Below are 70,572 nucleotides of genomic sequence, written 5' to 3' on the forward strand. Positions count from 1 at the left end.
TTACAGGCAGTGCTGGCATCTTCTGGGCTCCCTCACCAACGCGGGTCTCGTCTGCCTCACCGTTCCCCGGGAGACCAGGATCTGGGGCCAAACGGATTGGACTCAATAACGAAAGTAGATATCGGGGCTGACCCGGTCGCGAAGCAGCAGGGCCAAGTGGAAGGAGCACGGGCCTGAAAGTCAGAGGACCTGGGTTCTAATCCCGTCTCCGCCGCTTGTCGGCTGCGTGACCCTGGGCAAGTCACTTGCCTTCCCTGTGCGTCAGTTTCCTCAGTGTAAAAGGGGGATTCAGAACCTGCCCTCCCTCCTCCGTGGAGTGTGAGCCCCACGCGGGACAGGGACCGCGTTCGACCCGAAGGACTTGTACCGACCCCCGGGCTTAGAACAGCGCTCGACTCATAGTAAGTGCTTCACGAACCCACGGGAGACCAAAACACAGCCTTTCGGAAGAGGGTGAGGTGAGGACGGCTGTTGTGCTCTTTGCCCACTCCAAGCAGTTTGACCCTGGCTGAGCTGGATAACCGTTCTGCTGCTCACTTATTGACCAGTCAGTCAATCGATGGTATTTACTGAGAGCAATCTGAGTGCCAGTCACTGTACCATGTTCCCGGGAGGGTATAAAATAGAGTCAATAGGCACCCCCTGCCCTCCGGGAGCTTATAATTAATAATATCGACGAGCCAGGGCAAGCAGCGTCCCCTCTCGGGCTCGTACCTGAAGAGTTTCCAGTCCTCTTCCGGTCTCGACTACGGGAGGGAGAGCCAAGCAGAGGCCTGTCTGTTCCGCTTCTAGCTTGCCCAGCGGCTGGCGAGTGGCAGGCCATCTGCTACAAGTCCAAACTCCCCCCGTGCTGGGCAGCAGGAACACGGGAGAGAGTCGAGGGCGGAGACCTGAGTTTACCGCGCGGTGAACCGCTGCCGGATTTTTACTAAGAAAACTCTACCGGAACGATTGCAGATGGAGAATGGGGCGTTCCGGGACAGATGCGTCCGTGGCGTCGCCGTGGGTCGGAAACGACTCGACGGCATGAGACGAGTCGAGCGGGGAGGCTGATGGGTCGGAGGCAGGGCCATTTAGCGTCACCGTCGTCGTCGTCTTCATCGATACCGATCGATCGCTACCGTACTTGGGAGTTGGGCCGGAAGAGACGTGTAGGGAGGCAGCGTGGTCTAGTGGAGAAAACACAAATTAGGGAGTGACCAGACCGGGAATTTAGCCCCAGGTCTGCCACTAGTTTCCTACATAACACCAGCCTAATCATCTAAAAATACTAATGACAAGAATAGTGATAATAATAGCGATAGCGATACTAAAATGTGTTAAGCCCCGACTCCGTGCCCCGCACCGGGGTTGAAACAAGTTAATTAGGTCAGACACGGCCACTGTCCCACACGGGACTCACGGTCTCAATGGGAGAGAGAACAGATATTTAATCCCCATTTTACTAATGAGGAAACTGAGGTCCAGAGAGGTTAAGCATTTTGCCCAAGGTCACACAGGAGACAAGTGGGGGAGCTGCGATTTGAATCCAGATCCTCTGACTCTTTCCACTTAGCCGTGCTGCTGCTCAGCCTCTCTGGGCTCCAGTTTTCCTCATCTGTAAAATAAGGACGATCAAACAACTTCTCCCGACATGTCGTGAAGGTAAAATCGGGTAATAGCTTTGGAACGTGCTTTGGAAAAAACAAAAGTTCTCTATAAATTGAAGAGTGGATCACATGATCCTAGAGGAGGCAGCAAACAAATATTGACGGGTGCAGAAAAGAGAAAGAAAAGAGATAAAAAGAATAAATTCAGCGGAATCGCTAACTAACTAGCAAATAAACAAAGCAGGGCTTAGGAGTGCCGAGCCGGCTAATAGAATGGTAGGACTTGGAAGGTCAAGGGATTAATCAGGAAAAGCGTTCAGAGGGGTTTTGGAGGACCAGGCCGAGTGGGGAGGCCATTCCAGGCAGGGTCGGAGCAGGGAGAATTGACAGCGAGAGACGGATTGGAGTGGAAACCTTGGAGGAGCGAAGGGTGCGAGCTGGAGTGTGGTGGGAGAAGAGAATAGGCGGATGAGACTCCTGATTTTTCCCCTCCCTGCTTCGCCATAGGTTAGCGAATAGCCAGACGCTGGGCCTGGAGGGAGATGGGGTCCGAAGTTCAGCTGGAGATCACTCTAGTCGGTAAACTCGCGGTGGACTGTTCATTGTTATGCCGTACTCTCCCAAGAGCTTAGTACAGTGCGCTGCCCACGGTGCGCGCTCAATAAATACGACCGAATGAATGAATGGAATGGCCCGGCCCCAGGCGGGCCGGGCCTGCCCCTGTCGGCCTCCCTCGAGGGAGGCGGGGCCAGTGGAGGCAGATGGCCCCAGCTCGACCGACCCGACTCCTGTTGGGGCCGCTGTCATCGCCGGGCAACCTGGGGCCTTGACCGAACTGGTCCATCTTAAGGCCGGGCTCGGCAGTTTCCGGCCCGCCAAGTACCGTGACCCCGGAAACTCGCGTGAATAGCTCTAGGATGGGCCGGCTCTCGTGTGCGACAGCCCCGGAGGCGACAGTTACCCCGACGCTTGTCTGCTGCGTGTCTTTGGGCGAGTCCGGGTCTCGGTGACCTCGCCTATAAAATGAGGATTAAGGTCGTAGGGCCCAGGTGGGACACGGACTGCGCCCAACCTTGTATCTACCTCGGTGCTTGGTACGGCGCTTAACAAATACCACAGAACGCTCCCAAAACAGCTGCCCCCCCCCCTCACGCTGTCCTCCGCCACTGCCCCGTACCTTCGACGTCCCCTCCTGGCCCATCCCGGTCTAAAGGGAGATGAAGGATTCCCACTTTGATCCTCATGGGGGATGGGATGGATCCCTAGAAATCGGGGCCATCCGGTTGTGGCGGGAGGCCTGGTCTCACGGATCTGGAAGCAGAGGGAGGTCTGGGGCACCTCAGACATCAAGTGTCAGTGATCCTGCTGAACCGAGGCTCGGCGACGCCTTCAGGGACGGCCCCCGGCCCCCCACCCTCTTTTTGGCTTCTCCCCGACAGGTACCCCGACTTGTGATGGCCTGGGGCAGATTGAGCTCCGGGCTATTTTTTTTTTTCTGGGTTACGTGTCAAACACTGTTCTGAGCGATGGAGGAGAAGTAGCATGGCGTCGTCGACAGAGCACGGGCCCGGAGGTCAGAAGGTCATGAGTTACAAACCGGGCTTTGCCGCTTGACTGCTGTGCGACCTTGGACGAGTCACTTCAGTTCTCTGGACCTCAGTTACCTCATCTGTAAAATGGGGATCGACACTGCGAGCCCCTCGTGGGACAGGGACTGGGTCCAACCCGATTTGCTTGCATCCGCCCCATCGCTCAGTACGGTGCCTGGGACATAGTAAGCGCTTAACAGATACCTCTATTATTACAGGTTCGTTAGGTCGGACGCAATCCCGGTCCCGCACAGGGCTCCCAGTCCAAATAGGAGGGACAACAGGCAGCCCCGCTTTATAGTTGAGGAAACTGAGGCACAGAGAAGTTAGAGAAGCAGCGTGGCTCAGTGAAAAGAGCCCGGGCTTGGGGGTCCGAGGTCATGGGTTCGAATCCCCGCTCGGCCGCTCGTCAGCTGTGTGACTGTGGGCGAGTCACTTCACTTCTCTGGGCCTCAGTTCCCTCCTCTGGAAAATGGGGATGAAGACGGGGAGCCTCACGTGGGACGACCTGATGACCCTGTATCTCCCCCAGCGCTTAGAACGGTGCTGTGCACTGAGGAGGCGCTTAACAAATACCAACATTAAGTGACTCGCCCAAGCTCACAAAGCAAGCAACTGGCAGAGCTGGAATTGGAACCCAGGTCCTTCCCGCTCCCGGGCCCGGGCTCTCCCCCCTTAGCCACGCCGTTTCTCGACTCTCTTTCCCCGCAAGGGGCCCGGGCCGGCTACAAGGCGGAGCTTCGTCCCGAAGGGCCGGGGTGGGGGCCTGAGCGTGGGGCTGACTTCCCTCCAGAGGTCGACGTCCCGGCCGGTTCCACCTGGGCCGTTCCCGGGGCCCCGAGAGGGATGAGGTGAGCGGGGGTGGCCGGGGGGAGGAGGAGCCGGCTCCATCCGTGGGGAATCTCCAAGGAAAACAGTCGGGAGCAGTCGGGCTGGGGGCTGGGAACGGGCCCGGCTCCCATGCGGTCTTTAGAACTGGCCCCTGCCGGCCTGTCTGCTCCCTCTCTCTCCCTCTCTTTCTCTTCCCCCACCTCCGGTTGCATAACCCTGGCTCTGTGGGGGGTCGGGGAGGGAGGGGGCCGGGCCTCCCCACTCTGGTCCACAGCACAGAGCCCGGACTTTTTGTGAGAAGCTGGTCCCATTCCAAGCCGGGGCCATAAATAGGGGCGTCCGGGGCTTTCTCTCTCCACTCGAGTTCCTGCCTCTGCCCCTGCCCGGAGCACCCAGGGACCAGAGCGGAGGGACCGAGCGGCTGGAGCATGATGGCCATCTGGCTAAGCGTGGGGCTGAGCCTCCTCTGTGTCCTGCAGACCCGGGCCCAGAACGAGGCCCTCCCCGCTATTCCGGTGCAGCCCGATTTCCGACAGGACGAGGTAAGCGGGAGCCCCTGGCCCTCTCGGGAGAACGGGCCGGACCCGGGGGCTTGGACCACGGGGCCCTTGATGCCAGAGCTGGTCCTGGGGGAGCTGGAGATGGGGTGGGTGGGGAACAGAGGGAGGGACAGGGAGGTGAAAGACAGGATGCCGAGAAGGGCAACTCGTTTCCTTTGAGCTCCTTCTTGGGGGCTCCTGGCTGGGTGATTCGTCGTGTGACCCCGCTTACAGCCCGGGGTGGGGAGCGGCGGGTGTCCTGCACCCCTGGTTCCTTGTCTTCCCCACCCACCCTTTCCTTTAGCCCCTTACTCCTCCTCCTTCCCCTCCTTTTTATTTTTTTTCCCTAATGATAGTTGTTAACTGCTTACTCCGTGCCAGGCACCGGGATAGAGACGAGAGAACAGGTTGGACACAGTCCCTGTCCCACATGGGGTCTCCATCTAAATTGGAGTCAGGAGGACATAATCCCCATTTTCCAGATGAGGGAACTGAAGCACAGTGAAGATAAGTGACTTATCCGAGGTCACACCGTAGACGGGAAGCATCGTGGCCTGGGTCTAATCCCAGTTCCGCCACTTGCCTGCCGTATGATCTTGGGCAAGTCGCTGAACTTCTCGGTGCCTCAGTCTCCTCAACTGTAAAGTGGGGATCCAATACCTGTTTTCCCTCCTTCTTAGACTCTGAGCCCTATGCGGGACAGGGACTGTGCTGAACCCGATTATCTTGAATCTCCCCAGGCGTTTAGAACGGTGCCGGACATCTAGCAGACGCTTAACGAGTACCGTAAAAACAGTGGCGGAGCGGGGATCGGAACCCAAGTCCCCCTCCTCCTCCCGCTCCTCCTCTCCCAGGCCCGGAGCCTGGGTCACTCCCCAGGTGCCCGGGGCCCGGACCTGGGCACTGAAGGGGCTTGTTTGCAGTTTACAGGAAAGTGGTATAGCATTGGCATGGCCTCCAACTCCCAGTGGTTTAAGGACAAGAAGCACCTCATGACCACATGCGTCACCATCGTGACCCCTGTAGGAGACGGCAATCTGAACCAGACCTCCACCTTTCCTAGGTATGAGCCCCCGCCCCCCACCCCGGCCCCCCACCGTTCCCTCCCCTCTCCCTGGTGTTTGCCTTCTTCCTGGCATCTCAGCCTGTTGACTCCTCCCACCCTGGTCCCCCGAGGGCATTCCTAACAAATTATCATCGTGGAAATCGTTAAAACACGCTTTCTATGTGTCAAAGACTGTTTTAAGTGCTGGGGTAGATACGAACCCATCAGGCTGGGCACAGTCCCTGTCCCACCCGGGACTCCCAATCTGAATAGGGGGGAGAGCGGGTATTGGATCCCCATTTTGCAGATGAGGAAACTGAGGCCCAGGGAAGTGATGTGACTTGCCGAAGGTAGCACAGCAGGCAAGAGGCAGAGCTGGGATTAGAACCCAGGTCCTCCCTCCCAGGCCTGTCCCCTAGGCCACGCTGCTCCTCTCCCCCCCCCCCCCCACCTCCTCTCTGTCCTCCCATCAACTTCCTTTCCAGGCCTACTTTCCTCATCCTCCAACTCAGGTTTGGATTTCAACCAGAAGCAGCATGGCTAAGCGCACAACATGCAGGACAGGGAGGCAGGAGCCCAGCATTCTTATCCCCGCTCCCCTGGGCCAGTCACTTTGCTTCCCTGGGCCTCAGTTTCCTCATCTGTAAAATGAGGATTCAAAACCTGTCCTCCCTCCCATGTAGACTGGGAACCCCATTTGGGACAGGGACTCCATCCAGTGCTTTGCCCAGAGTAAGCAGTTCACAAATAGCACCGATCTCGAAGTGGGGGATCACCCCGTCGTCCCCCACCCTGGTTCTATTTTTTGACATTGATCTCCTGCTGCATTCCCACAGAAGCTACTGATTTCCCTCTCGGTCTGCCCTGTCTCAATTCCTTCCTTCCTTCCTTCGCTCATTCAATCAAATTTATTGTGCAAAGCACCGTATTAAGCGCCTGGAAAGTACAATTCGGCAACAAGTAGAGACAACCTCTGCCCACAACGGGCTCACGGTCTAGAGGGTGAGGCAGACATTAATATACTTACATAAATAAATTACAGATATATACAAATACGCCGTGGGGATGGGAGGGAGGATGAATGAAGGAGCAAGTAAGGGTGACACAGGAAGGAGAGGGAGAAGAGAAGAGGAGGGCTTAGTCAGGGAAGGCTTTTTGGAGGAGACGGGCCTTCGATAAGGCTTTGAAGTGAGGGAGAGAAATTATCTGACTGATATGAGGAGGGAGGGCGGATGTAGGCGAGAGGTCAGCGGCGAGATAAAAAAGATCGAGGTACAGTGAGAAGTTTAGCATTACAGGAACAAAGTGGGTGGGCTGGGTCGTAGTAGGAGAGTAACGAGGCGAGGTAGGAGGGGCCGAGGCGGTTAAGTGCTTTAAAACCAATGGTGAGGAGTTTTTGTTTGATGCGGAGGTGGATGGGCAACCACTGGAGTTTTTTGAGGAATGGGGAAACCTTCCTCAACGAACGTTTCTGGAAGAAAAATTACTCGGGCAGTAGAATGGAGTACTGACTGGAGTGGGGAGAGACGGGAAGCAGGGAGGTCAGCAAGAAAGCCGATGCAATAATCAAGGCGGGATAGGGCAAGTGCTTGCATTAATGTGGTAGTAATTTGGATGGAGAGGAAGGGATGGATTTTGGTGATGATGCGAAGGTAGAACTGTCAAGATTTAGTGGTGGCTTGAATAGGTGGGTGGAACAAGAGAGGAGAGTCAAGGACGATGCCAAGGTTATGGACTTGTGAGACAGGAAGGATGGTGGCGCCATCAACAGTGATGAGAAAGTGAGCAGGAGGACCGGGTCGGGATGGGAAGATAAGAAGCTCAGTTTTAGCCATATTAAGTCTGAGGCGACGGGAGGACATCCAAGTAGAGGTGTCTTGAAGGCAGGAGGAAATGCGAGACTGCAGAGAGGGAGAGAAATCAGGGCTGGAGATGCAGATCTGGGTGCCATCAGCATAGAGGTGATAGTCGAAGCTGGGTGAGCGATTGAGTTTCCGAGGGAGTGGGTGGAGTTGGAGAATAGCGGCGGACCCAGAACTAAACCTTGAGGGACACCCACCATTAAGGGACGGGAGGCAGAGGAGGAGCCCGTCAAAGAGTCTGAGAATGAGCGTCCAGAGAGATGGGAGGAGAAGCAGGAGAGGACGGTGTCAGCGAGGCCAAGGTTGGATGTTTCCAGGAGAAGGGAGTGGTTGACGGCGCCAAAGGCAGCTGAGAGGTCGAGGAGGATTAGGGTGGAGTAGAGGCTAAATGGATGTGGTGAGGAGGAGATCATTTTTGACCTTTGAGAGAAGAGTGGTGTCTGTGGAGTGAAGCAGATGGAAGCCAAACTGGAGGGGGTCAAGGAGAGAATTGGAGGAGAGGAACTCGAGTCAACGGGTGTAGACGGCTTGCTTGAGGGTTTTGGAGAGCAGTGGTAGGAGAGAGATGGGACGATAACTGGAGGGAGCTGGGGGGGGTGTCACAAGAGGGTTTTTTTAGGAGAGGGGAGATATGGGCAGGTTTAAAAGCAGTGGTGAAGAAGCCACTGGAGAGTGAACAGTTGAAGACGGCAGGTAGGGAAGAAGGGAGGGGGCAAGGGTTTTGATGTGGTGGGAAGGGATGGGGTCCGAGGCATAGGTGGAGGGGGTGGATTTTGAGAGAAGGCAGGAGATTTCCTCTGGAGATAGTGCTGGGAAAGATGGAAGAGTCGGAGAATGGCAGGAGAGGGGAGGGACCGGAGAGAGGCAGGGAAGATTTTCAGGAGATCACACCTGATCGCATCAATTTGGTTGATGAAGTAAGTGGCCAGGTCACCGGGAGCAAGGAACAGGGGAGGCAGCAGGGCAGGGAGCCCGAGGAGGGAGTTAATCGCCCGGAACAACCGCTGAGAGCGATGGGCATGGGTATCCTTGTCGGTCTGTCTCCCCCGATTAGACCGTGAGCCCGTCATCGGGCAGGGATGGTCTCTATCTGTTGCCGAATTGTCCATTCCGGTCCGGTGCTCTGCACATAGTATGCGCTCAATAAATACTATCGAATGAATGAATGAGTTTCAACAAGGGTGGAGAAGTCGTTTTGCCGGGCAGAGGGGAGGACACAGTTAAAACACGCAAGGGTAAACTTGAAGTGGACGAAATCAGCCTGCTATCTAGATTTCCGTCAACAACGCTCTGCAGCTTGTGCACAGGAACGAGGGAGGGGGACTGTAGAGGTGATCCCGCTGCCGATCGGGGCCCGGGTCCTCCCTCCGTCCTCCCCCGACGATGACCTTAGATCGCCCTTCTGGGGACGCGCAAGGAGGGCTGACCGAGGCGTCTCCTTCCAACCCACCAGTGTTCCCTCCGGACAGAGGAAGAGTCTGCTTCCTGGAGGGGCCTGGGAGTCCCTGGTGGGGGCTACTGCAGGTGGGGAGCAGAGTGGAATCTCCAGGGGGAAACTGGCATAGCTCCGTTGTCCGTCGGTCTCCCCCGATTAGACTGTGAGCCCGTCAGTGGGCAGGGATGGTCTATCTGTTGCCCAATTGTCCATTCCGAGTGCTTAGTCCAGTGCTCTGCACACAGTAAGAGCTCAATAAATACTATTGAATGAATGAATGGATGAATGAATGAATGAAAAAATCTCCAGAGGGACTCCACTGCCTCATGCTTAAAATCGAAAGCCCACTGGCTTCCAGATGATCCCTCGGCTGGCTTCTCTGGCCTATCCTAGGCTCTAAAGTCGTTGTGGGCAGGGAACACGTCTACTGTTTCTCTCGTATCGCACTCACCCAAGCTCTTAGTTCGGTGCTCTGCACACAGTAGGCGCTCAATAAATACTCTTGATGGATTAATTGATTTATCTGCTCCCTTCTGCCCTTCCGTTGTAGCTTGGGTTATTTTCTCCTCCAAAGAGAAGCTCCTAATCGTCTCTGCTCTGGACTCTCTCACTTCTGACCCACTGTCAACACATTTCCCTCTGCCCGCAACCCCCTGTTTCAGTTTCCCCTGAGTAGAAATAATAATCATCATAAAATGTGACATTTGTTAAGTGCTTACTGAGTGCCTAGCACTGTCCCGAACACTGGAATCTGCACACCGCAAGCGCTCAATAAATAAGACCCGTCTGGGATAGATGCACGATAATCAGGTCAGTCGCAACCCCCGTCCCATTTTGGATTCGCCACCTAAATAATCACAATAATAATTATGACATTTGTTAAGCACTTACTACGTGCCGGGCATTGTACTGAGCGCTGGGGTAGATACGAGCAAATCGGGTTGGACCCAGTGCCGTCCCACGTGGGGCTCACAGTCTCAATCCCCATTTTACAGATGAGGGTACTGAGGCCCAGAGAAGTGAAGTGAGTTGCCCAAGGTCACACGGCAGACAAGTGGCGGAGACGGGATTAGAACCCATAACCTTCTGACTCCCAAGTGAGGGCTCTATCCACTGCACCGAGTTAATCCCCGTTTTGCAGCCGAGGAAACTGAGGCATAGAGAAGTTGAGGGGACCTGCCCAAAAACTCAGAGCAGGCAAGCGGCCGAGCCGGAATTAGATCCCAGGTCCTCGGACGCCCAGGCCTAGGTTTTCCACTAGGGTAGATGTCTCTTCCCTCCTCCCAGCTCCTCCTAGAACGTCTTCTGCTCCACGAGGCGTCCCCTGATTAATCGCTCCACTTTCTCAGCCATTCCTTCATTCATTCAATAGTATTTATTGAGCGCATACTGTGTGCAGAGCACTCGGAATGTACGATTCAGTCATCCCATCGACTATCTCTGCGGGTGCAGATTTTCCAGTTTATCGATTCATTAGCATCTCTTAGTGGTCTCTGTTCCCTCACTCTTAGCTGGGTCATCGATCGACGACTCACACGAGAAGCAGCGGGGCTGAGCGGCAAGAGCCCGGGCTTGGGAGTCAAGAGGTCATGGGTTCGAATCCTGCTCGGCCACTCATCAGCTGTGGGACTGTGGGCGAGTCACTTCACTTCTCTGTGCCTCAGTTCCTTCATCTGGAAAATAGGGATGAAGACTGGGAGCCTCATGTGGGACAACCTGATGCCCCTGTATCTCCCCCAGTGCTTAGAACAGTGCTCTGCACATAGTAAGCGCTTAACAAATACCAACATTATTATCCCCCCAGTTCACCTGTAAATTGATCATCTTTTCTTATCTCTTGGCATGCGCCCAAGTGCCATGCTCTGTCTGCAAAGGGGCACCCCACCCCGCCTCACCCCAGATCGAGATCTAGCCACTTTCTAGCCACTTTTTAGAAAAGCAGCGTGGCTCAGTGGAAAGAGCCCGGGCTTGGGAGGCAGAGGTCATGGGTTCTAATCCCGGCTCTGCCGCTTGGCAGCTGCGTGACCTTGGTGCCTCTTACTGCCTCGGGGGCAGGGGAGTGGGAAGGAGCGGCAAGGCAATGGCGGGAGACACCCAGAATGTACTGGGGTGCCCTGGAACTGGGCTGTGGTGAGAACCAGAGCAGGAGAGGCCACTGGGGCATTGCGTGGGCATGGGGTGGTGGGCACGATCGGCTCAGACACTCTGCTGGGCTTTCTGTTCCCTCAGTGAGTCTGAGAGCCCAGGGTGGGCCTTGGGCTGGCGAGGGGCAGGCAGCGCTGGGCACTGGGACGTGGCCGTGACTTGGAACTGGGCTACTGGGAGCTAGAAAGTGGCTGCCGGGCCGGGCTGACCGGACTGGGTCGGAGTGGCGGAAACCCACGGAGCGGCCCCGAGCTCCTAACCCCGGCCCCACGGCCGCTCCTCCCCGGGGGTCCCAGGCCACTGCTGCCCGCTGTCCCCCACACCATCCCGAGCCTCTGTCTCCCTTCCTCGGGCCCTCCCACCACTGAGGGGCTCAGGGCGGGGAGTGGAGGGCTGTCCCGGGGAGTGGCAGAGGGAAATCTTGGGCCTGGTCCTGCCCCACCACCTCCTGAACTGTGGGATGGTGTCCCTCTGGGCTGTGGGGAACGGGGAGAAAGGGAAGGCGGGGGAGCCCGTCCTGGGGGGGGGGGTCCTACCTACTGCCCAACAGGTGGGGAACTCAGCCCGTGCCATCACCCCATTAATACTGTGCCTCAGTGACCCCTGAGGTCACGGGCACACAGGCAAGAGTTGTCTTTTCCTTGCGCCCCTGGGGAGGGGCGACTTCACCAGCCCCTGCGGGCGGAATGACCACGGCCCAGTCCGCTGTGCCTGGTACCCAGCGGGGACAGGGGCAGAGATGGGGCAGGGTTGGCTCTTCTAACTCTTACTACCTGGCTCACGGCTACGAGTGACCGGTTTAGGCCAGTTCTTTCCGAGTCCGGGGCCGAAGGGAGTGACCGGCTTGTCAGGCTCAGCTAAATGTGTGTTTGCGTGTCTGTGCCCGGGGCTGGTGGACTTTAGGAATGACCGATGTGAGAAGAGGACCATGATGTTGGAGAGGACCTCGCAGCCTGGGCGTTTCTACTACAAAAGCCTCCGTAAGTAGTGCTTGCCCCCTTCGTCCCTCCCCCAACCCCACCTCGCCCCAGATCTAGATCTAGCCACTTTTTAGAGAAGCAGCGTGGCTTTTAGTGGAAAGAGCCCGGGCTTGGGAGGCAGAGGTCATGGGTTCTAATCCCGGGTAAGTCACTTCACTTCTCTGTGCCTCAGTTGCCTCATCTGTAAAATGGGGATGAAGACTGTGAGCCCTACGTGGGACAACCTGATCACCTTGTATCTACCCCAGTGCTTTAGAACGGTGCTTGGCACAGAGTAAGCGCTGAACAAATACCAACATTATTATTATTATTATTTTTATTATCATCTCTGCTCTGGTGTTTAATCCTCATAATTGGGATGTTGGTTAAACACTTCCTGTGTGCCAGGCACTGTACTAAGCACTGGGGTAGATACCAGATCATCAGAACAGATGCAGTTCCCGATCCTTATGGGGCTCGCAGTCTAAGTAGGAGGGAGAACAGGCGTTAAAGCCCCACTTTACAGATGAGGAAATGGAGGCACAGAGAAGTCGAGCGGCTTGCCCGTGGTCGCCCAGCAGGCCGGTGGCGGAGCCATCATTAGAACCCGGGTGCCCGGGTGCCTTTTCCCACTAGGCTGTGCTGCTTCTCTGCATTTGGAGCTTTGGTGGGAGGATGGCAACTGTTCATAGTTGCCCTTCTTCCCAGTCTCCCTCAAGCTTCCACCCCACCAGAGGCCCCTGGGCCACCCACCTCTTCCTCCTCCACCTCCAGAGCACCAGCCTCACCACGGATTAGGGAATTGAAAGGGAAAGAGGATGAGTTACCCCACCTCAAGCCTGCCTCCCCACAGCCCACGGGGCAACAGCACCGCCAGCCCCAGACTACGCTGGGGGGTAGGGCGGGAAGCTGAGAGACTCCTGAACCAAGGTCTTGGCCAGAGCGCGCTCAGATCGCCAACTCAGTTGAGCCGGGGGCGAGGGAGAAGATGGGAGGGGGCTGGTGGGGGCGATTAGAGAATAGGGGGCGAGGGGAAGGGGGGAGGGAGCAGGGGGCAGGGGCACAGAGTCAGGAGCAGGACATTCTGGGATAAGGGACGGGGAGCAGTGGGGAGGGGGTGATGGACAGTGGAGCAGGGGCAGCGAGATGGGGGGGTCAGGTCATCTGGGGGACAGGGGTGAGCAAGGTGGGAGCTGGGAGCCCAACTTCTCAAACCTCCCAGGCATCCCCGGACACAGGGCGGCTGAGCGGAAAGAACCCTGGCTTGGGAGTCAGAGGTTCGTGGGTTCTAATCCCACACCCGCCACTTATCAGCTGTGGGACTTTCGGCAAGTCGCTTGACTTCTCTGTGCCTCGGTCACCTCAGCTGGAACATGGGGATGAAGACTGTGAGCCCCACGAGACACAACCTGATCCCCTTGTGTCTACCCCAGGGCTAAGAACAGTGCTTGGCACATACTAAGTGCTTAACAAATACCATCATGATTGTAATTATTATCCCTGATGGCTCTCTCCCTGGAAGATTCCTTTTCTATCTTAGGGATGGCCAACCCCCACCCCCTGTTTGAATTTGAACACCGGGGGGGCCGGGTCATGGTTGAGAAGGGTTTTGGCAGATTCTCGCAATCCGGGCAAGGCCGCTTCAGTGTGCCCTTGGTTTCCATCAATCGAGAAGTAATAATACTAATAATTAGGGTATTTGTTAAGCGCTTACTACGTGCCAGGCACCGTACTAAACGCTGGGGTGGATACGAGCAAATCGGCTTGGACGCAGTCCCTGTCCCACGTGGGGCTCACAGTCTCAATCCCCATTTTGCCGATGAGCTAACTGAGCTGCAGAGTAGTGAAGTGACTTGCTCAAGGTCAGCAGACAGGTGGCAGAGCCGGGACTGGAACCCATGACCTTCTGACTCCCAGGCCCGGGCTCCATCCACGACTCCATGCCGAAGTAGTATTTACCGAGCCCTTATTACTTACAGAACACTGTCCTGAGCGCTTGGGAGAAGACAATGATAACTGCATTTATTAAGATCTTACTATGTGCCAGTCATTCTACTAAGCACTGAGGTAGATTAAAATCAGCAGATCAGACAGAGACCCTGTTCCCCACGAGGCCTGTAGTTTAAGTAGGAGGGAGAACAGTTCTTAAATCCCCACTAGAGTTAGACGTTCTCCCTGCCTCTGAGGAGTTTCCAGGATACTGTGTGCAGGGCACTGTAGTGGGTGATTGGGAGAGTACAATAAAGTTAGTAGACACAATTCCTGCCCTCAAAGAACTCACCCTCTACTGTACTGAGCAGTTAATGATAATAATAATAATGTTGGTATTTGTTAAGCGCTTACTATGTGCACAGCACTGTTCTAAGCGCCGGGGTAGATACAGGGTCATCAGGTTGTCCCACGTGAGGCTCCCAGTTAATCCCCATTTTCCAGATGAGGGAACTGAGGCCCAGAGAAGTGAAGTGACTCGCCCACAGTCACCCAGCTGCCAAGTGGCCGGGCCGGGATTCGAACCCATGACCTCTGACTCCCAAGCCGGGGCTCTTTCCACCGAGCCGGGCTGCTTCTCTGGGAGAGTACAGTAGAGAGAGCAGACATGATCCATGCTCCGGAGAAGTTTACAATCCCGGGAAGAGTCCAGTTCAGAGAAATACGTGAGGGAATTTTACAGCACGTAGAATCAGCACCCGGAGCCTGTCTTCTCTCTCTGGCTACCGCGCAGGTGGCCCTCCACCCTGATGTGGGGGCCGGGGCGACTGGGAGGCTATCTGATGCCCAGTTTGGCGATTTGAAGCTCCCTCTGCAGTTACTACCGGGGTTAAAGAGGGGAAAGGACTGGGGTTTCAGGGAACCTTGGGTGGGGGCCGGGATGCTCCCCTTCAGAGTTTTTTGTCCACGTTTCCTCCAGGATGGGGCAGTGACCACGACGTCCGGGTGGTGGAAACCAACTACAATGAGTACGCGGTGATGTTCACAACGAAGTCCAAAGGTTCTGGAAATTTCAACATGGCCGTTCTCTACGGTACGTGCTCCGGCCCCCCGCCCCGAGCTCTCCAGTGGCAGACCCCTTGGCCGGCTCTGGTCAGCCCAGTTTCCATCCAGGACAGGAGAAGGAAGAACACGAACCTGCCCTGAAGCCAAAGGGATTTCAGTTAGATGGGAGCCGTTGTGGTCGGACTTCACGGCCCGGGGAGGCTCCTTCTGCAAAAACGTTTTCAAGAGAAGGACTGGGCCATTGATCCGAGGTCATTTCGGTTTGCCCCCACGACCTCTCCAAGGCCTTCGCCTCCTGATTCCATTTTGCTTTCTTAGGTCGGAGCCAAGACTTAAGGCCTGAGCTGAAGAAGAATTTCATCGAGTTTGCAAAGTCTCAAGGTTTCACAGATGATTCTATTATCATCCTGCCAAAGTCTGGTAAGGACACTAGGGAAGATTAGGGCCTCAGATAAGATAAGGACAGAAGCAGGGTAGCGCAGAGATAAAGGAACTGAGGGAGGAAGATGTGAAAGTGGGTTGTCAGGGAGTCACAAGATAATTCTGGAGCTTTCTGGATGTTACCACCCCCACAGCCCTCCCGTGCCCGAGGGAAGAAATCCTGGTGTGGGAGAGTCTTCAGTGGAGTCAGAGACGAGTCGAAGGATTTACGTTTTCTCCCTCTGCGTTGGGAAGGTCAGGGTTAGACAGTCACCCAATCTGCTGCCAAATCTGGATTAATCCACTGGGGGCCCTGCTGTGATCCAGGCCAGAGAGTTGATGGGGGGCGGGTTGTGGTTTAATCCCCATCCGATTGCCTGACACCGTGACAAGAATCCTTCTTGTACAAAGTTCTTGCCTTGAAGAAAAAAACATTCTCCCAAAGGGGAATTTTCAAAATGGGGATTGGGAAAGCCTGCTGTATTGCTCTGAGGTGTGACCATTTGAGGAGTCCCGCACGCCTAAATCTTCCCTTCCTCCATCTCTCCCTCCCTTTCCCCCTCCAATGTCCCCGTGGATCCAGAACCCTGGGAAGCTCCTAGGGAAAAACCCCAAGACTTGGGGGTTCACTCCATTCTACGCAACCTGCCACCTCACAGAAGCTAATCAGAGCTCCCCAGATCCCAGCTTCCCGATAAGGATGGTTTTATACTGGCTACGCTCTATTTGCAAACTGTGTGTGTTTTTTTATTTCCCCAGACAAGTGCATGGAGGAGGCTGAATGAGTGAGTATCCTGGTTTTGCTGAGGTTTCGCAAGGCCGATCCATCTAGGGTGGCCCCTCCTGCTTATCATCCTGCTGCAGGGCTCCTGATATAATACTGATAACATTAATCATGGTATTATTGAGCAGGTACTATGTGCCAAGCACTGTACTAAGCACTGGGGGGGGGGGGTGATACAAGATCATTCATTCATTCATTCAATAGTATTTATTGAGCGCTTACTATGTGCAGACCACTGTACTAAGCGCTTGGAATGTACAAATCGGTAACAGATAGAGACGGTCCCTGCCCTTTGACGGGCGCACGGTCTAATCGGGGGAGACGGACAGACGAGAACAATGGCAATAAATAGAATCGAGGGGAAGAACATCTCATTAAAACAATAGCAAATAAATAGAATCAAGGTGATGTACATCTCATTAACAAAATAAATAGGGTAATGAAGATATATACAGCTGAGTGGACGAGTACAGTGCTGAGGGGATGGGAAGGGACAGGGGGAGGAGCAGAGGGAAAGGGGGGAGAAGAGGGTTTAGCTGCGGAGAGGTGAAGGGGGCGGTAGAGGGAGCAGAGGGAAAAGGGGAGCTCAGTCTGGGAAGGCCTCTTGGAGGAGGTGAGCTTTAAGTAGGGTTTTGATGAGGGGAAGAGAATCAGTTCGGCAGAGGTGAGGAGGGAGGGCATTCCAGGACCGCAGGAGGACGCGGCCCGGGGGTCGACGGCGGGATAGGCGAGAACGGGGGACGGTGAGGAGGTGGGCAGCAGAGGAGCGCAGCGTGCGGGGTGGGCGGTGGAAAGAGAAGGGAGGAGACGTAGGAAGGGGCAAGGTGATGGACAGCCTTGAAACCTAGAGTGAGAAGTTTTTGTTTTGTGTGGAGGTCGATAGGCAACCACTGGAGGTTTTTAAGAAGGGGAGTGACAGGCCCAGAGCATTTCTGCAGGAAGATGAGCCGGGCAGCGGGGTGAAGAATAGCCTGGAGTGGGGAGAGAGAGGATTATCAAGTCTGATCCAGTCTTCATGAGGCTCACTGTTTAAAGGGGAGGGAGAACAGGCATCGAGACTCCATTTCACAGACGAGGAAACCGAGACACAGAGAACTTAAATGACACGACAGGCGAAGAGGGGAACTGGAATTAGGATCCGGTCCTCCGACTCTCAGGCCTGGACTCCTTCCGCTACGCCACAGTGCTGCTCTGCTGCTTCAAGGACTCCCCAGAACAGATCTAGTCCCCACTGTGTCTTTTGGGCCAGAGCCCCTAGCTCCTGGGAGGAGGGCAGGGAGGGAACAAGGCAGGCCCTCCCTCCCCGACCACCTGAATTCATTCAGTTGGATTTATTGAGCGCTTACTGGGTGCAGAGCATTGTACTCAGCGCTTGGAAAGTACAATTCAGTAACAAATAGAGACAATCCCTGCCCACAGCGGGCTCAAAGTCTAGAAGCGGGGAGACAGGCATCAAAACAAGTAAACAGGCATCAGTAGCATCAATATAAATAAATGGAATTATTGATATGTACACATCATTAATATAAATAGAATTATAAATACATACATATATACACAAGTACATATATGCACAAGTGCTTTGGGGGGTGTAGAGCAAAGGGAGCGAGTCGAGGCGATGGGGGGGAGGAGGAGCGGAGGGAAAGGGGGGCTTAATCTGGGAAGGCCTTCCGGAGGAGGTGAGCCTTCAGTAGGACTTTGAGGTGGGGAAGTGTGATTGTTTGGCAGATTTGAGGAGGGAGGGCGTTCCAGGCCAGAGGTAGGACGTGGGCCGGGGGTCAGCGGCGGGACAGGAGAGAACGAGGCCCAGTGAGAAGGTTAGCACCAGAGGAGCAGAGTGTACGGGCTGGGATGTAGGAGGAGAGAGGGAAGGTGAGGTAAGAAAGGGCAAGGCGATGGAGAGCTCTGAAGCCAACAGTGAGGAGCTTTTCCTTGAAGCACCCCCATTCTCTCATCCTGCCCAGGTCCGGCTGTGAGACGATGCCTTTGAGCTCTGCCCCTGAAGACTCTCGCTGTGCCCAGATCCACCTTCAACGGAACAAGCTTCTCGGGTGCCCTGCTGGGATCTCGGATCCCCCCCTTCCAGCCCTCACCCCACCTCCGCCCCCTTGGCTTGCTGCTTCACCCTAACCAGTCGCTCCCAAAATAAAGAGATGACGCTACAACCCCTGATTTCAATCAATGGTATTTATTGAATGCTTACTGTGTGCGGAGCGTTGTACCAAGTTCTTGGGAGAGTATATTACCTCAGAGTTGCTGACACATTCCCTGCCCACAGTGAGCTTACAGTCAAGAGGATTTCTGTGTCTCCTCCAATACACGGACCGACGCCTGTCCCCTCTCTCTGTTTCGGCCACCCAACCGAAATGGCCCGGTGGTGGGCACAGACAAGCAAGGCCGGGGGGGGCGGGTGTCGTGGGCGGATATTTAACTTTCTGCTTTCTCTCCTGGGTCTCAGCTGCCCGCAGTTTCAAGATGGCCTTCTGCACTTACCACATCTCCTGCTCTGAAGAATCCACTTCTCTTCCCTCCTCTGCTCTTTCCTTTGACTCTTCTCTGCTGCGAGATGCTAGAGAAGTGAGGTGGGGTAGGGATTCAGGAGGGGATGTGGAAGCAGCATGGCTTAGTGGAAAGAGCCCGGGCTTGGGAGTCAGAGGTCTTGGGTTCTAATCCCGGCTCTGCCACTTGTCAGATGTGTGACTCTGGGCAAGTCGCTTTACTTCTCTGGGCCTCAGTTACCTCATCTGGAAAATGGGGATTAAAACCATGAGCATCAACCCCAGCGCTTAGTACAGTGCTCCGCACACAGTAAGCGCTCAATAAATACGACTGAATGAATGAAGGGCGGGAGGGAAGGAGGAGGTCAAAGGAGAACTTGGTCCCACTGGACTCAAGCAAAGACTCTACGGAGTCTTCCTGTCCCAGCAGTAATCACAGTGCTCTTTGTGAAGCGTTTCCTGTGTACTAAGAGCTGGGGTAGGTTCGCTCTAATCAAATTAGCCACAGTCCCTGACTCACATGGGGTTCACAATCTAAAGGGAGGGAGAACAGCTGTGTAATCCCCTCTTGAGGAAACTGAGGCCCAGAGAAGTTAAGTGACTTGCCCAGTGTCACCCAGCAGGCAAGTGTCAGAGCCGGGATTATGACCCAACTCTCTTATACTCTTTCCACTAGTCCACACTGCTTCCCCACCCTCATTAGTCCCAGAAGCAGGTTAAAGAGGCCTATTTAGTTTGGTGAGCTCTGTTTCCTCCATTTAGCAGAAAGGACAGTTTTTAATACATTTTCTTAGGCCAGATTCCTCTTGGGGCCTACTGTCTAGTCTCTTCTTTCTCGTCCTCTTTCTCTTCCTCTTCCTCCTTCTCCACAAGATGCCACGACCGTTCAAAGTTCACACAGGTCCCGGCTCCGATAATCACTTACTGGGTGACCTTCTCTGCAACTCAGTTCCTCCAGATGTGCAAGATTCATTCAGTCGTATTTATTGAGTGCTTACTGTACTAATGAGAATTCATTATTTGCTCTCCCTCCTACTTCAACTGCCAGCCCCACGTGAGACAGGGACTGTGTCTGACCTGATCAACCTGTACCTACCCCAGTGCTTAGAACAGTGCTCCACACATTGTAAGCGCTCAACAAATGTGATGATAATAATAACGACGAGGAGAAAGCAAAAGTGTAGAAGGATAAATCACTACAGAGCAGAGGACTAGGCAGTTGGGAGAGTATGAAGGACTTAAAAAGGCACGATCCCTGTCCCCAGAGAGCTAACCGGGAGAGAGACATGGATCAATTCCCAGAGAGAAGAGGGAAAAGAAAACATTGGTATGTAGAGGAGAACATGCAGGATATATGGGGGTGTGTAAATTGACATGAGCAGAAGGATGATAGGTGCCCATTAGTTCCTAAGTGTGCGGATGGAGTGGAAGAGTGATGGTAGTTGGAATATATGACCAGGGGAGAAGAAAATTCACCCCCCAGGGGAGTGAGGTTCAAGAAGAAAGAGAAGGGAACCCCAAACACTAGATTAGCAGCATGGCCTAGGTGATATAGCACTGGCCTGGGAGTCAGAAGACCTGGGTTCTAATCCCAGTTCCACCACTAGTCTCCTATGTGACCGTGGGTAAGTCTCTGTACCTCGGTTACCTCATCTGTAAAAGGGGGATTAAGACGGGGAGCCCCGTGTGGGGCATGAACTGTGACCAACCCGATTATCTTGTACCTAGCGCTTAATAAAGTGCCTGGCACATATTAACCTCTTAACAAATACCATTAAAGCAAACAAACAACAACAACCCACAAAACCCAGACTCCTACAGTTAAGGAGTGAGAGGTGGCATAGGAGCCAGTGACAGAGATCGAGAAGTGGCCAGAGAGCCAGGACAAGATCGTGTTGGCAAAACGCAGGATAGATCATGTTTCCAGGGAACACGCCACCCCCGGCACTTAGGTACAGGTCCCTAATGTCTGTCTCCCCTCTAGCCTGGCAGCTCCTGGGGGCAGAGATTGTGCCTATCAACTCTCTAGTAATGAACTTTTCCAAGTGCTTAGTATAGTTCTTTGCACACAGTAAACGCTCAGTAAATAACATCGATGATTGAGAACCAAGTGGCACTGTGTCACAGGCAGTCGAGGAGGCATAGACTATAGTCCCCAAGATAAGGCAAGGAAGACTAGAGTGGAGAGTCTCCCTGGCGTGAAAGTGGCAGACACCAGATTGCCAAGGGTCTAGAAGGGAGTTGGAGGAGAGAAAATAGAGGGAGTAGGTGAATTCAGCATATTTGAGACTTTCAACCTTTTGAGCCACTCCAATTCTCTGAAGTCATCATGCCCCACTTGGTCTCCATCCCAAAACAACCTTCTTTTGATTCACAGATGGTCACCTTCAACACTGCCCACTCCACTGAACACAACTCCTTCACTCCCCTGCCCCTCCATCAATCTCATACCATGAACCTACAGCCCTGGATCACTTCCACATTATGTTTCCCCTGCTCCTGTGCTCGAGCTGGGGAACGCTGCTGGTGGAAATCCAGATGCCAGGCTGTCCTTCTGGACTTCATCCTCACCTGCTTTAATTCTTGCCTGACATTATTTCTCCATCCTTAACGACTCCCTTACCCGTGGCTTGTGCCAGCTGTTTCCTCAAATCCCCCTTCCCCACCCCACAACCACCTTTTGCCCCTAATGATCTGGTCACATACTTTATTGATAAAATTGAATCCATTAGGCTTGATTTCCCTCAAATATTCCCTGTTCCTCTCCATTCCCTCCTCCTCCTGCCCCTTCTTCTACACTCCCATCTCTTCCAGCAGTAACTCAAGAGGTGATCTCCTCCTTCCTCTCAAAATTAACCCCCTTCACCATTCCTTCACACCTTATAAAAGCAATTCATCGCTCTTCTTCTCTCCCTAATCGCCATTTTTAACCATTCACTTTCATTCATTCAATAGTATTTATTGAGCGCTTACTATGTGCAGAGCACTGTACTAAGCGCTTGGGATGAACAAGTCGGCAACAGATAGAGACGGTCCCTGCCGTTTGACGGGCTTACGGTCTAATCGGGGGAGACGGACAGACGAGAACGATGGCAATAAACAGAGTCAAGGGGAAGAACATCTCGTAAAAACAATGGCAACTAAATAGAATCAAGGCGATGTACAATTCATTAACAAAATAAATAGGGTAACGAAAATATATACAGTCGAGCGGACGAGTACAGTGCTGTGGGGATGGGAAGGGAGAGGTGGAGGAGCAGAGGGAAAAGGGGAAAATGAGGCTTTAGCTGCGGAGAGGTAAAGGGGGATGGCAGAGGGAGTAGAGGGGGAAGAGGAGCTCAGTCTGGGAACGCCTCTTGGAGGAGGTGATTTTTAAGTAGGGTTTTGAAGAGGGAAAGAGAATCTTCCTCCCCACTGCTTTCAAACATGATCATGTCTCCACTGTTCTAAAAAAATCCTCCCTTAAGGCCACTGCTCCCCCCAGTCATCGTTCCATCTCTCTCCTACCAATCCTTTCCAAACTCCTTGTGTGAGTTGTCTAAATGTGCTGCTGTAACTTCCTCTCCTCCAATTCTCTCCTTGATCCTCCTCCAATCTGACTTCTACCTCCTTTCTCCATGGAAACTGCCTTCTTTAAGGTCACCATGACCTCTCTTTTGCCAAATCCCACGGCCTCTACCACATCCTCCTCTTCCTCGACATCTCAGCTGTCTCAACTCTCTGGACCACCCCCTTCTCCTGGAAACATTATCTAACCTTGGCTTCACTAACACTGTCTTCTCCTGGTTCTCCTCCTACCTCTCAGACCACTCCTTTTCAGTGTCTCTTTTAGGCTCCTCCCTTGCCTCCCGCCATCTAACTGTGTGAGCCCCTCAAGCCTCAGTTCTGGATCCTCTTCTTTTCTCCATCTACACCTGCTTCTTTGGCAAACTCATAGGATCACATGGCTTTAACTACCATCTCTACATGGATGATTTCCAAGTCGACCTCTCCAGCCCCGATCTTTCTCCTTTTTTTTAGTGGTATCTGCTAAGCACTTACTTTGTACCAAGCAATGAACTAGGTGCTGGGGTAGATACCAAATAATCTGTTTGGACACAGTCCACGTCCCAAGTGGAGCTCACAGTCTGAATCCCCATTTTACAGATGAGGTAGTTGAGGCAAATTAAGGGACTTGCCCAAAGTCACACGGCAGTCAAGTGGCATAGCTAGGATTAAACCCAAGTTTTCTGATCCCCAGCACCGTGCTTTTTCCATTAGACAACACTGCTTCTCTTTCTCTGCAGTATCGTATTTCCTCCTGCCTTCAGGACACCTTTATTTAGATATCTTGCCCACACCTCAAGCTTAACATGTTCAAAACAGAACTCCTTATTGTCCCACCTAAATTTACTCTCCCACTATCTTTCCCATCCCTGTAGACGTAGAAGCAGCGTGGCTCAGTGGAAAGAGCCTGGGCTTCGGAGTCAGAGGTCATGAGTTAGACTCCTGGCTCTGCCACTTGTCAGCTGTGTGACTGTGGGCAAGTCACTTCACTTCTCTGTGCCTCAGTTCCCTCATCTGTAAAATGGGGATTAAAAGTGTGTGAGCCCCACGTGGGACAGCCTGATTACCCTGTATCTCCCCCAGCGCTTAGAACAGTGCTCGGCACATAGTAAGCGCTTAACAAATACCAACATTATTATTATTAGACAATACCACTACCTTTCCTACCTCTCAAGCCCATAACCTTGGAGTTTTCCTTGACTTATCTCTCTCATTCAACGCACAAGTTTGGATCTGTCACCAAATCCAGTCGGTTCTACCTTCACGACATTAATAAAATCTGCCCTTTAATCTCTGTCCAACATGTTTCTGTGATGATCCAAGCACTTAACCTATTCCGCCTTGACTACAGCCTCCTTGCTGGACTCCCCGCAACCTGTCTCTCCCCATTCCAGTCCATACTTCACTCTGCTTTACTCTTTTTCACTCTTTACCCCTCTAGACTAAAGCTCCTTGTGGTCAGGGAACATGACTACCAGGTCTATTATATTGTCCTCTCCCAAGGGCTTAGTACAGTTCTCTGCACAGAATAAGCACTCAATAAATATGATTGATTGATGATTACCCAGATCGTGTTTCTAAAAAAAGTTCTGTCCATGCCTCTCCACTTCTCAAGAACTTCCAGTGGTTGCCCATCCAACTCCCCATCGAACAGACACTCCTTACCATCAGTTTTAAAACACTCAATCAGCTCAACCCCTCCTTGTCTTGCCATATGCCGTCGAGTCCTTAACTTCTATTTTTAACCACTCAATCTCCAATGGCTCCTTCCCCTCTGTCTTCAAACATGCCCACGTCTCCCCCATCCTAAAAAAACCCGCTCTCGACCCCACTTCCCCTTCCAGTTATCGCCCTATCTCCCTACTACCCTTCCTTTCCAAAATCCTAGAACGAGTCGTCTATAATCGCTGCTTAAAAATTCCTTAACTCCCATTCTCTCCTGGACCCCCTCCAATCTGGCTTCCATCCCCTCCGCTCTACCGAGACTGCTCTAAGGTCACCCGTGACCTCCTTCTTGCCAAATCCAATGGCTCCTACTCCATTCTAATCCTCCTTGACCTCTCTGCTGCCTTTGACACTGTCGACCATCCCCTCCTCCTCCACACCTTATCTCACTTTGGCTTCACGGACTCCGTCCTCTCCCGGTTCTCCTCTCATCTCTCTGGCCGGTCATTCTCGGTCTCCTTCGCAGGCGCCTCCTCCCCCTCCCATCCTTTAACTGTTGGAGTTCCTCAAGGGTCAGTTCTCGGCCCTCTTCTGTTCTCCATTTACACTCACTCCCTCGGGGAACTCATTCGCTCTCACGGCTTTGACTACCATCTCTACGCAGATGACACGCAGATCTACATTTCCGTCCCTGTCCTCTCCCCCTCCCTTCAGGCTCGCATCTCCTCCCGCCTCCAGATGTCTCCACCTGGATGTCGGCCCCCCACCTAAAACTCAACATGAGCAAGACTGAGCTCCTCATCTTCCCTCCCAAGCCCAGTCCTCTACCAGAATTCCCTATCACCGTGGATGGCATGACCATCCTTCCCGTCTCTCAGGCCCGTAGCCTCGGTGTCATCTCTGACTCGTCTCTCTCATTCACCCCATACATCCTATCCGTTACCGAGACCTGCCGGTTTCACCTTTACGATATCGCCAAGATCCGCCCTTTCCTCTCCACCAAAACGGCTACCTTACCGCTACGGGCTCTCGTTATATCCCGGTTAGACTACTGTGTCAGCCTTCTCTCTGATCTCCCTTCCTCCTCTCTCGCCCCGCTCCGGTCTATTCTTCACTCCGCTGCCCGGCTCATCTTCCTGCAGAAACGATCTGGGCCTGTCACTCCCCTTCTTAAACACCTCCAGTGGTTGCCTATCAACCTCCGCTCCAAACAAAAACTCCTCACTCTAGGCTTCAAGGCTCTACATCACCTTGCCCCTTCCTACCTCTCCTTCCTTCTTTCTACCGCCCACCCCGCACGCTCCACTCCTCCGCCGCCCACCTCCTCACCATCCCTCGGTCTCGCCCGTCCCGCCGTCGACCGCCGGGCCGCGTCCTCCCGCGGTCCCGGAACGCCCTCCCTCCTCACCTCCGCCAAACTGATTCTCTTTCCCTCTTCAAAACCCTAATTAAAACTCACCTCCTCCAAGAGGCCTTCCCAGACTGAACTCCCCTTCTCCCTCTACTCCCTCTACCGCCCCCCCTTCACCTCTCCGCAGCTTAACCCTCTTTCCCCCCATTTCCCTCTGCTCCTCCCCCTCTCCCTTCCCATCCCCTCAGCACTGTACTCATCCGCTCAACTGTATATATTTTCATTACCCTATTTATTTTGTTAATGAAATGTACATCGCCTCGATTCTGTTTAGTTGCCATTGTTTTTACGAGATGTTCTTCCCCTTGACTCTATTTATTGCCTTTGTTCTTGTCTGTCCGTCTCCCCCGATTAGACCGTAAGCCCGTCAACGGCAGGGACTGTCTCTATCTGTTGCCGACTTGTTCATTCCAAGCGCTTAGTACAGTGCTCTGCACATAGTAAGCGCTCAATAAATACTATTGAATGAATGAATGAATGAGTCGTTTCCGACCCATAGCGACACCACGGACACATCTCTCCCAGAACGCCCCGATCTCCATCTGTGATCGTCCTGGTAGTGGATCCATAGAGTTTTCTTGGTAAAAATACGGAAGTGGTTTACCATTGCTCCCTTCCGCACAGTAAACTTGAGTCTCCACCCTCGACTCTCTCTCATGCCGCTGCTGCCCAGCATGGGTGAGCTTTGACTTGTAGCAGGTTGCCTTCCCCTCGCTAGCCACTGGCCAAGCTAGGAATGGAATGGGTAGGCCTCTGCTTGACTCTCCCTCCCATAGCTGAGACTGGTCAAGTACTGGAAACTCTCCAGGTGCGACCCTGAGAGGGACAACCCCTTCTACCTTACCTTAATACCAAACGTACGCTCTGTAACTCGATCTCACCTGTCTCGACACCAACCCCTTGCCCATATCCTGCCTCTGGCCTGGAACTCCCTCCCCATTTATATTTGACAGGTTCCCCACTCTGAGGAGACCACTTTCCAAGTCTTATTAAAATCACATCTCCTCCCAGAGACCTTCCTCAACTATGCCTTCACCTCCCCTACTCCCTCTCCCTTCTGTTTCTCCTTTGCAGTTAGATCTGTACCCTTTAAGAACTTGTTATTCACCCCAGAGCCCTACAACACTCATGTACAGATACACAATTTATTTATTTTTTATTAAAGTCTGTTTCCCCCTCTAGGCTGTAAACTCCACGTGGGCAAGGAATGTGTCTACTATCTATATTGTATTGTTCTACCGAACATTTAGAACAGTACTCTGTATACACAGTAAGCACTCAGTAAATATACTGATCGATGGATTGGTTGATCTGAGGAGTTTAGAGTGGAATGGGAGCAGGGCTATGAGGCAATAACTTGAGGGTGGAGTGGGATCCAGAGAAGATTATAATAATCACTGTGGTGCTTATGAAGTGCTTACTTTGTATCATGCCTTGTACTGAACACTGGGGTAGATATAAAGAATTCAAGTATGAGGCAGTCCCTGACCGACACAGGGTTCACATTCTAATGGAGAGGGAAAACAGGTATCAAATTCCCATTTTACAGATGAGAAAAGTGAAGCACAGCGATGTTAAGTGACTAGCTAAGGTCACACAGCAGGCAAGGGGCAGAGTCAGGATTAGAACTCAGGTCCTCTGACTCTCTGGCCCTTATCTTTCCACTTACTGCTAATGATAGATGTTGGACGGATGAGTTCTGGAGGGCCAGAAGATGTCCGATCTAATTCTAGTGCACCCCTCCCCCCAGTGCTTAGCACAGTGCTCAACACATAATTAAGAGCATAACCACCAACCCGGAATGGAAGGAATTAATGGGAGAAAGCCTCCTGGACTTTGAAGATTGGAAATTTTTTAGTGTGATGGATTTTAAGCGAGTTTCCAAAGAAGGCTATGAACAGGATCTCTGCCCCTGTAGAATTTATCACTGAATGGAGGAGATAAACAAACATGACTCAGTTGGTAGAAAAATGAGAAGAGTTATACCATTTATGGCATTTGTTGAATGCTCCCCATGGACCAAGCACTGTATTAAGTGTTTGGATAAATACAATCAGATCACGCACAGCGACTGACCGTCACAGGGCTCAGAGTCTAAGGGAGAGGGAGATCGTTTATTTAATCCCTGCTTTACAGATGAGGAAACCGAGAAGTTAAATGACTTATCTGAGGCCAGTGGCAGAAGTTGCAATTAGAACCAATGTTCCCTGACTTGCAGGACTGTGCTCTTTCCATGGGGCCACACTGCTTATCAGCGGCTCCTGATCGGAGATGCAGCGTGGCTCAGTGGAAAGAGCACAGGTTTGAGAGTCAGAGGTCGTGGGTTCTAATCCTGGCACCACCACTTATCAGCTGTGTGACTTTGGGCAAGTCACTTAACTTCTCTGTGCCTCAGCTTCCTCATCTGCAAAATGGGGCTTGACTGTGAACACCAAGTGGGACAACCTGATTACCTTGTATCTCCCCCAGTGCTTAGAACAGTGCTTGGCACATAGTAAATGCTTAACAAATACTATTATTATTATTATTTTTTAAATGATAAAAACAAAAGGAAATACTTGAATTAAATTTGAGAAGCATCGAGCCTTATTGGATAGATCACGGGCCTGGGAGTCAGAAGAACCTGAGTTCTAATCTTGGCTCCACCACTTGTCTGCTGTGTGACCTTGGTCAAGTCACTTCACTTCCCTGTACTTCAGTTACCTCATCTGGAAAATGGGGATTAAGGCTGGGAGCCATATGTGGGACAGGTACTGTGTCCAACCTGGTTATCTGGTATAGTGCTTAGTATAGTGCCTGACACATAGTAAGTGCTTAACAAATACCATAAAAAATTAAATAAATTACTTTGATTATACATAATGGGTTAGGGTGGCATGAAAGATGGAGGTTTCCCCAGGCTTTGTAAATGGGGAGGGAGAAAGTACCATCCCAGGGGACAGGTATGTGCAATTAACTAGAGTTGGGAGAGATGATAAGCAGCATGGCCTAGTGGCCTGGGAGTCAGAGAACGTGAGTTCTAATCCAGACTCTGCCACTTATCTGCTGTGTGACTTCTTTGTGCCTCAGTTTCCTCAACTGCAAAGTGGGGATTCAATACCTGTTGTCCCTCCTTCTTCTTAGACTGTGACCCCCTAGTGGGATCTAATTATCTTATATCTACCCCAGTGCTTGGTACAGTTCTTGGCACATAGTAAGCGCTTAACAAATGCCACTAATATTAATACTTTTTAAGCATTGTATTTTTACTATGTGCCCAGCACTCTGCTAAATACTGTGAAAGAATACACAGGCAAGAATTAGACGTGATCCCTGGCCCTCAAGGATCTCACAGTTTAAGAGCGGAAGGAGTGAAGAATGTAATCGGAGAGAAGAGGAGAGAAGTAAGAGGGAGACAGAGCGGGGGATGCTTTTGAAAGCAGTGGACGGGGACTTATTTATGTAAGAGGAATTTCTGCCCTGAATCTGAGGGAACAGGGTACAGTTGGATGAGAACCTGCTTTGCCTTACTTCCCTCCAGTGCTGCAGACCTTGTTGGATTTGACTATATAGGATGCTGTCTGCCTCCTGCCATACGAGGCAGTAGACATCTGGCCCCTATATGAGCCCAGGAGATGTGTTCGTGCTATTTTTTGAATGCTCATCCTTCATGGCACGGCGCAACTGGAGACTACTGGGAAGGAACAAGAGTAGAGAGTCATTTCAGTTTGCACCAGTCAGGAATAATACTGATGATGGTGGTATTTGCTAAATATTATTCTGTGCCGAGCACTTGGGAAAATACAAATTCAATCAGATAATTCACATTCCCTTTCCTTCAAGGGCCTCACAGGGTAAGGGGGAAGGAGAGCAGGTGTTTTTATCCCTATTTTTCAGATGAGGAAGCTGAGGCAAAGGAAAGCTAAGTGATGTGCTCAAGGTCATGCTGCAGGTGAGTGGCGGAGCCGGGATTAGAACAGAGCATCTTGATCCTTGACTTCTTTACTAAGCCACACTCCTTCTCATAATGAGCTTTTTAGAGCAGCGGCTTGGGAAGACAAAATAGGGAACAGAATAGGAAACACAAAGCCATTGCAACAAGTGAGCTTGGAAGGGATCGTCTGCTGCCAACTGACTTTCCATCACCGATGAGTCAACTAGTTGCTGCTTAACTCTCTTTTCTGCTCCTGATAACCATGGTTTGTGGCAGAAGGAGGCAGAGGAGACATGAACCAAAATTATCAGCAGGGGTAGATTGTTCCCTTCAGGGATTCAGTGATCCAGATTATTGTACCTCCATTCCTCTTACAAACAAGAGTTCCATTCCTGCAAACCTCGGGAGTATCAAAAAACTTGTGCTGTGTCAATAGATGCCAAATGGGAAATAAGGGGTTAGGGAAGGAGAAGGCAGTTCTAGAACAATTGAAATGGTACCTGGCTACAATTGAAATGGTACCTGGCTTTTATCACTCTGGGTAAAACTCAGGTTATGGATGATGAAGAGCCCTATAAAAGAGTTGTTTCATGCTTTATAAGGTGATAAATTGAATAATAATGATAATAAAAAAAATTATGGCACTTCTTAAGTGCTTACTATGTGTCAGGCACTGTACTGAACACTGGGGTGGCAAATCAAAGCAAATCAGGTTGGACAATGTCCCTGTCCCATGTGGGGCTCACAGTCTCAATCCCCATTTTACAGATGAGGTCACTGAGGCCCATTCCCTTTGCAATGGTCATGGGTTTATCACATGATCCTGTCATTTTCCTAGAAACAGTACTCCTGGCTATAACCCACTCACCTCCATGTTATGGTATCTCTACTCCTCTATGGGCTGTTCCACTCCTTTCTCCTTGTGGTGAGGTTGGGTGACTCCAAGAGAGAACCTTGTAACTTTTCTCTTTCCAACCCACTTCATCCAGAGGCCTCCGGGACCGGGGCCAGACCGGGAGCTGGGAATTGGAACTCCTGGCTTCTGTCCTGGCTCTCCATGTGACTTGGATGGTTGGCCCTTGGATGGGGAATCTCAGGACCCAAAGCAAAGTACTTGGACTGTGAGTCTCCCTCTAGACTTATTAGAATGTGTTTGATGTCATATTGTACTCTCCCAAGCGCTTGGTACAGTGCTTTGCACACCGCAAGTACTCAATGAATACGATTAATAATAATAATCGAGTTCTATCCTATCACTCTATGGGCTTGCTATCTGGCAGCACACTACTTTTGTGGAGCCATTCTCTTGGGCTTCACCATCAGGTGTTTTCAAATAAGTTTCCAGCGCCCCACCAGCAATGATTGCCCCCTTATTGACAGGGGAAAGGCTGGTCCTGGAGCCCCTGGGAGCCCCATGGCAAGGTGTCAGTAGTTTTCAGAGTCCTCTTCTGCCCTTCTGGGCCTTAATGCCACTGACAGGAGACCCAGATCTTGGAACTGGTCTTGGGCCAGGTCTGACCTGGGATACTTCCAGAGCTGAATGTGAGGCCCAAGCCTCTCTGGAGGGGCCAAGAGGAGGGATTGGAGTGGGGATTAGGACATTTAGATGGCTCACAGATAAGGCTTATCTAAAGGGAGAAGGATTTATATTACAGGAGAGATTAAATTAGAAAAAAAAAATGATTCACTTCCTGCCTCTTCCACCTCCCTGTCATTCACTCTAAGGCCTAGAGCCAAGAGAACTCTCAGAGGACTAGAGCATGTGTGTGTGCTTGTGTGTGTATATGAGTGTGCGTGTGTGACCAACTGGTTCCCATGGAGCATATATTCATTCAGTCATTGAAATATTCATTAATCATTCATTATTGAGCGCTTACTGTTTGCAAAGCCCTGCCATGGACAGAGGCAGGGCCAAGGAGCAGGCGGGGAATGGTGGGAGCAGCCAGTGATCGGCAACTAGTGGCTGGTGGTTGCAATGTTGGAGGGGCTATAATCACCTGTTCAGGACTTGTCCCTAGACCTGAGGTGAACAGAGTTATTTCCTGGCTTGTAACTCTGGCTTTGCAAAGTTGGGGGAGAGTTATTCTGATCCAGTCCTTTCTACCAGACATGGAGGGAAGCCCTTTGGCCAGGTCTTTCCAAGCTACTAGACTATTAGACCCACTAAACTGCTTGAGGGCAGGGATCATGTCTATAAACTCAACTATTCTCTCCAAAGCACTTAGCAGAGTTCTCTGCACACAGTAAGGACTCAATAAATTCCATTTTTATTGCTAGAAGAATGTCCCGGGACCCTTTTAGAAGGTGATGCTCTCTTTCCTTTGCTTGGTGATCAAGACTCCGTCACTTGCCTCATCTTCAGAGTCCTCTTGAAATTCTTCCTCCCCATGGAGACTTTCCCCATCTCAGTTTTCTACTTCATAGGTACCCCCCGACTACCCCCTCAGCCCTTTCACACTTCCTGCCAGCCACAGCACTTACATTATCTGCTTATTTGCACTTATTTCCATGTTCATCTTCCCCCATTCTTCTTCCTCCTATTTATAAACAATTTTGTCTTTGTCTCCCTGGTGAGATCGTAAGCTCCTTGAGGCAGGGATTGTGTCTTCTACCTCTACTGTACTTTCCCAGGGGCTTAGTGCAGTGTTCTGCCCTTGGGAGAAACTCATTAATCACCAATCTATTGATCCCTCTGGTCGGGGACCAGAGGTGAGTAGTGGCCTGGGCTCAAGGTGTCAAAGAGAGGGGTTGAAGCATTGATCTGGATCTATCCCCAAAGTGTGTTTTGGGGGTTATTTGGTTCCTGTTGCGTTCAGCATTTGGAATCCATAGTGGAGGAGATTTGGGTGTCACCTCCTTTAAAGGAGGGCCGCCTCCTCTAGACCTTTGATTTTCACAGCTCTGTGCTCCTAACTAGTTGCTCCTAGCCTCTCTACTAGATGACTATGCATCCCTCCCAGGGGCTCCTAGAGAAATGGAGATTCAGAGCAGGTCAGTGAGCAGAAGGCAGAGAGAACTCCAGGGTGGGCTGACAACAACCACAATGATAATAATAATAATAATATTAATAATTATGGTATTCGTTTAGTGCTTACTCTGTGTCAAGCATTGATATTCTTCAGCCACTGAGAAGCCATGAGAAACAGCATGGTGTAGCCTGGGAATCAGAAGGTCATGGGTTCTAATCCCAGCTCTGCCACTTGTCTCCCGTGTGACCTTGGGCAGGTCACTTCACTTCTCTGTGCCTCAATTACCTCACCTGTTAAATGGGGATTGAGACTGTGAGCCTTACGTGGGAGAGGGACCGTGTCCAACACGATCTGCTTGTATCCATCCCAGTGCTTAGTATAGTGCCTGGCACATAGTAAGCACTTAACAAATATCATTATTATTATTATTATTATTACTGGGTCCAGGGCTAGAATTTTTCCTTAGTTGGTTCAAGATCTACATGAACTATTTTCTCAGGTTCCTTTGTCCGTAATGGGGCTCTTAGTGCCTCACGGAAGCAGTGGAAAGAGCCCAGGTCTGTGAGTCAGAGGATCTGGGTTCTAATCTTGGCTCTGCCACTTACCTGCTGTGCAACCATGGGCAAGTCATTTAACTTCTCTATGCCTCAGTTTGCTCACCTGTAAAGTGGGGATTCAATACCTGTTCTCCCTCCTTAGACTGTGGGACAGGGACTGGCTTGGATTTGATTGCAATGTATCTACCTCCACACTTGGTACAGTGCTTAGCACACAGTAAGCGCTTAACAAATACAACTACTAGTATTGCGAGTTCATCTTCTCCTTTGCTCTTGGTTAGAGATAAATTCAGCAATTGCCTAGAAGGGTTTAAGATTTGTTCTCAGAGAAGGCTGGGACATTTAAATGCTCCTCTTTTACTCTCAGCCTCCTTTCAACACACCCATTCCACAATTCAACAACGTTTCCTACACTGTTTGGCCTAGTGGATAAAGCTCAGGCCTGGAAGTCAAAGGATCTGAGTTCTAATCCCGGCTCTGCCACTTGCCTGATGGTAACTCGGGCAAGTCATTTAGCTTCTCTGGGCATCAATTACCTCATCTGTAAAATGTGGGTTCAAGGTCTGCTCTCCCTTACCCTTATAGGGTGATTCTCATGGGGAATGGAGACTGTATCACACCTGATAATCTTGTACCCCCACCCTCAGACCTTAGTACAGTGGTTGGAACATAGTAAGCCTTGAACATTTGTTATTATTATAACGTTTATTATTATTAGTCCCTGCTAATTGCCCACTGCCACCTGCTACTGCTTAAAAATTCCTGACCAATCCTAATCCTACTGCAGACTTCCCAGACTGTGCCCCTGGGAATCAGTGGCTCCAGAGAAAATCTCCAAGTCTGTGTTGGTGCAAAGGATGGATAACCGTGGTTGCAGAGTGGCTTAGTGGAAAGAGCCCGGACTTGGGAGTCAGAGGCCTTGGGTTACCACTTGTCGGCTGTGTGACCTTGGGCAAGCCGCTTAACTTCTCTGTGCCTCAGTGACATCTGTAAAATGGGGATTAAGACTGTGAGCCCACCGTGGGACAACCTGATTACCTTGTATCTACCCCAGCGCTTAGAACAGTGTTTGGCACAGAGTAAGTGCTTAACAAATACCGTAATTATTATCATTATCAATCCATCAGCGAATTAATTAATCATATTTATTAAAGGCCTACCCCTCAGTCATCTCTAGCATTTGAGAACTTAAGTACATGCTCCTTGGCATTCATGGGCATATGTAAACTTAGTTTATTTATTTTGACAACGCCGTAAAAGTTTTTATATGTGTCTGTCCTGTTAGAGTGGAAGTTTCTTGGGGGAAGGGAATATGTCACTTGGTTATTCTAATAATAATACTTTGGTATTTGTTAAGCACTAACTATGTGCCAAGCACCGTTCTAAGCGCTGGGTAGACACAAGGTAATCAGGTTGACCCATGTGGGGCTCACGGTCTTAATCCCCCTTTTCCAGATGAGGTAACTGAGGCCCAAAGAAGTGAAGTGACTTGCCCACAGTCACACAGCTGATAAGTGGGGGAGCCAGGATTAGAATCCACGACCTCTGACTCCGAAGCCCGGGCTCTTTCCACTGAGCCACACTGCTTCTCTGTACTTTCTGTACATTCTGTACTTTCCAAGAACCTAGAACAATGCTCTAAACAAGTGAGCACTCAATAAATGTTACTCTCACCAGTATTACTATTACTAATAATTATTACTATTATTATTATTACTACTACTATAACAAGAACTATTACTAATACTATTACTCTGTTACTACTATTTCTAATATTACTCTTGATCAGGTGCAGAGTGCTGAACTAAGCACCTGGGAGATATAATAGAAGATCCTGGAGTGAACTCCAGGCCTGAGTCTTGCCTGATGCCGTCGAGTCATCTTTGAGCCTGTCACCCGTCGCCGGGGACAGGTTCTTTCGGAATCGGCGCAGAGAGAGAGAGAGGCTGGAGATGGAAAACCTGAGTTTTGTATAGAATTTATTCCGCGGGGTGGATTGAATTAATTAATTATTTAGACGCGACAGTGGGCCTTCCCTTTTGGGGGGAAATATGGTGTTAAAGCTTCCCCTTTGGGAGGAATTTGGTGTTAAAGCTTCCCCGATGGGAGGATTACACCTAGTATGTTACTCGAGTGTGGGCGGACACCAGGGCCCGCCCAGGAAGAGCTCGTTAATGGTTTACTCACAACGTGGTGAGGCGGCTAGTTCCCACCATGTGCACACCCACATGGGAGGAATCCACTTAAGCGTTCAATCTATTTATGCGCCGACCCCATTTAGGCCTTAGACTTACTTATGCGTTACACTCACTCGTGCGTTAAACTCACTTGCGCGTTACACTCGCTTGTACGCTACCCACTTACGCACTAAACTCACATGTGCATTATACTCACTTATACACTGCCCGCTTATACACTAAGCTCACATATGCGTTACACTCACACATTACCCACTTACTTATTTAACCCAGTTATGCGTTACACTCACCCGTCCCGCGACCCCTGTCTCTGTGCGTTGTTCCTGGTGGCAGAATGGCGGCTGGTGCTCGGGACAGGGAGAGACACGTGGGGGGCTGTTGCTACCGCTGTGATCTTCCCAGAGAGACCCGAGCACCAGAGGCAACAGGTATTTATTACCTTTGGTTTGGGTGGTCCCCACTTCTTTCCTGTTCAATCTCCGCCCCCTTCCGCTCCCTTCCCTTCCATACCTTATTGGGTGGGCACGGAGGTGAGGGACACCTGTCTTCCCGTCCTGCCTCCTCTGGCCAAAGAGGTACGTCACTGATGGCATTTTGATCTTTGGGTAGCCGGTGCCCAGGTCCACCTTGGCACAGACCCATAGCGACGCCATGGACACATCTCTCCCGGAACGCCCCTCCTCCACCTGCAATCGTTCCGGTATTGGATCCAGTGAGTTTCCTTGGTGAAAATACGGAAGCGGTTTACCACTGCCTCCTTCCGCGGAGCCAACTTGAGCCTTCGTCTTCGATTCTCTCCCGTGCCGCAGCTGCACAGGTGAGTTTTGACTTGGAGCGGATTGCCTTCCACTCGCTAGCCACTGGAATGGAATGGATATGCCTCTGCCTGACTCTCCCTCCTGTAGTCGAGACTGGTAGAGTACTGGGAACTCTCCAGGTGTGACCCTGAGAGGGGGCCAGGCCTGAGAAGGAGTGCCCATAGACCTGCGAGGAGGAGGAAGAAGTTTGACTTTGTGTGCTGGAAAAACTTGGGATAACATTCAGGAGTACATGGGTAAAAGAAGAGAAGCTGTCAGGCAGAGAAGGGGTTGGGGGAGAGAGGTGGGGCAGGGGGACATCCCTGGGACAGTCCTCCTTCAGAGACTAACGGTTACTAAGATTTGTGAAGTGAAACTATTGTTCCAAGTCTCCTTTTCATTTTTCGTGCGAGACCCATTTGGATCTCTGTTGCTTTCTAGGAGGTTGTGAACATTTGCCTCCAACAAAAGGAACACTAGGCGCAGTGCTGATTTCTAACCCTGGCTTTACCCAGATTGATTGGATTTTGTCTCCTCATCATGAAGCACTATCATCTCATCTCCTGATGCAATCAGTAGTCACCTCTTTCAACTCTTCCCCCACCTGTAAATTATTGTCCTGTCAGTCTCCCCTGTAAAATCCTTGAGGGCAGGGATCTGTCGACCTATTCCAGTGTGTTCTCCGGTGCTTTATACACAACAAATGCTCAGTAAACACAACTGATGATGATAGCCTGTTCCTAAACTCAAATTCTCCCTTCCTTGGGCCCTGGGTCTGACCCGTCTTGCAGGCCCTCCATATGAAGCCGTTTTGTCAAAGCGTGGTGCAATGTGATGTCATTATGCCATGCGTATTATGATATCATCAGAGCCATCTCCCCAGTCCCATTCCCACCCAGAAGTCACTCTCCAACCTGGTGGGTCCCGAGGACATGGAGTGGCCCATCTGTTGCATTTGTGGCACTCCTCTTTCTGCCAACTCTGACACCTGACACCATTCTCCTGGCTTTGCTCCATCTCTCTTCAGGCCCCACAAGATAGGAAAAGTGGGGGTCAGGTAGACCTGGCAGATCTCTCTAGGGTCCACCGGCTCTCCTGATCCCATCCCCCTGCCCAAGTTGGGAGACCCACTGGATCCTGTGCTCTGCATGGCTCAGAGGCCAAGGCTGGCTGGAGTGGGGAGGAGGAGGACCAGGAGAATCAATCAATCAATCAATCAGTGATATTTACTGAGTGCTTACTGTGTGCAGAGCGCTATGCACTTAGGAGAGACACAAACCCTGCCCAAAAGGAGCTTTCAGTCCAAAGTGGGGGTCTGACATTATAATAAATTACAGATAGGGGAAATGGTAGGGTGAAATTATACGTACATAAGTGCTGTAAATGGAAGTGGGGTGAATATCAAGTACTTAAGGGGTGGAGATTCATATGGATAGGTGAAGGGAGGACAGGTAGGGAAAATAAAGGGTTAGTCAGGGAAGGCCTTTTGGAGATGTGATTTGAGGAGAGTTTTGAGGGTGGAATCTGTTGGATATGAAGGGAAAGTTCTTGGCCAGAAGGAGAATGTGGGTGAGGAGTTGATGGTGAGACTGATAAGATCAAGGTACAGTGAGTTAGGAAGGTGTTAGAGGAATGAAGCATATGTTGCCTTCCCCCCTCATATCCAATAATTATTCTCTTCCCCTTCAAAACCTTAATGAAGATGCATTCATTCATTCAATAGAATTTATTGAGCACTTACTGTGTGCGGAGCACTGTACTAAGTGCTTGGAATGTACAATTCGGCAACAGAGACTTTCTCTGCCCAGTAACGGGCTCACAGTCTAAAGGGGGGAGACAGACAGCAGAGCAAAACAGAAGAAAACAAAACAAGGCAACATCATCAAGATAAATAGAGAAGCAGCGTGGCTCAGTGGAAAGAGCACGGGCTTTGGAGTCAGAGGTCATGAGTTCAAATCCCAGCTCTGCCACTTGTCAGCTGTGTGACTGTGGGCAAGTCACTTAACTTCTCTGTGCCTCAGTTACCTCATCTGTAAAATGGGGATTAAGACTGTGAGCCCCACGTGGGACAACCTGATTCCCCTGTGTCTACGCCAGCACTTAGAACAGTGTTCTGCACATAGTAAGCGCTTAACAAATTCCAACATTATTATTATTATTGTAAATAGAACCGAGGAGATATACACCTCATTAACAAAATGAATAGGGTAATAAATAATATATACAAATGAGCACAGTGCTGAGGGGAGGGGAAGGAGGAAGAGCAGAGGGAAAGGGGGGCTTAGTCTGGGAAGGCCTCCTGGAGGAGGTGAGCTCTCAGTAGGGCTTTGAAGAGGGGAAGAGAGTTAAGTTTGGCAGATGTGAGGAGGGAGGGCATTCCAGGACAGCGGTAAGATGTGGCCAGGGGTTGACGGCGGGACAGGTGTGAATGGGGGACGGTGAGTAGGTGAGCGGCACAGGAGGGAGTGTAGGAGGTGGGCAGTAGAAAGTGAGAAGGGAGGAGAGGTAGGAAGGGGCAAGGTGATGGAGAGCTTTGAAGCCAAGAGGGAGTAGTTTTTGTTTCGTGCGAAGGTTGATAGGCAACCACTGGAGGTTTTTGAGGAGGGGAGTGACATGCCCAGAGCATTTCTGTAGGAAGATGATCCGGGCAGCGGAATGAAGAATAGACTGGAGTTGGGAGAGACAGGAGGAAGGGAGATCAGAGAGGAGGCTGACACAATAATCCAATCAGGATATTATGAGAGCTTGTACTAGCACGATAGCAGTTTGGATGGAGAGGATAGGGCGGATCTTGGTGATATTGTGAAGGTGAGACCGGCAGGTGTTGGTGACGGATTGGATGTGTGGGGGTGACTGAGAGAGCTGAGTCAAGAACGAACCCAAGGTTGCAGACCTGTGAGACGGGAAGGATGGTCGTGCCGTCCACAGTGACAGGGAAGTCAGGGAGAGGACAGGGTTTGTGAGGGAAGATAAGGAGCTCAGTTTTAGACACATCTCCTCCAAGAGGCCTTCCCTGACTAAGCCCTCCTTTCCTCTTCTCCCACTCCCTTCTACGTCACCCTGGCTGGCTCCTTTCATTCATCCCTCCTCCCAGCCCCACAGCGTTTATGTCCGTATCTATCATTTATTTATTTATATTAATTTCTGTCTCCCCCTCTAGACTGTAAGCTTATGTGGTCAGGAAATGTGTCCGTTTATTGTCATATTGTACTCTCCCAAGGGCTTAGTACAGTGCTCTGCACACAACAAGAGCTCAATAAATTCGATTGACTGATTGACTAACTGGTTGTAGTAGATCAGCAAGGCAAGGTAGGAAAGAGAGAGTTGATTGCAGAGGAGGAGACAAAGAAAAAGAGGGAGAGAAAGAGGAGGAGTAGAAAGAGGAGGAAGAAGAGAGGACAAAAATGAGGAGGAGGAAGAAGAGGAGGGAGAGAAAGAGGAAAAGGAGGAGGAGGGGGTGGAGGAACAGGAGGAAGAGAAATAGGAGGAGGAGAAGGAGGAAGAGAAGAAAGCAGTGGTGGGAAAAGAAATAGGAGGAGGAGAAGGAGGAAGAGGAGAATAGTGGTGGGAAGATGGGTACTTTAAAGCAGCAATTTACAACCTCAAGCCAGACCAGGGATTCAGTCCTCCTCGACCACAGGCCAAGCTGACTGACACCCACCCCTGGGTGGTACCGCCCTGCCCCATTGGTGAGGGTATAGGCGACCGAGGGGCAGCCCGGCCAGCTTCTCAGAGAGGCAGACATTTAGCTGAGCCTGCGCAGTGCCCGGCTCCAGGGCCGGGCTCTGGTACTGGCTCCAGTTAAACTTGCAGAAGGTGAATGGGTAGCAGTGGCCAGCCTGACCAGCTCAGGACAGGGCTACATGGGGTGGACAGGCCCGGCTGGCTCAGGACAGGGCTGTTCAGGGAGGATCAGCCCAGCACCGGTGGGCTAGTGGTGCCTGAGGCCGGGGGGGTGGGGGTGGATGGGAATTGTCACAGAGTGCCCAGGCAATTTCTACCCGGACACCTGGAGAGGAAGCTCAGGGCCAGGCCTGGGCCTCTGGCTGCTGCCAGAAGGAGACAGATGGAGAGTGCGTGGCTCAGTGGAAAGAGTACGGGCTTGGGAGTCAGAGGTCATGAGTTCGAATCCCAGCTCTGCCGCTTGTCAGCTGTGTGATTGTGGGCAAGTCACTTAACTTCTCTGTGCCTCAGTTACCTCATCTGTAAAATGGGGATTAACTGTGAGCCTCACATGGGACAACCTGATTACCCTGTATCTACCCCAGCGCTTAGAACAGTGCTCAGCACATAGTAAGCGCCTAACAAATGCCAACATTATTATTGTTAGTGATGGGTTGGGGGGAAACCCGCTCGATCCTGTCCTGATTTCTGGGGGCTGCAGAGGCAGCTTAAGTGTCTGGAGGCCATATTGTGAGGAATCTGGGATTGTTCCCTTTAGCCCAAAGCCAGGGACTTCAGTACCTCCCCAAACCCCTGCATTAATTTGGCTCTGCCTGCACCTCAAAACCATGGAGAAAGAGAGAGTTCAGTGGCGCTTAGTCTCAGGGGGCTGGTTCTTGGGCACTGAACTCCCCGTAGCAGATTCGTCTCTGTAGCCACCAGGAATGATCATGACAGTAAGAATAATAATAACAATAATAAAGCAGCGTGGCCTACTGGAAAGAGCTGGGCTTGGGAGTCAGTGTGACCTGGGGCAAGTCATTTCAGTTCTCAGTGCCTCAGTTATTTCATCTGTAAAATGGGGGTTAAGACTGGGAGACCCCTGTGGGTCAGGGACTGCGTCCAAACTGATTATCTTTTATTTATCCCAGAGCTTAGAACAGTGCTTGGCACATAGAAAGAGCTTAGCAAGTACCACAATTATTATTATTATTATGAACAGCAATAATAATAACAATAACAGTATTAAGCATTTACCATGTGCCACAAACTGGGCACATGCTCCACTAAGTGGGAGGGAGTACAGGTATTGAATACAGATGACAGAACTTAGGCCCAGAGAAGTCAAATGACTTGACCAAGGTCACTCAGCAGGCAAGTGACAGAGCTGGGGTTAGAAGCCAGGTCTTCTGATTCCCAACTCTGTGCTCCTTCTATCAATCAATCGATCAGTCGTAGTTATTGAGAGCTTCCTGTATGCAGAGCACAGTCTTAAGCACTAGGGAAAGTACAATACAGCAATAAACAGGGACATTCCCTGTTCACAACGAGCTTAGTCTCTGAGCTCATAGGCTTCCAGAGCCCTCTTGGCTCCTCAGTGAGGAGAATAAGAGGCTGGAGAGCTGCAGATGATTGAGGGCCGGTGCTCTCACCGAGGTCTGACGTGGCCCATCGCTGACCTGAACAGCCTGAGATGGAGGGCAGAGGCTCGGTAGGCCAGCCTCCCAAGCGCCACTGTTTTGGATGGCTCTTTCAGGCTCAGGGATTTGGGGCCTGACACATTTCCAAGGCGGGTTTCTATTTCCTCTTTGGTTAAATCAGAGTAAATGTGGAATGGGGGTCAAATGGATGATTATATTTCTGATTCTGTCAAGGTGTCCGCGGATCACCAAGCCTCCAGGCCGTCGGGAGGACAAACGATCCAGTCAGAGATACAATCTGGGGTTTTTGCTCTTTTCCATCCCATCTCACACGAAACCCAATCCACCCCACCTCTCTGGTTCTGCGGAGTTCTCCCTTCTCCCTGGCCAGGAGGAAACACGTCTGGAATTGGGTGACACCTTTTGCCCAGACGTGAAACCCGCTAATGCTGTGGACTAATACCCTAGACAAGCTGAACCGCATCCCTGTCGAGTTGGCGTAACCGACCCCCAAACGCCAGGCAGATAGAGGATGCTATTGTCCCTGTGCTCACCCAGCCTCCCTCTCGGGACGCTCGAGGGGTATATAAATCCAGGGGCCCTGGAGGGCTTAGGACTCTATAGCCCTGTGACTGCTCATAGGTTCCTGAAACCAAGCAAGAGCGGAAGGACCGAGGATGAAGACTTTGCTGCTGAGTGCTGTTCTGGGGCTGGTCTGGGGGCTCCGGGTTGGAGCGGAAGTCGGCACCCAATCGGACTTTGATCAGAAAAAGGTAAAATGGCAGGGGGTTTTCGCGTCCTCACCAAGTGAAGCGGGGATGACATCAGAGCTCCTGGTTGTAAGGGGCAGGGAGAGATTCTGGTCGGTTTAGTTTTGCGAAGGGGCACCCGATGCCATCGAGGGTGAGTAGCTCTTGTGCTTGGTGAAGGGAGGCTGATTACTTGAGTTGGGCCAGGAGCAGAGGGAAGCATTTGCCTCCGGAGAACTCCCCGGTCCCGCCTGAGTGGATTTGCCATGGGGGTCTGTCAGAACAAAGTTCTCCAAACTCTCCAGATCTTCCAGTTAAGAGGGTCGATGCCCCACACTGAGCATCAATTCTGCCCTGCCACTCAAGATCTGAAGCTCCTCGTGGGCAGAGATTGTGTCTACCAACTCTATTCTATCAGTCATATCTATTCAATCAATCACTCAAACAGATCATATTTGTTGAGCGCTTACTGGGTGCAGAGCCCTGCACTAAGAACTTGGGAGAGTACAATATAATGATATAGCAGGCACATTCCCTGCCCACAATGAGCTTACGGTCTAGAGGGGGAGACAGACATTAATAGAAATAAATAAATTACGGATATGTACAAAAGCGTTGTCAGGCTGAGGGAGGGGTGATTACGGGGTGCAGATACAAGGGTGAAATAGAAAGGTGTAGGAGAAGGAGAAATGAGGGCCTAGTTGGCGAAGGCCTCTTAGAGAAGATGTGCTTATTAGATTTAGAGGAATTGGACTCTACTAAGCACTCAGTTCAGTGATCTGCAAACAGTACTAGGGAAGCAGCATGACTTAATGGAAAGAGCATGGTCCTGGGAGCCAGAGGGGACCTGGGTACTAATCCTTGCTCTGCCACTTGCCTACTGTATGACCTTGGATAAGTCACTTAACTTCTCCGTACTTCAGTTTCTTCAGCCGAAAAATGGCGATACAATACCTGTTTGTTCGTTGGTTTTATGGTACTTGTTGAGCGCTTACTGTGTGCCAAACACTGTGCCAAGCCTGGGGTAGGTATACATTAATTAGGTCGGACACTGTCCCTGTCCCACATGAGGGCTCACAGCCTTAAATAGGAAGGTGAACAGGTATTGAATTCCCATTTCATACTTGAGGAAACAGAGGCACAGAGAGGTTAAGTGGCTTGCCCAAGGTCACACAGACAGCAATTGGCAGAGTTGGGATTAGAACCCAGGTCCTCTGACTCCCAGGCCCGGGCTCTTTCCACTGGGCCATGCTGCCTTGTTCTCCCTCCTACTTAGATTGTGAGCCCCATGTGGGACAGAGACTGTATCCAGCCTAATAATCTTGAATCTTCCAACGCTTGGAACGTGCTTGACAAATAGTAAGAGCTTAACAAATACTGTTAAAAAATAAGCACCCAATAAATATCATAAATTAATAGATTGATTGTTCCACCTCTCTGCCCATCAGAGGGCTACATGACCAAGGTGCATCTCGAGACAGAAGAGACGTTTTCTGCAGGCAGCCAAAGAGTCCCCCTCCCCACCTTTAGACTTAACCCAACACTGGAGATCTCCTGTGATTAGCAAAGACCCAGTGGAACTAGAAGCAGCGTCACTTTAGTGGATGGAGTCCAAAGGTCGTGGGTTCTAATCCCAGCTCCGCCACATTTTCTGCTGGGTGACCTTGGTCGAGTCACTTCACTTCTCTGGGCCTCAGTTACCTTATCTGTAAAATGGGGATTAAGAGTGTGAGCCCTATGTGGGACAGGGACTGTGTCCAACCTAACTTGAATCTACCCCACTGCTGGGCACATAGGGCAGGGATTGTCTCTATCGTTGCCGAATTGTACATTCCAAGTGCTTAGTACAGTGCTCTGCACATAGTAAGTACTCAATAAATACCGTTGAATGAAAATAAAAGCCACTGAATGAATAGTAAGTGCTTAATAAGTACCATAATTATAATTATTGTTATTATTAGTGTCTTCCTCCTGTCCTTGGTTTGAGGCGGTTCCTGCTGCAGTGCTCTTCCTTTCACTTCTCCCTCTGAGAAAAACTAGTAACGGAACCAACCGCAAATTCACGGTTGCTCTTTGGTGGTCTTGGCCTCACCCAAACTCCTTGTAGGCAGGCAACATGACTACCAACTCTGTTATATTGTACTTTCCCAAGAACATAGTACAGTTCCCTGCATACAGAAAGCGCTCAGTAAATATCACTGAATGATCGATCGATTGACCTGAGCCTTGGATTTAGGAAAATGGGAGACTTGGGGCAGGATGTGCTAATGCCTAACTCAGCTCCCATAGGGCGGTTTCTCGAGAAACTTAGTGAAGAGACAGCAGGTGTCTAGCTCAATCGTCTGGTCCCTAAGCAGCCTCTGTTTAGCTGCCCCTGTTCAGCTTCCCCTTCTAGAATGTAAACTCACTGTGGGCAGGGAACATATCTACTAACTCTGTTGTACTCTCCCAAATGCTTAGTACAGTGTTTTGCACGCAGTAAGTGCTCAATGAATACTATTGATTGATGCTAGGGGTTAAAAATTGGCCAAAGCTTCTCTGCCCGGACACAGTACAATCTCCAGAAATTTTCCAAGGTGATTCCTTACTTGAAGGCGGAGATCGAAGCCCGGGAACCACAGATAACCTTGGTGATATCCTTTGCCCTTTTAGGAAAATCCCGTGGATTCACCAAGCCAGGTTCAATTAGAATTTCTGGCTCTGTGGGGGGTTGGGACTATGGAAGGTGGGCTCATTTAGCGTCTCACCGGGAAAAGATAACGTCACACATGCCCTCATTATCTAAAAGAAATTCTAGCCGGCATGTTCTAGTCTCATTAAAAGCATCACTGTCTCTAAAGGGCAGATGGAGACCAGTTATAGGACCCTACCCTTATTTGATTGACTCTGACAATACTATATGTTGACCAATGTCCAAGTCTCGGGATTGATTACACTGATAAGACCTTTTCTAGAGTTTCAGTGAGATTGAAACCCATCTGCAGTCAGGTTAAGACCCTGAAATCCAGTGTGAGAGCAGATTTGTGTGAATGTGAAGCTCAGTTCGGGATTGTTTCCACTCGAGTCAGGGAATGTGAGTACCCCTGACTCCACCCATTTAACCTTGGGGTGGAGTTTTGATGCCAAGGTGGGTGGGTGTGGAATCCATCCTCCTTGTCAACGGCGCTTATTCCTGCTGCCGAAGACATTTTAAAACCCCTTCCCTCCCACCTTCGCCCACACACATCTATTTTAATTTCCAGGGGAGATGCAAAAAGATCTAGGGCATCCCCCAAACCAGGTGAAGCTGAGAAATATTACTGTACCAGCCCTGGAGCCAGAAGCAGCGTGGCCAAACGGAAAAAAGCTTAGGCCTAGGAGTCAGGGTACCTTAGGTACTCAGGTAGTCAATCAATCGATGGTATTTATTGAGTATTCACTGTGTGTAGAGAACTGTGCTAAACACTTGGGAAAGTACACTATAACAGAGTAGCCAGATCTGATCCCTTCCCACAAAGAGCTTAAACTATGCCTCAGTTTCCTCATCTCTTAAATGGGGGCTCAATAGCTGTTCTCCCTCCTAGACTGTGAACCCCGTTCATTCAGTCATATTTACTGAGCGCTTACTGTGTGCAAAGCACTGTACTAAGTGCTTGAGCTTAGTGGGACAGGGGCTGGATCCAACTTGATTATTATGTATTTTTCCCAACACTTAGTACAGTGTTTTTTATGGTATTTGTTAAGTGCTCACTATGTGCCAGGCACTGTGCTAAGCATTTGGGTAGGTAAAATTTAGATAATCCGGTTGGACATAATCCATGTCCCACATGGGGCTCACAGTCTTTAATCTCCAGGATATGGATGAGGTAACTGAGGCACAGAGAAGTTAAGTGACTCACCCAAATGCCCACAGCAGACAAGTGGTGGACCCAGGATTAGAACCCAGGTCCTCTGACTCCCAGAGCCGTGCCCTACCCACTTGTCTTGCCTTATGCTGTCAAGTTGTCGCCGACCCACAGCGACTCCATGGACACATCATCTCTTCCAGAACGCCCCACCTCCATCTGCAATCATTCTGGTAGGAAATCCCTAGAGTTTTCTTGGTCAAAATCCAGAAAGTGGTTTATCACTGCTTTCTTCTGGGCAGTAAAATTGAGTCTCTGCCCTCTACTCTCTCCCGTGCTGCTGCTGCCCAGCACAGGTGAGTTTTGACTTGGAGCAGATTGCTTTCCACTCGCCAGCCACTGCCCAAAGTAGAAATGGAATGGGTATGTCTCTGCCTGACTCTCCCTCTCGTAGCCGAGACTGGTAGAGTACTGGAAACTCTCTAGGTGAGATCCTTGCAGGGGGGGAAGGGTGCTCTACCCACTAGGCTACACTATTTCTCTTTGCCCGTAGTAAATACCTTACAAATACCACGATTATAAGAATAATGTTGGTATTTAAGTGCTTATTATGTGCAGAGCACTGTTCTAAGCACTGGGGTAGATACAGAGTAATCAGGTTGTCCCACGTGAGGTTCACAGTTAATCCCCATTTTCCAGATGAGGTAACTGAGGCCCAAAGAAGTGAAGTGACTTGCCCACAGTCATCCTGCTGCCAAGTGGCGGATCCAGGATTCGAACCCATGACCTCTGACTCCCAAGCCCGGGCTCTTTCCACTGAGCCACGCTGCTTCTGTAATTATTATTACTGTGGTTTGGGCATGCAAAACTCCAGACTGGCTTTAGAGCTCGTTCACTCATTGCGTTGTATTTAATGAGCGCTTACTGCGTGCAAAGCACTGTTCTAAGCACTTGGGCGAGTATGCTACAACAGTGAACGTACGTATTCTCTGCCCATAACAAGCTTACAGCCTAGAGTCCAACAGAGAGGCCAGTGCCAGAGCTTGGGGGGTGCTCACCTGGATCTTGAAACCCACCAGAGGCCGGAGGAGTCCCTGGTTGGACCCTCAGAAATCCTGTTGGTGTCCTGAGCTGGGTTAAGGGGAAGGGAACTTCTTATCCAGCCCCAGCCCTCAGCGGGGCAATAGGAATGGGATCTGCTCAGGGGTCATGGGTTCGACTCCCGGCTCTGCCACTTGTCAGCTGTGTGACTGTGGGCAAGTCACTTCACTTCTCTGGGCCTCAGTTGCCTCATCTGTAAAATGGGGATTAACTGTGAGCCTCACGTGGGACAACCTGATTACCCTGTATCTACCCCAGCGCTTAGAACAGTGCTCTGCACATAGTAAGCGCTTAACAAATACCAACATTATTATCTGCTGCCAGCCTCTGCGGCTGGGCCAGGGTGAGAGGAGACCCTGGGGCCCATGCCAGGCTGCCTGGTCTGAATGGGGGTGAGGCAGGCCCTCAGTTTACCACCGAGCCCCTGTCAGCCCTCCAGGCTGGGCTGAGCACCCAAACCTCTTCTGACCAAATAAAGGAGCTTCCCTGCACTCCGCCCAACTCTTTTTCTCATTGTTTTTGCAGTTTTGTCCTTAAGTGTCTGTCTACTCTTTCCATCCTTATTCTTAGATTATGAGTTACTTGAGGGTCAGGAATCATGTCTAATTTTCACCGGTGGTTTTTTTTTTTTTTCCCGGTGCTCAGTAGAGTGCTCTGCACAAACTAAGAGCTTTTAAAAAACCACCATTAATAATGATAATAATAATAATTATGGTATTTGTTAAGTGCTTACTATGTGCCAAGGGCTGTTCTAAGCCCTGGGGTAGATACAAGGTAATCAGTTGTCCCTCGTGGGGCTCACACTTTTAATCCCCATTTTGCAGATGAGGTAACTGAAGCACAGAGACGTTAAGTGACTTGCCCAGGGTCACACAGCAGACAAGTGGCGGAGCTGGGATTAGAACCCATGTCCTCTGACTCCCAAACCCGGACTCTTTCCACTCAGCCATGCTGCTTCCCCTTACTTTCATTCATTCATTCAATAGTATTTATTGAGCGCTTACGATGTGCAGAGCACTGTACTAAGCGTTTGGAATGAACAAGTCAGCAACAGATAGACAGTCCCTGCCATTTGACGGGCTTACGGTCTAATCGGGGGAGACGGACAGACGAGAACAATGGCAATAAATAGAGTCGAGGGGAAGAACATCTCGTAAAAACAATGGCAACTAAATAGAATCGAGGCGATGTACATTTCATTAACAAAATAAATAGGGTAATAAATATATACAGTTGAGCAGACGAGTACGGTGCTGAGGGGATGGGAAGGGAGAGGAGGAGGAGCAGAGGGAGATGGGGGGAAAAGAGGGTTAAGCTGCAGAGAGGTGAAGGGGGGGTGGTAGAGGGAGTAGAGGGAGAAGAGGAGCTCAGTCTGGGAAGGCCTCTCGGAGGAGGTGAGTTTTAAGTAGGGTTTTGAAGAGGGGAAGAGAATCAGTTTGGCGGAGGTGAGGAGGGAGGGCGTTCCAGGACCGCGGGAGGACGTGGCCAAGGGGTCGACGGCGGGATAGGTGAGACCGAGGGACGGTGAGGAGGTGGGCGGCAGAGAAGCGGAGCGTGCGGGGTGGGCGGTAGAAAGAGAGAAGGGAGGAGAGGTAGGAAGGGGCAAGGTGATGGAGAGCCTTGAAGCCTAGAGTGAGGCTACTCTACTATTGTGCCTGGGCTAGAGGTGAAAGGAACCTCAATCTGGCTCAAAACCCAGCAGGGGAGAGAGAATGAGGAAATCTCTAGTGTGTGACTGCTTTCCTACCTCAGGTAGCAGGGCCCCATTTAAAAGTGGAGCAGCCATCTTGTCTCAGAGCAATGGTATGGATTTCCCACGGGAGGTGGGACTCAAAGAAATGGGTTGATGTAGAAATGATGTGACTACCCTTAACTCTCCCGACCTTTCTCCAACAATTGTGGCGGCCGAAGTAAGGCCCTCCTTAAGGGCAACAGAGAGTAAATAACTTGGGGAAAGACAGGCGCTAAATCGAAAGCTAAGGATGGCGCAATGCGGGTGGGAGACATACCGTTTTCATAGTGCCTGTATCCTTCCTGAAATTCCCATCGTGCTCTCCTTTGAGTTGAATGTACATTTTGGGAGCTTGGCTTCGAAGCTCTCCATCCCCTTGCCCCCTCCTACCTCACCTCCCTTCTCTCTTTCTACTGCCCACCCCCACGCGCTCTGCTCCTCTGCCACTCACCTCCTCACCGTCCCCCGTTCACGCCTGTCCCGCCGTCGACCCCCGGCCCATATCCTGCCGCTGTCCTGGAATGCCCTCCCTCCTCACGTCCGCCAAACTAACTCTCTTCCCCTCTTCAAAGCCCTACTGAGAGCTCACCTCCTCCAAGAGGCCTTCCCAGACTGAGCTACCCCCTTTTCCCTCTGCTCCCACTCCACCCTCTGCTCCTTCCCCTCCCCTCAGCACTGGGCTCATTTGTACATATTATTTATTACCCTATTTATCTTGTTAATGAGGTGTACATCCCCTTGATTCTATTTATCATGATAATGTTGTCTTGTTTTTCTTTCGTTCTGTTTTGCTCTGTCGTCCGTCTCCCCCGATTAGACTGTGAGCCTGTCACTGGGCAGGGATCGTCCCTATCTGTTGCCGAATTGTACATTCCATGTGCTGTACACATAGTAAGCGCTCAATAAATACTATTGAATGAATGAATGAGGGAAAGCCCGTGTTAAGGGGTGGGGTGGCAGGAAAGAGTTAAGCAGTTTCTTTCCAAATACTTTCTCCAGTTTGCCGGGGCCTGGAACATTATTGCCGCGGCCTCGAACGACAAGGTGTTTCTTTCCAAGAAGGACTCCATGAAGATGGCAACCGCCATCGTAACACCTGCAGCCAACGGTGATCTGAACGTCAAATTCGGATTCCCTAAGTAAGTGAAACGTGGATGGGGCTAATCAGCAGCTTCCTTTCAGGAAACTTCTTTATTGTAATACCTCCCGGAATGAGAGCCAAATCCCTCTCAGAACTTAATGTCCACTGTGGGTGTTGGGTGGAAATATTGGTTGATGGAGCTACTAGCTCTTTATTCGGTTGGATCTCATTGTGGAATTGCTGTGGAATCGATGACAGCGTAATAATAATGATGATGATGATGATGGCATTTGTTAAGCGCTAACTATGTGCCAAGCACTGTTCTAAGCGCTGGGGTAGATAAAAGGTAATCAGGTTGTCCCACGGGGGGCTCACAGTCTCAATCCCCATTTTACAGATGAGGGAACTGCGGCACAGAGAAGTCAAGTGACTTGCGTAGAGTCACACAGCTGATCAGTGGTGGAGCTGGGATTAGAACCCATGACCTCGGACTCCCAAGCCCGTACTCTTTCCACTAAGTCATGCTGCTTCTCTAGAGTAGCACCTTGAGTGAAGTCTAAAGGTTCTTTCACGGGAGTGGACTGGCAGAAGGGAGGAGTCAGGGAGTGGGAGGCCCCAGTTTCCAAATAAAGGCAATGTCGCCTAGTGGAAAGAGTACGGGGTTGATGCTAGGGGTCTTGAGTTCTAATCTTGGCCTGCCTCTCATCTACTGGGTGACTTGGGCAAGTTTCTTATCCTCTCTGAGCTCCATCTTCTGCATCTGTAAATGAGGAGAATATTTCCTGTCCCTGGGAAGGATGTGAGCTAACGGATGTGAAAATTGGGGAAAAGTCAAGGAATTCAAGGAATGATTGTATTTGGGGAACTGGAGATATGGGAAAGAAGGAAAATAGAATCAGTTGAAAGAAAGCAGACACTTACACCATCAAAGAAGCCTCAGTGGGGGAGAACTAGTGGAAGGGGATGGGTGGGTAGGAGTACGTAGCCTTTCGTGCTGGGGAAGGAGGTCCGTAACCTAGCGGAAAGAACACAGGACTGGAAGCCAGAAGACCCTAGCTCTGTCTCTGACTCTCTGTGTGTCCATGGTCAAGCCAGAGCCTCAGTTTCCAGAGCCTCAGTTTTCTCATTTGTAAAAGGGTGATGATATCAATCGCGAGGAATTATGTCTGTCTCAAATCACTATATCTACTCCGGAGTTTAGCGCATAGTACGTGCTTAATAACTGTGATATTTGTCAAGTACTTGCTATATGCCAAGCACGGCGGTCTAGATACAAGACAATCAAGTAGGAGATGGTCTCTGTCCCACGTGGGGATCGCAGTCAAAGGGTGAGTGAGGACAGGTTTTGATCCTCATTTTGCAGAAGAGGGAATTGAGGCACAGAGTAAGCGTTCTGAAGAGTTTGGTCTCCTGGGACTACCTGGTTGGTGGGGGAATCAGCTGTGGGGAGAGTGAGAGTGAAAAGAGCATGGGCCTGGGAGTCAGAAGGTCATGGGTTCTAATCTGGGCTCCTCCACATGTTTGCTGTGTGACCTTGGGCAAGTCATTTCACTTATCAAAGGTCACACAGTAGCTAAGTGGAGGAGCTGGGGTTAGAACTCAGTTTCTCTGACTCCCAGGCCTGGGCTCTTTCCTCTACTTCCACATTGCATCTTGTCATTGCTATGAGAATTCTGCAGAATTCAGGGAGGCCTTTGAGAGACCAGCTTCAGTGGAAGCTGAGTCCCCAGAGAAGGACACTCAGGGAACGGGGAAACTGAAAGCCAGCTGACCTTGGGGGGGGGGTGTTTTCCAAGAGAAGCAGTGTGGCCTAGTAGATAGAGCACAGGCCTGGGAGGAAGAAGGACCTGGGTTCTAATCTTGGCTCTGTCTCTTGTCTGCTCTGTGATAAATGGCAAGTCACTTCACTTCTCTGTGTCTCGGTACCCTCCTCTGTAAAATGGGGATTAAGACTGTGAATCCCATGTGGGACATGGACTGGATCCAACCTGATTAGCTTGTATCTACCCTAGGGCTAAAAACAGCGCCTAGCACATAGTAAGCACTTAACAAATATCGTAAAAAAAAGTCGTTACTGGGGATTTCTGAAGAGTTTGGTCTCCTGGGACTACTTAGTTGGTGGGAGAATCAGCTGTGGGGAGAGTGAGACTGAATAGAGAGTGGGCTTGGGAGTCAAAAGGTAATGGGTTCTAATCTGGACTCCTCCACTTGTTTGCTGGGTGACCTTGGGCAAGTCACTTCACTTCTCTGTGGTTCAGTTACCTCATCTGTAAAGTGTATTGAGACTGTGAGCCCCACATGGTACAGGGACTGTCCAACCCGATTTGCTTGTATCCACACCAGTATTTAGTACAGTGCCTGGCATGAAGTAAGTGCTTAACAAATATAATAATAATAATAATGATAATAATAATGATTCTGCAGGCATGATGGTGGCTGCCAGATTATGGACACAGTTTTCGTCAAAGGATCTGTGCCCGGCCAGTTCAGCGATGCAGGTACTGACCAATATTCAATATTCAATAGTATTTATTGAGCGCTTACTACGTGCAGAGCACTGTACTAAGCGCTTGGAATGTGCAATTCAGCAACAGATAGAGACAATCCCTGCCCACTGACGGGCTTACAGTCTAATCGGGGAGACAGACGGACAAAAACAAGACAACTTAATCACGATAAATAGAATCAAGGGGATGTACACCTCTTGGGCTCCCCCGCTAGCCTGTTAGCTCACTGTGAACAGGGAATGTGTCTATTAACGCTGTTGCATTGTCCTCTCCCAAGAGCCTAGAACAGTGCTTTGCACACAGTAAGCGCTCAATAAATACCACTGATGATGATGATGACAAATGGCAGAAATACTGTGCTCTATGCAACGTAGGGAAGCAGACACAAACCCCCCAGAGAGAAGCCTGAATCACTAACTCACCAGGAGGACCACTGTGCTGACTTCTTGGAGATCCTGGTGCCACTCTTTTGGAGTGGCCACAGGGGTCAGCGGTGCCAGGATTACGGATCAGGCACGGGCCCATTCCCATTTCCCTCGGCCAACTCACACCTCAAGCTTCCCCCAAAAAGGGAAAGGAACTGGTGGTGGGCTGTTTATCCCAGGGAGTCCTAACCCTGACCCAAACTCTGTGGTGGCCCTGAGTATTTTTGATAGCCTAACATTGGGGCTCCAACCCAGAATGGCACCCAGCACTTTTGAAGGGGCACCCTTCAGGGTCAGGGGTGACAATTCTCTCCCTGCACTATCTACAAAAGGAAGTGGTTGCATACCCAGTGCCCCAAGAAAGGCAAGGACTGACCCAGGCCCAGGGGCTTTGCTCTCGTTTCAGACTTTAACCAGAAGAAAATCCACGTGGTAAAGACCGACTACAAGCGCTATGCCATCATGTACATGCAGGTGGAAAGGGATGGCGTGACCAGCAACATGCTGCAGCTTTACAGTAGGTGCTGGGGGATCGCTCCTGGCAGTCTGTGGGGCAGAGGCCCCAGGTTGGGGCCGGGGAATATGGTGGGCGGGAACCAACATGGCTGAATGACAGGATCTTCCATCCTGGTTGAGTTCCACCTCCAGCTATTAGGGCCTGGGGGAGGGTTCAGGAGGAAGGGAGTCCTAGGGGGAAGGAGGATAGGTGGCCTCCCTCCGGCTTCTTCAGCTGGTGACCAGATCCCAGTTCTACAGACCAGGGTCCCACCTTGGCCTGAGGGAGACTAGGCTTCCTCCAACATCATCCAGAGGAGCAGTGAGTCCTAAATGAAGGAGCACAGAACTGGGAATTGGAGGACCAAGGTTTTAATCCATGTTCTGCCACTCGTCTGCTGGGTGACCTTGGGCAACTCAGCCGCTCTGTGCCTCAATTGCCTCATCTGCAAATTGGGAATTCAATACCTGTTCTCCCTCCTGCTTAGGCTGTGAGCCTAATGTGGGACGGGAACTGTGTCCAACGTGATTAACTTGTATTTACACAATGCTTAGAACAGTGCTTCACAAATAGTAAGGACTTAAATACCGTCATTACAAGCAACAATAATAAAAATCCTAATCAATGACCTTCCTGTACAGACTCTGGGAGTTCTGAAGACTATCCACTTTGGTCCTGGGGATTTGAGACAGGACTCAGAGATTGGAAGCCCAGTGCCCTTTCAGAGACAAGGTTTTCAGCCTTCACCTCAGGGCTGGTCTGATGACGCACTGTGCTTCTGGGCTCCCAACTCCACCAGTTAGCTCATCTCTTCTACCTTTTCTTTGTAAAGTGCTCCTTCGAATGGAAGCAGCATGATCTAGTGCATAGAGCCCTGGCCTGGAAGTCAGAGGGACCCGGGTTCGAAGCCCAGCTCTGCCACTTGTCTGCTGTGTGACCTTGGGCAAGTCACTTCACTTCTCTGCGCCTCAGTTACCTCATTTGTAAAATGGGGATTAAGACTGTGAACCCCATGGGGGTCAGGGACCATGTCCAACTTGATTACCTTGTATCTACCTTAGTGCTTAGAACAGTGCTTGACACACAGTAAGCACTTAAATACCATCATCACTGTCATCATCACCTGTCTGCTATATGACCCTGGGCAAGTCACTTCACTTCTCTGGACCTCGGTTACCTCATCTGTAAAATAGGAATTAAGACTGTGAGCCCCATGTGGGACAGGGACTGTGTCCAATTCTGATTACCTTCTATCTACCCCAGTGCTTGGCACATAGTAAGTGCTTAACAAGGAATATAATTACAATAATAATAGATGGCGTGGGGGGAGAAAAGGAAGGGAGGGCCGGCCCTGGATTATTGAACATGGGAACAAGGATTGATTCTAAGCCCTCAAGTGCTCCGCCGAAAAGTTTAAATGACTCTGAGCTGTGGAGTTGAGGAGTTGCGTGGGGCTGAATATTTTTAGTGGTATTTAATAAGTGCTTACATGTTTGTAAAGTGCTAGGGTAAATACATCTGAGGCTAGTCCAAACAAGTCAAGGGTTCAGAACTACTTGGAGGCCGTTGCGCTCCTGGTCTGCCCCATTTGTTCTTCTCTGATACTATGGTGAGTTCCCTGCTCCCTGATTCCCTCCAGTTAAAGATCAGCATTCACTGCCAGTTATGAATCATTCCAAGAAGGGACCAGTGAACACTAATATGTCACTGGAAGCTGCTTGTGGGTAGGGAACATGCCTATCAACTCTATTCTATTGCCCCCTTCTAAAAGCTTAGTACTATGTTGTGCTATCATAGAGAAGCAGAGTGGCTCAGTGGAAAGAGCCCGGGCTTGGGAGTCAGAGGTCATGGGTTCGAATCCCAGCTCTGCCACGTGTCAGCTGTGTGACCTTGGGCAAGCCACTTAACTTCTCTGTGCCTCAGTTACCTCATCTGTAAAATGGGGATTCATTGTGAGCCCCATGTGGGACAACCTGATTACCCTGATTACCCTGTATCTACCCCAGCACTTAGAACAGTGCTGTGCACATAGTAAGGACTTAACAAATACCAACATTATTATACACATTATGATATTTCCACACACATTTTTGAGCCCTGGCCTCACCCTCTTTCTTTGTTTGCTGTTTACAGCATCTCTTTACCTTTGTTTGCAGTGTGGATGTAACCATTTCTGACACGTTCTCATTTCCCCCCTCCCAACCTTCTCTCAGCCCGAGGCAAATCCCTGATTCCAGACGTGGCCCTCAAAATGCAGATGATGGCTCCCAAACTGAAGCTCTATCCCCATCAGGGACGCTTGCTCCCCAAGACAGGTAAAGGCTTCCCAGTCTGCCACCTCCTTCTCCATCCTGGGAAAGGAGTGAATCCAGGGATCGGGTCCGGAATCCCTCTCCTCCCCATCGGCTGCCAGGGTTGGGCTTAGAGATGGCTGGTAATGGGGTTTCTCTGTCTCCACAGATGTGTGCATCAAAGCTCTTGCCCAGGTAAGTGCCAGGCGGAGTCACAGAGCCCCCGCCACCCCAGAGTCCAGTGGGGAAGTGCAGTAGCTGGTGGGGTAATCGTGATGAGGAGTGTTGGCCGTAGCTACCCAGAAAACGGCTCCAATTCTGCTCCTATTTTGGCTGTGGGGATCTGGCCAGGAGAAGGCCTGGCCTCTGGGTTCCCTTGGGCCCTGGCTGAGGTCACCATTTTCTCCAAACTCCTGTATCAGATTTACCTTCCTCAGTGGCTCTGGATGCCCAACTTGGGCCTCCAGTCATGTCCAAGAGCCATGGGTTGAATGGAGGCACCAACCACTCTGCCATGCTGTCCCTCAAGCTGACCGCCCATGAGCGCCTCATTGTTTCTGATGCCAGCTAAGAGGCTAGTTGTGTGGACTCCTGGTCAGTGACTGGCCCCTTCTCTGTTTTGCAGTGACGTTCACCTTCATCTCTCTCTTGGGAAGCACTGCTGGATCCTGCCAGAATCAAACTCGGCTTCTCTCCTCATCTCCTTCTGGATCCCCCCAGTTCTCTCTCCCCCCGGGGGGTTTGGGGTCCTGCCTGATTTCTGTAGGAATTTTCCTCTCAAGGTGAAATAAACCTAAGATTAATATTCCCCCTTGGAGCCTGTGCTATTTATGGGGCCTCAGGGTGAGAAGTGGGTGCTGAGGGCCTGGTGCTGAGTCTTTAGCAGCTCTATAGAAAGAAGAACTCTCTGATAATGAGGAAGAAGAAAACTGTTGAAACTGAAGAAGAAGCTGTTGATTAGGACTGGAGATGCTGGAAGCAGGCTCCTGATGTTCATCCCAGAGAGCCCCTGAATGAAACAATACCCACTGTTGACACCACATAGTAACTCTTCCAAACCAGAAAATTGCTCCTCAGAGAGTCAAACACCAAATCTACATGGGGTGAAACACATTTTATCTGTAAAAAAAAAAAATCCCAAATCCACAAAGTGCAGATGATAAGGCAAAAGGGATTAAAATAAAGGAGGGAAGCCATTTGAAGTTTCATTTTCAAAGAAGGGGATGGAGATCTGGAAGGATTTTAGATTTTAATTAATTAGTTCAATCGTAGTATTTGCTGAGGGCAGAGTACTAAACTAAGAGTTTGGGAGGGTGCAGTAGAATAGGAAGTCATGATCCCTGTCCTCAAGGAACTTAGAATCTAGTCAGAAAGACAGGCAAGAAAATAAATTACAGGTAAGGGAAGTAACAGAGAATAAGGATATGTACATAAGTGTTGTGGGCTAGGGTGAGTATCAAAGCGTGTAGGGGGTAATAATAATAATAATGGTATTTGTTAAGTGCCAAGCACTGTTCTAAGCGCTGGGGTAGGGACAAGGCAATCAGATGGTCCCATGTGGGGTCACAGTCTTAATCCCCATTTTACAGATGAGATGACTGAGGCACAAAGAAGTGAAGTGACTTGCCCAAAGTCACACAACTGACAAGTGGCGGAGCCAGGATTAGAACCCAAAATCTCTGACTCCCAAGCCCGTGCTCTTTCTACTGAGCCATGCTGCTTCTTAAGTACAGACCTAAGTGCCCAAGCGATGCAGAAGAGTGGGAGAATGAGATGGGGATATACGAGGTTAGTCAGGGAAGGCTTCCCAGAGATATGATTTTAGTCAGGTTTTGAAAAAGGGGAGAGGAGTGATCTCTTGGATGTGAGGGGAGAGTGAGTTGCAGGTAGGAGGGAGGACATGAGGAAGGGGAAGATGGTAAGATTGATGAAGAAGCGGTACAGTTAATAAGTTGGGGTTAAAGGAGGAAAGTGTGCGAGCTGAGATGTAGTGGGAGAGGGACAAGGATATGTAGCGGGAACAAAACTAATCGGGTGCCTTAAAAAATAATCTAAAGACCTTCTACAGTCCTAATCAACTTCTTTACCTGGTGACAGTCCTCTCTCAGGTGAGGGTCCTGGAGGCCAGGGAGAATGACTTACTGGCTCACAGCCCTGAGATGCTGGTGATAATTAAAAAACACCAAGCAGAAGATCAGATTCTTTCTCAGATTGCTCTATCAGAGCTACGATCCAGTTAATTTCAGATGTGCAGGTGGAGAAAGGAAAGGAGTTGGCAGAGATATCAATCAACCAGTGGTATTTATTAGGCACTTACTGTGGAAAGAGCACTGTATGAAGTGCTTGAGAGTGTATAGCACAACGGAGTTGATAGACATGTTCTAGAGAGCGAGAGGCAGCATGACCTCACGGAAAGAGTGCAAGACTGGGAGGCAGAAGGCCTGGGTTCTATTTCTAACTCTGAAACTTGCCTGCTATATGATGTTGGGCAAGTCTCTCAATTGCTCTGTGCCTCAGTTTCCTCATCTGTACAGTGGGGATTCAATACCTGTTCTCCCTCTCCCTCGGACCGTGAGCCCGTGTGGGACAGGAAGGTCCATGTCCGATCTGATTCTCTTGAAAATAGCTCAGCACTTAGTAATAATAATAGTAATTATGGTATTTGTTAGGCACTTACTATGTGCCAGGCTCTGTATTAAGCACTGGGGTGGATACAAGCAAATGGGGTTGGATATAGTTCCTATCGTACATGAGGCTCACAGTCTCAATCTCCATTTTACAGATGAAGCAACTGAGGTGCAGAGAAGTGACTTGCCCAGGGTCACACAGCAAACAAGTGGCAGAACAGGGATTAGAATCCATGACCTTCTGGCTCCCAGGCTCGTGCTCGCCCTACTACACCAATCTGCTTCCAAACACCACCACTATTACTATAAGGTTAAAATGGGCAACAAGTGGCCAGGAATTGCTCTCTAAAGCTGGATTGGCCTCTAGCAGCTGCCAGGGCATTTGAGAAGACCATCTGAAAAGAGCTGGATAAGGATAATAATAATAATGTTGGTATTTGTTAAGCGCTTATTATGTGCTGAGCACTGTTCTAAGCGCTGGGGTAGATACAGGGTAATCAGGTAGTCCCACGTGAGGCTCACAGTTAATCCCCATTTTACAGATGAGGTAACTGAGGCACAGAGAAGTTAAGTGACTCGCCCAAAGTCACACAGCTGACAAGTGGCAGAGCCGGGATTCGAACTCATGACCTCTGACTCCCAAGCCCGGGCTCTTTCCACTGAGCCATGCTGCTTCTCTAATAATAATGTTGGTATTTGTTAAGTGCTTACTATGTGCAGAGCACTGTTCTAAGCACTGGGGTAGATACAGGGTAATCAGGTTGTCCCAAGTGAGGCTCACAGTTAATCCCCATTTTACAGATGAGGTAATTGAGGCCCAGAGGAGTGAAGTGACTTGCCCACAGTCACACAGCTCACAAATGGCAGAGCTGAGATTCGAACCCATGACCTCTGACTCCCAAGCCCGGGCTCTTTCCACTGAGCCATACTGCTTCCTCTCGGGTCATAAGCCCTGGTCAGGGGATATGACTTCCAGGCCCAAGAAGAGATAATGATAATAATAAATGGGAAGCAGCATGGCTCAGTGGAAAGAGCCCGAGCTTGGGAGTCAGAGGTCATGGGTTCGAATCCCAGCCCCACCACTTGTCAGCTGTGTGACTGTGGGCAAGTCACTTAACTTCTCTGGGCCTAAGTTCCCTCATCTGTTAAATGGGGATTAACTGTGAGCCTCACGTGGGACAACGTGATTACCCTGTATCTACCTCAGCGCTTAGAACAGTGCTCTGCACATAGCGCTTAACAAATACCAGCATTATTATTATGATGATATTTATTAAGTACTATGTGCCAGGCACGGTACTAAGCACTGGGGTGAATACAAGCAAAATTGAGTTGAACACAATGCCTGTCACATGTGGGGTTTGCAGTATCACTCCCCATTTTACAGATGAGGTAGCTGAGGCACAGAGAAGTGAGATGACTTGCCCATGGTCACACAGCCGACATGTGGTGGACGTGGGATTAGAACCCATGACCTTCTGACTCCCAGGCCTGTGCGCTTATATACTACACCGTGCCGCTTCCGAGGTCCGTGGAGGTCCTTGGAGGCCTCAAGGATTCTGTCCAAACTCTCCCCTTTGTCTTCCTGCATCAGTATTCTGCACCCCTGAAGGTCTCTTACTCCCCTCTCTGACAGTACCTGGGTGGAGGTGAGGTGTCCACTGGAACCAGTTCAGGGAAGTAGGCCTTGATGGACCTTCTAACTAAGGTCAGCTGGTCAGCCCAGTGTAGAGTTGTTCCAGTCACTGGGAGATGTCCAGAAGTTTGACAGTGGCGGGAAATGGTTCCATAATGGGTTTCTGTTCAGAGGAAAAGATCGGACTAAATATCAGCTCTGGCCCTGAAATCCTCCCTTGGAACTTAGAGCTGGAAGGAATGCCAAGAGGAAACAAGAATTATGACTTTTACTAAGTCCTGGGGTAGACGCAAGATAATCAGATCAGACACAGCCCCTATCCCACACGGGACTCACAGTCGAAGAGACGGGATGAGCGGACTCCTATTTTATAGATGAAGAAACTGAGGCACAGAGCGGTTAAGTGACTTATATCTACTTAGCCTACTGACTTTCCTGAGAGCTTAGTACAGGGCTTTGCGCCCAATAAATACCACTAATGGATTGTCCCCAGGAGGCCAGTGGCAGAGCTGGGATTAGAATTCTGGATGTCCACCTTCCCAGTCCCGAGCTCTTCCCACTAGGTTCTGCTGTCCCCACCTTGTCAGCTGGTCCAGAAGAGAGGATGGCCTCTTTGTTCCCAATGGTCATGGCGTTTGAAACTACGCTTCATGTCTTTACAGTGAAGCAGATGAAGCAGACAGAACAGCCTTAGTGGAAGAAATTAGGAGAGGGACTGCTCTTTGTTTTTTAAATGGCATCTGTAAAGGGCTTACTAGGTGCCAGGCATCGTACTAAGCACTGAGGTGGATACGAGCTAATCAGGTTGGTCACCGTCCATGTCCTACTTAGGGGGTCACACAATCCCCTTGAGGTAATTGAGGCATAGATGAGTTAAATGACTTGTCCAAGGTCACAGACACATAAGTGGCGGAGCTGGAATTAGAACCCAGGTCCTCGAGAAAAGCTTCATGAAAATTGGCATTTAAGGAATCAGAGATGAAAACAGAGATTGGTTTGATTTGGGAGAAAGCCTCTAGCATAATCTCTAATATGCTGAGATCCAGCCTGGCCTAGTGGAAAGAGCACAGGATTGGGAGACGGGAGACCTGGGTTCTCGTCCTGGCTCTGCCATTTTCCTGCAGTGTGACCTTGGGCAAGTCACTTAACTTCTCTGTACCTCTTCTCTCATCAGTAAAAATTGGGATTAAATACCATAATAATAATAATAATAATAATGATATTTGTTAAACAGCAGCGTGGCGCAGTGGAAAGAGCACGGGCTTTGGAGTCAGGGCTCATGAGTTCGAATCCCAGCTCTGCCACTTGTCGGCTGTGTGACTGTGGGCGAGTCACTTCACTTCTCTGTGCCTCAGTTCCCTCATCTGTAAAATGGGGATGAAGACTGTGAGCCCCACGTGGGACAACCTGATTCCCCTGTGTTTACCCCAGCGTTTAGAACAGTGCTCTGCACATAGTAAGCGCTTAACAAATACCAACATTATTATTATTATTATTATTAAACTATATGCCAAACACCACGGTACATACAAGGTGACCAGGTTGTCCCACGTGGGGCTCACAGTCTTAATCCCCATTTTCCAGATGGGGTAACTGAGGCCCAGAGAAGTTAAGTGGCTTGCCCAAGGTCACACAGCAGACAAGTGGTAGAGCTGGGATTAGAACCCATGACCTCTGACTCCCAAGACCAGGCTCTTTCCAGTAAGCCACGCTGCTTCTCAACCATGTGAGACAGGGACTCTATCTGAATACACTTTATAAAATCATGGCTTACTGTAATACTTGGCATATAGTAAGTGCTTAAAATATGCCACGATTGCAACCATGACCAATCCTTACTGAATTTAACAATTTGGAAGGGTGTGTTCATCCCTCGTCAATCTTCTCAGCCAGAGTTATAGGCATGGAAAGGGCCTCATGGTGAGTAAAATGATGTAGTAATAATAATAATAATGGTACTTGTTAAATGCTTACTATGTGCTGAGCACTGTTCTAGGCTCTGGGGAAGATACAAGTTAACCAGGTTGGACACAGTCCCTATCCTACTTGGGGCTCAGAGTCTAAGTAGTCAGGAGAAGGATTTAATCCTCATTTTCAGATGAGGTAACCGAGGCACAGACAAGTTAAGTGACTTTAGTGATGCCCAGAAAAGTTAAGCCTTCTAATTCCCAGGCTTGGGTTCTTCTTGAGATCATGCTGCTTCTCACTTCTGAGCACAAAGGTTGTTTTTTCTCAAAAATCCTCTGGAATGGAGGCTGAACGTCTTCCTTGCGTACTTTGGTCCTATATTTTATCTCTAGTTCTTTTCTAGGTCCAATCAACATCTACAATGCTTAATTTAAGCTCATTTCCTCTTATTTAGTTCTCAGGGGAATCAACAGAACACCTGGTCAGCATACCATATAAAATCTTCGTATTCTTGAAGGCAGAAATATATAACACACCCATCGCACCTCCAGATTGCGTTTCATCCCTCTTAAGCCAATCTCTTCATTCTGCCTCGTTCTCATTTCTTTGGTTGCTGACCTCTTGCTGTCCTCCCAGCTGGAACTCTCCCCAACTCTTCTTCCTGACCACAGACCCCACTTCCTTGAAATTTAGCAGACCACTGTTCTCCCCATCTTCAAAACCCTTCTGAAATCAGATTTCTTCTGGGAAGTCTTCCCAGTTTGATTTTGCATCTTCCCTCTCCATAGCCTACAACTGCCTTTAGGGATTCCCACCAATCTCCCCACCACAGCATTCCCATTTAGCCATTCCTTGCTTATTATCTTTCACTTCTGTCAGTACAGTGTTCTGCATGCGGTAGACACCCAAGTGAATATTATCAATTGATTGACTGACTGACACTAAGTCTAAAAACCAGTCGGATAAGCATGGTGGCTAATAGGGTGGTCCACTTGGCAACCATGTGCTGATCTGTGATGCTATTGCACAGCATCAGCCCTGTGTCACGACTTCTCTGTGCCTGCCTCCTCATCTGTAAAACGGGGAAGAAGTACCTGTTGTCCCTCCCTCAGTGCTTAACACAGTGGTCGGCTTGTAGTAAGCCCCAAATATTATTACTATCACTATCATTATTATTATCACTGCTATTATGTGGTGATCACTTTGGCCGTAAAAATGTTTTGTACACAAAATTTTTGCATGCATTTTGTAATGGGCTGTTCCTCCACCTCTTTTTTCATTAGCTGCTCCCTCTGCCTCAGTGGCCGGAAGGGGTAAAAGGATGAGAGCGGTGCTGTGCTAACCAGCAATTCCTTCATCCAGATTCTTCATCCCAAAGTCTTTGTGACTGTTCCTAGACTCAATCTTTCTCAAAGCCCAGCATCATCACGGTCAGCGCTTCAACTTTTCTTTTCTAGGCTGGATAAGCCAACTTTCTTTAAATCTCTCCTCTATTTTCCAAGCTTTTCATCCTTCTGACTTCCGCTCTCTGGATCCTCCCCTGGACCACGATAACTGTTCTCTGGAAATCACCTTCAAGCCACCCAATACGACAGTAGTAGGATCTAGGCCAGACTTTCCCAGTCTGCCAATTTACCGAAGAAGTGTTGTGGAAGAGCCTCTGCACAGTCGAATCAAATGGTTTTTACCCCAGTTGCTTCTATTTCCAGGCTGTGAGGTAGGAGCATGACAGATTGTCTCTTCCCTGAGAGACTGGATTCAACTGTTTCTTGCCCAGCTCCTGAGAGTGGAAGAGTGAATCCACTTCCCATCTGAGGAAACCAAGACCAGAGGGAGAAGGGAGAGGGTCAGGCCCCCTTATGGGGCAAAGAAGTCTGACTTCCAGACACCATCCTGACCCAACCTGGAGGCCCACAGATGCTTGGAACCAGAAGACACCACCCACAGGGTGACCTTGGGTAAGTCATTTAACTCGAAATGCGGTGAGGCCTGGTGGAAAGAACACTGGCCTGGGAGTCAGAGGACCTGGGTTCTAATCCTAGTTTAGCTACTTGTCTGCTGTGTGACCTTGGGCAAGCCACATCACCTCTCTGAGCCTCATTTACCTCATCCTTAAAATGGGAATTAGGACTGTGTCCAACATTGTACCGACCTCAGTGCTTAGTACAGTGCTTAGCACATAGTAGGGGCTTAATAAAATCATTTTTTAAAAAAACAAAAAACCTTTCTCTGTACCTCAGTTTCCTTATAAAATTAAATACCTTTTCTCCCTCTTCCATAGACTGTGAGACCCAGTGTGGGTCAGGGATTGTGTCCAATCTGATTAGCTTATTTTTATTCACTACTTAGTACAGTGCTTGGCCCATAGTAAGCACTGAACAAATACCACAATTATGGAAATATTATATAGCTATATATAGATGTATATACATATATTATAGAGAAGCAGTGTGGCCTGGTGGATAGAGCATGGCCTTGGGATTCAGAAGGAACTGGGTTCTAATGCCGGCCCTACCGCTTGTCTGCGGGATGACCTTGGGCAAGTCACTTCACTTCTCTGACCCTCAGTTACCTCATCTGTAAAATGGGGATTAAGACGGTGAGCCCCAGGTGGGACAGGGACAGTGTCCATCCCGACTTGCTTGTATCCACCCCAGTGCTTAGTACAGTATCTGGCACATAGTAAGCACTTAAGAAATACCATTATTGTTATTATTATTATCATTGTTATTATTATTATATAGCTGTGTTGAGGTCCATAACAAAACTACGTGAGAGGGAGAGCTCAGTGTGTGAATTCCCACCTCTGTTCCCACAGGCCTTAATGCTGGGGTGGAGAGCACCTCCCGGGCTTGGGAGTCAGAGGTCGTGGGTTCTAATCCCGGATCCGCCGCTGGTCAGCTGTGTGACCTTGGGCAAGCCACTTCATTTCTCTGGGCCTCAGTTACCTCATCTGAAAAATGGAGGTGAAGACTGTGAGCCCTATGTGGGACAGCCTGATCACCTTGTATCCACCCCAGTGCTTAGAACAGTGCTTGGCACATAGTCAGCGCTTAACAAATACCGACATTATTATTATTACCCCGTGGGGGTTGCTAAGAGAAGCAGCGTGGCTCAGTGGAAAGAGCCTGGGCTTTGGAGTCAGAGGTCATGAGTTCAAATCCCAGCTCTGCCACTTGCCAGCTGTGTGACTGTGGGCAAGTCGCTTCACTTCTCTGTGCCTCAGTTACCTCATCTGTAAAATGGGGATGAAGACTGTGAGCCCCACGTGGGACAACCTGATTCCCCTGTGTCTACCCCAGCGCTTAGAACAGTGCTCTGCACATAGTAAGCGCTTAACAAATACCAACATTATTATTAAGAGATAACTTGGCCCTGGGCTAAGTCCAGTCCCAAGTCCTGAGGCTCCCTGAGACCCCTCTTCTCTCTCCCGCTATGGAGAAATGGACCAAGAAAGGGCTTTGTTTCAGTTGGGCGGGGCAGATACCAGAACGGGGATTTGAGGATTTAGATCTCTTGGTGATAAGGATTTATGGAAGAAGAAAGGGATTTAGATAATGGAGGAGATTAGTTCTGCTGAGCAAACCGCCTTCACTGCCTGCCTCCTTCCCTTCCCCTTTCGTCCTCTCTCTTCCTCTTGTGGGGAGGGAAGATAGAAGTCTGGGCCCAGGCAACACAGGATACTGGTTGGAGCCCTACAGAGTGGAGCCAAGAACTGGGGGAGTCATCTCTTGGGAGGCTGGGAAGATAAAGGACTGTGATCTAGGTGGTCATCCTGTAATAATGATAATAATAATAATAATAATAATAATAGTATTGAACACTTACTTTGGGTCAAGCACTATGCTGGGATAGATATAAGCTAATGGGGTTGGATACACTCCCTATCCCACATGGGGCTCACTCTCTTACTCCCCATTTTGCAGACAAGGTAACTGAGGCACAGAGAAATTAAGTAATAATAATAATAATGTTGGTATTTGTTAAGTGCTTACTATGTGCAGAGCACTGTTCTAGGCGCGGGGGTAGATACAGGGTAATCAGATTGTCCCACATGAGGCTCACACTCTTAATCCCCATTTTCCAGATGAGGTCACTGAGGCCCAGAGAAGTGAAGTGACTTGCCCACAATCACACAGCTAACCAGTGGCGGGGCCGGGTTTCAAACCCATGACCTCTGACTCCCAAGCCCAGGCTCTTTCCACTGAGCCACGCTGCTTCCCCTAGGTCACACAGCAGACAAGTGAGAAACAGCGTGGCTTAGTGGAAAGATCAAGGGCTTGGGAGTCAGAGGTCGTGGGTTCTAAGGCCGGTTCCGCTGCTTCTCTGCTGTGTGACCTTGGGCAAGCCACTTAACTTCTCTTTGCCACAGTTACCTCATCTGTAAATTGGGGACTGAGACTGGGAGCCCCACGTGGGACAACCCGATTACCTTGTATTTACCCAGGCGCTTAGAATGGTGCTTGGCACATAGTAAGCGCTTCACAAACACCATCATTATTAAGTGGCAGAGCTGGGATTAGAACCCAGGTCCTTCTGACTCCCAGACCTGTGCTCTATCGACTAGGCCATGCTGCTTCCCTCAGACTGCATGTGGACAGGGAAGGTGAATATCAGGCTGACTTTGTCCACTTCAAGTTTATCCTTGCATGCTTTAACTCTGCCCTCTCCTCTGCCCGGCAAAACTATTTCTCCACCCTTATTGACGGCCATGCCCATCACCCTCGCCAGTTGTTCCAGACATTTAATTGCCCCCTCAGGCCCCCATCCCCCCACCTCCCCCATCCCTTGCACTCAATGACCCGGCCACCCACTTTATTGAGAAAATTGACACTGTCAGGTGTGAGGTCCCTAAATCACCCCTGCCCCTCCTCAGTCCCTCCCCCTTCTGATGCCGTCTTCAACTCTCCTATCCTTCCCAGGAGTATCTCTAGAGGAGCTCTCCTGACTCCTCTCAAAAGCCACCCCCTCTACCTCTGCATCCAACCCCACTTCTTGGCCCAAAACTCTCTCCCCCTCCCTTCTGCCCTCCTTAACAGCCATTATCAGCTGTTTGGTCTCCACTGGCTTCTTCCCCACTGCTTTCAAACATGCCCAGCTCTCCCCATCCTAAAAAAATCCTCCCCAATCCACGGCTCCCTATGTTATCGCTCCATCTCCCTCCTACCGTTCCTCTCCAAACTCCTTGAGCGAGTTGTCTACACCCACTGTCTCAAATTCCTCTCCTCCAATTCTCTCCTTGACCCCCTCCAATCTGGCTTCCATCCCCTTCACTCCACAGATACTGCCCTCTTTAAGGTCACCAATGACCTCCTTCTTGCCAAATCCAACGGCCTCTACTCCATCCTAATCCTCCTCAACCTCTCAGCTGCCTTCGATATTGTGGACCATCACCTTCTCCTAGAGAAGCAGCGTGGCTCAGTGGAAAAAGCACGGGCTTTGGAGTCAGAGGTCATGAGTTCGAATCCCAGCTCTGCCACTAGTCAGCTGTGTGACTGTGGGCAAGTCACTTCACTTCTCTGGGCCTCAGTTACCTCATCTGTAAAATGGGGATGAAGACTGTGAGCCCCACGTGGGACAACCCGATTCCCCTGTGTCTACCCCAGCGCTTAGAACAGTGCTCTGCACATAGTAAGCGCTTAACAAATACCAACATTATTATTCTCCTGGAAAGTTTATCCAACCTCGGCTTCACTGACTCTCTCCTCTCTTGGTTCTCCTCTTATCTCTCTGACCATTCATTCTCAGTTGTCTTTGTGGGTTTCTTCTCTGCCTCCAACCCCCTAAGCGTGGAGGTCTCTCAAGGTTCAATTCTCGGTCCCCTTCTAATCTTCATCTAAACCCACTCCCTTGAAGAACTCATTCACTCCCAAGGCTTACACTACAACCTCTTTGCAGATGATACCCAAATCTACCTCTCCAGACCTGATCTCTTTCACTCTCTGCAGTCTCGCATTTCCTTCTGCCTTCAAGACACCTCTACTTGGATGTTCTCCCATCACCTCAAACTTGGCAAGTCCAAAGCAGAACTCATCTTCCCATCCCAACCCTATCCTCCTCCTGGTTTTCCCATTAATCACCACCCTTAATCACATCACAAGCTCTTAACCTCGGCATTATCCTTGACTCCTCTCTCTCATTCAATCCACACGTTCAATCCTTCACTAAATCCTGTAGATCCCACCTTCACAACATCACCGAGATCCACCCTTCCCTCTCCATCCAAACCACTACCACTTAATATAATCATTTATCCTCCCCTGCCTGGATTACTGCATCAGCCTCCTTGCTGACCTCCCAGCTTCCTATCTCTCCCCACTCCAGTCCATATGTCACTTTGCTGCCCAGATCATTTTTCTACAAAAACATTCAGGACGTGTCACTGAGCTCCTCAAAAAACTCTGGTGGTTGCCCATCCACCTTTGCATCAAACAAAAACACCTCACAATTGGCTTTTAGGCAGTCCTTGTTCCCTCCTTCCTCACCTCGCTATTCTCTTTCTACAACCCAGCCTGCACACTTCACTCCTCTAGTACTAACCTTCTCACTGTGCTTCACTCTCTCCTACATTAATAATAATAATAATGTTGGTATTTGTTAAGTGCTTACTATGTGCAGAGCACTGTTCTAAGTGCTGGGGTAGATACAGGGCAATCAGGTTGTCCCACTTGAGGCTCACAGTCTTAATCCCCATTTTACAGATGAGGGAACTGAGGCCCAGGGAAGTGAAGTGACTTGCCCACAGTCACACAACTGACAAGTGGCAGAGCCGGGATTCCAACCCATGACCTCTGACTCCCAAGCCTGAGCTCTTTCCACTGAGCCACGCTGCTTCTTGTCACTGACCCCTAGCCCACATCCTGCCTCTGGCCTGTAAGCTCAGCGTGGGCAGGGAATGTGTCTGGTTATTGTTGTATTGTACTCTCCCAAGCACTTAGTACAATGTTTTGCACTCAGTAAGTGTTCAATAAATACAACTGAATGAATGAATGGATTCTTTTTTTTTAAAATGGTATTTGTCAAGCACTTACTATATGCCAGGCATTCTTCTAAGACCTGGGGTAGATGCAAGTTAATCAGGTTAGACAGTCCCTGTCCCACGTGGGGCTCACAGTCCCCATTTTACAGATGAGGTAACGGAGGCAGAGAGAATAATAATAATAATAATAACAATATTTAAGTGCTCTGTGCCAGAAACTGTACTAAGCACTAGGGTAGATACAAGGTAATTGGTTTGGACAGAGTCCCTGTCCCACATAAGGCTCCCATTTTTCAGATGAGGTAACTGAGGCACAGAGAAGTAGCTTGCCCAAGGTCAAACAGCAGACAAATCATAGAGCAGTGATTAGAACCCAGGCCCTTCTGACTCCCAGGTCTGTGTTCTATCCACTAGACCATGCTGCTTCAGTTGTATTATAATAATAATAATGGCATTTGTTGAGTGCTTACTACGTGCAAAGCACTGTTCTAAGCACTGGGGGTTGGGGGGGGGAGATACAACGTGATCAGGTTGTCCCACGTGGGGCTCAAAGTCTCAATCCCCATTTTCCTGATGAGGTAACTGAGGCCCAGAGAAGTCACACAGCTGACAAGCGGCGGAGCTGGGATTAGAACCCAGGACCTCTGCCTCCCAAGCCCTGGCTCTTTCCACTGAGCCACGTTGCTTGTACTTTCCCACGTTCTCAGCACAGTTCTCTTCACCCGGTATGTGCTCAATAAATGCCATTGATTAATTGATGGACTCAGGACCAGCCTAGTGCAGGGACTGCCCTCTCCTTCCTGTTCTTTGGTCCAGGGCTCTTGGGGATTGCCGCTCTTTCTGCTGGTCTGCTTGGGGCCCAGAGACGTGCAGACACCAGGTCATGCAATGCTTATCATGAGTGAGGCGTGTAAAAGGGTACCCTCCTTCCTGCCGCTCATTGGGAGGGATTCATAATAACATTCCCATTGGGATTTTGTCAAGTGCCAAGCTCTGGGGTAGGTCAGAGGAAACAATTCCTGCCCCTTACGGGGCTCACAGTCTAGATAATAATAATAATAACGTTGGTATTTGTTAAGCGCTTACCACGTGCAGAGCACTTTTCTAAGCGCTGGGGGAGATACAGGGTCATCAGGTTGTCCCACGTGAGGTTTACAGTCTTAATCCCCATTTTACAGATGAGGTAACTAAGGCACAGAGAAGTGAAGTGACTTGCCCACAGTCACCCAGCTGACAAGTGGCCGAGCTGGGATTCGAACCCATGACCTCTGACTCCCAAGCTCGGGCTCTTTCCACTGAGCCAAGCTGCTTCACCTAGAAGTGGCATGCCACAGTGAGCTTGTTGTGGGCAGGGAATGTGTCTGTTTGCTGCTGTATTGTACTCTTCCGAGTGCTTAGTACAGTGCTTTGCACACAGTAAGCACTCAATAAATGCAAATGAATGAAGAAAGCACAGGCCGGGGAGTCAGAAGGTCATACCTTGGTTCTAATCTCGTCTCTGCCACTTGGCTGCTATGCAGAGGAGCAGCGTGGCTCAGTGGAAAGAGCATGGGCTTGGGAGTCAGAAGAAATGGGTTTGAATCCCGGCTCTGCCACTTGTCAGCTGTGTGACTTTGGGCAAGTCACTTAACTTCTCTGTGCTTCAGTGACCTCATCCGTAAAATGGGGATTAAGACTGTGAGCCTCACGTGGGACAACCTGATTACCCTGTATCTACTCCAGCGCTTAGAACAGTGCTCTGCACATAGTAATTGCTTAACAGATACCAACATTATGTGACCTTGGGCAAGTCACTACATTTCTCTGTGCCTCATTTACCACATATGTAAGATGGGGATTGAGACTGTGAACCCCCTGTGGGAGAGGGACCGTGTCCAACCTGATTAACTTGTATCTACCCTAGTGCTTAGAACAGTGCTTGGCACGTAGAAAGCACCTAACAAGCACTGTAATTATTAAGAGGGAGGTAGAACAATCTTCATTTGACAGATGAGGAAATTGAAGCCCAGGGAAGTTAAGTGACTCACCCAGAGTCACGCAACAGTCAAGTCGCGGAGTTGGAATCATAACCCGGTGTGGGCAGGGATTGTCTCTCTATATAGCTCAATTGTACTTTCCAAGCGCTTAATACAGTGCTCTGCACACAGTAAGAGCTCATTAAATACGA

The 70,572-nt window shown here is 50.1% G+C and overlaps 2 protein-coding genes and 1 non-coding gene across 3 annotated transcripts; 2 read left to right on the forward strand and 1 right to left on the reverse strand.

Annotated features, from left to right (window-relative positions):
• The first annotated feature begins 4,277 nt into the window (after positions 1–4,277).
• PTGDS (prostaglandin D2 synthase) lies at positions 4,278–18,370 on the forward strand. The gene is made up of 7 exons (XM_029054508.2): positions 4,278–4,551; positions 5,472–5,611; positions 11,939–12,015; positions 14,903–15,016; positions 15,307–15,408; positions 16,168–16,193; positions 18,157–18,370. The coding sequence occupies exons 1-6, from the start codon at positions 4,438–4,440 to the stop codon at positions 16,191–16,193; spliced, it is 573 nt and encodes a 190-aa protein (XP_028910341.2). The 5' UTR covers positions 4,278–4,437; the 3' UTR covers positions 18,157–18,370.
• Positions 18,371–26,000: 7,630 nt separating this feature from the next.
• On the reverse strand, positions 26,001–26,138 carry LOC114807857. The gene has a single exon (XR_003755896.1). It is a non-coding gene; the product is annotated as a small nucleolar RNA SNORA7 (small nucleolar RNA).
• Positions 26,139–41,369: 15,231 nt separating this feature from the next.
• Positions 41,370–56,063, forward strand: LOC107546904 (lipocalin-15-like). The gene is made up of 7 exons (XM_029054151.2): positions 41,370–41,822; positions 49,455–49,594; positions 51,961–52,034; positions 52,875–52,985; positions 55,178–55,279; positions 55,425–55,450; positions 55,881–56,063. The coding sequence occupies exons 1-7, from the start codon at positions 41,727–41,729 to the stop codon at positions 55,881–55,883; spliced, it is 552 nt and encodes a 183-aa protein (XP_028909984.1). The 5' UTR covers positions 41,370–41,726; the 3' UTR covers positions 55,884–56,063.
• The last annotated feature ends 14,509 nt before the right edge of the window (positions 56,064–70,572 follow it).

This window comes from Ornithorhynchus anatinus, chromosome X4 (assembly GCF_004115215.2).
Source record: "Ornithorhynchus anatinus isolate Pmale09 chromosome X4, mOrnAna1.pri.v4, whole genome shotgun sequence".
NCBI classification, from domain to species: Eukaryota; Metazoa; Chordata; class Mammalia; order Monotremata; family Ornithorhynchidae; genus Ornithorhynchus; species Ornithorhynchus anatinus.

What these genes read in the sequence shown, in the direction of transcription:
- PTGDS (XM_029054508.2), top strand. Translation starts at nt 4,438, where the DNA reads ATGATGGCCATCTGGCTAAGCGTGGGGCTGAGCCTCCTCTGTGTCCTG. An exon ending in CAACATGGCCGTTCTCTACG is followed by an intron (nt 15,017 to 15,306) that starts GTACGTGCTCCG and finishes TTGCTTTCTTAG; the next exon opens with GTCGGAGCCAAGACTTAAGG. An exon ending in TATCATCCTGCCAAAGTCTG is followed by an intron (nt 15,409 to 16,167) that starts GTAAGGACACTA and finishes TTATTTCCCCAG; the next exon opens with ACAAGTGCATGGAGGAGGCT.
- LOC107546904 (XM_029054151.2), top strand. Translation starts at nt 41,727, where the DNA reads ATGAAGACTTTGCTGCTGAGTGCTGTTCTGGGGCTGGTCTGGGGGCTC. An exon ending in CGGCCAGTTCAGCGATGCAG is followed by an intron (nt 52,035 to 52,874) that starts GTACTGACCAAT and finishes CTCTCGTTTCAG; the next exon opens with ACTTTAACCAGAAGAAAATC. An exon ending in ACGCTTGCTCCCCAAGACAG is followed by an intron (nt 55,280 to 55,424) that starts GTAAAGGCTTCC and finishes CTGTCTCCACAG; the next exon opens with ATGTGTGCATCAAAGCTCTT.